Here is a 72,089-nt window from a genome sequence, read left to right as displayed (position 1 = left end):
TACTCCATGGAAATATCAAAAAAATGGTATTTCATATTTTATTATGAAGATTTTCTATTATGTAAAGATTTACAGACTTGGAATAATACAGATTTCCAGGTGTGTGAACATTTAGCAATCTGGAATAACATATATTCTAATAATTCAGATATATTGATGAAGATGGCTGCACTTATATTCAGATAGTAATTTCATGCACTGAAAATACAAATTCTAATAAATATTAGTTCTTAATAAATGACAGCTACTGCAAGTACATCTAATGAGGCTGCGCTACTTCAGAAATAAATATGATAAAATTTTAAAATATATTCGAAAGCAGAAAAATAGTTAAGATTTGGAACATGGTTCAAAGATATTTGAGTTCCTTTTTAATGAGAAAAAGGTTTAAATTTCTATTGATATTTTATTCCTTATTTATGAAGATTTTCAGGGGATAAAACGTTTGGCCACCTGTAAAAACAGATTCTCAGAGCATTTAAAATTTGCACCTTATAAAAATGTAGATTTTCATTATCATATAAGAAATTGTAAAAATTTTTTGACAGAAAAATGGAATTCAGTTTGAAATAGTAGATTATTACACTAATGTATTGAGTAACTCTTCTTTTCTTCAAGTGGATTTTCTTTCTATAGGATAGATAATTTAATTCAGATTACAAAGTAAAAATTATGAGTTGAAAATTTTAAATTATCGTACATGTTTATGAACCACCAGAAAAGTATATGTTTTAAGAAATATTATATTACTCCTAAAATATTTTATGATTATTTAAAATATACAAAAGAATATAAAACTATTTAGGATAAACAATGAAAATCAAAATTTCAATAACAAAATAATGTCAAAGATTAAATAGTTAGATAATTACAACCTGCATGTAGTTACACCAACTGAAGATATTAATTCCTGACATGTGTTTATTCGATGACGAGAGTGAAAATGGTTCTTATTTCGTTAGAATAGAAAGAAGAAACTTACAAAGTTCATTTATAAATTTAGAATGCCTATCGAGTAGATTACCTTTTAATACACGACTAAATACAAAATTGTCAACGATCCATTTAGCAAAATTTTCAGCCAGGAGCATGTTTCATATAAATGTCAAGTTTTAGTCCATATTCATTATAAATATTGTTTTTTATCAGTCACATTTTGCTACTATTGAAAACTTTTTATATTGTAATTTATCTTCAAACAGCCGAACATGGATGTATTAATAAAACGACAATATTTATCTTCATCAAACGAAATTAACATAGATTTCATCCTTATAATTTACTGGGGTTAATTTAAAAAATAACATTAATTTTATTTACCCAGCTATACTTAACCTACTTTCTTTCTCAAAACCTTTTCAACAATTTATACTTGAGGATGTTTGTTTTCAGTAATCTATACTCATAAAAATTTCCATTTAGTTCTTCACCATCTCTTTATTTGTTTGTTATTGGATTTGAATGTATAACAGACGCAGTTTCAAAAATTTCTGTTGACCAGTTAGCAGTATATGTTTTCTCGAGTAATTCTTTTAATTTACTTATTCTAACTTAACTACCTTTTTTGAATTTCGTTTTGTCATCAGGTGTTCAACCCCTCTGGGAGATGGGCGTTAATTTTTTTTATTAAGTAGTGTTAGTTAATCTTATTGTTGGATTGTTTTCTATTACTGTATTCATCAACTAGATTTTCAGGTAAGTCAACCCATTTATAATTTCCATTTTTTCCACATCTTGTGTTAAAGAGTTCTGTTAAATCTTTCAGCAACAGATGCTTTCAATACAGTAACCATTGAATAATGGTTAATTTTATGTATTTTCATGAATTCTTGAAAATCTTTATTATAATATTCTTTACCATTATGTTTGTAAGTTGTTTGTATTTCTATTTCTAAATTTTTTTCAAAAGCATCAAATACCATTGTATGTATTTATCTTTAACAGGAATAGCCCAAGCATATTTTGAAGAAAAATCTATAACAGTTAATAAATATTTACATCTTTAACTAATTTTTGAAATTTCTTTCAAACTACTTGAATTAATTTTAACCAAATCAGCTGGTCATAAATCGTGAATAACAAGAAAAATTACATGTGTTCTTTCGAAATATTTTCTCATTGGTTTAATAATCCATTAATTTCTTCACGAATATTAGGAGTCATAGATTTGCTCACCGTTTCACCTACAATTCTTTTAACAAACTTGCTCGTTTTAGGTTTACATATAGTACAAAGATTATTTGTCTTCCATTTTTAGTGGTCACTCTGTGAGGATGATCTGTTTCAGTACATTTTTTTAGATTTCAAACAGTATATGTGATTCTCCATCCATATAGGTGAAAAATTTTGTATGATTTACATTATTATTCTATTCTATCATCGTTATTTGGTGCTAAAATAAGTTCACTGAACATGATCAATTCATATGAAACAAGTACAGAACTAATTGATAGATTTAGAGTTATAAATATTTTATCCCTCATTTTCATTTCAAGTAATAGATTATTGAACTGAGTTGGATATAATATTTGTAATTCATCATTATTATGTTTTTTATCTCTATTTTAAAAGCAGTAGCTGACATCTATATTCGCCCCAAATAAAATAATTCCCTTTACTAGTACATCAAATTAAAACGTATGTTTCATACCCACATTCCTTTCTGAAGATTAAGTGTTAAATTTGCCTTTAAGTAATAATCTGCAAAAGCTTCTTCTATTTCACTTTTTGTGAGGTAATTAGTTAGATCATTTTTAGTTGATTTTTAGTTTACTTTAAAGTGATTAATGCTCTCCAGTATGCTGCTTAGTACTGACATAATTACAATGTTGCGTTACTATAATTTTTCAGGTTTGGTAACAAGATTTGTTCAGGATCATAACCATTTACTTGATCTCCTGTATCTACTATTCTTCTGCCTTTAAAATCAATATATAATTTACTTCCTTTAAGAATGTTACGTAATTCATTATGAAATTATTTTATTAAATTTACTATTTTTGGATCAATTTTGACATATAGTTCATTTTTTATGTTTTCTAAATTTACCATACCACTAATCATGTTACGTTTAGACTGCCACTTATTTCCAATAATGTCCATTTAGTAGATTCAAAATATGATTAAATTTATAATTATCTAGTAACCAATTTGAAACAAATAGACACAAATTGCGACAAATTGCTTCATTGAACTTTTGTATTCTCTTGATACTGCAGAATAGATTACTTTGTCCCAAGTAGTTAAATAGCTGTTTAGGTATATTTCTTCAAATGACTAAATCCAAATTTCAATTTTTTTGGTTTTATAATAAATCAAATGAGTAGTGCTCAGTACCTGCTCAGATTTAAATTTACTATTTCACAAGCTACATTTTTTGGTTCATTGTGTAAGTCATCAATCATAGAAATGTCTCTAAAATATTTAAATTTTCATTCCTTTGTAAGATGTTCCACATCAAAATTAGATAAGGTATTTTTATGACTTTTGACCATTTTTTCCGAATTTGTTTTCTACATCCACTTCCTTCCTTTGCCATTGATAAATTATCTGAACCTTTGTATTTCTAATTCTTTCCCAACATTTGTCATGTTAATTAATGCATTTGTGACTGCTGCATAACCACTTGCAAGGGAGCCAATAGTTACTACATATGTAATGCAGCTGATAATATTGATAAAAATCCACATTCATGTTTTGTTACTCTCTAAGGTTTTTTGTTTTTTGGTTAGATAATCCATAAATACCTAATGTAATTTTCCAGTTGTTTTTGCCCTCTCTTTATTTGTTGTGCACCTTTTAAGGACTGATCAATACCATGTAATTGTTCATTATTTTGTTCAACATCAATTGATTTCGGTTTAGTTTTGCTACTTGATACCCTTTCACAATCAGTACTTAAGTTGCACAAAAATGTTGCTGTTGTTGTTGTAGTGGTCTCCAGTCCTGAGACTGGTTTGATGCAGCTCTCTGTGCTACTATATTCTGTGCAAGCTTCTTCATCTCCCTGTACCTCCGGCAACCTAAATCCCTCTGAATCTGTTTAGTGTATTCATCTCTTGGTCTCCCTCTACGATTTTTACCCTCCAAGCTGCCCTCCAATAGTAAATTGTAATCCCTCGATTCCTCAGAATATGTCCTACCAACCGATCCCTTCTTCTAGTCAAGTTGTACCACAAATTTCTCTTCTCCCCATTTATTTTCAATACCTCCTCATTAGTTATGTGATCTATCCATCTAATCTTCAGCATTCTTCTGTAGCACCACATTTCGAAAGCTTCTATTCTCTTCTTGTCTAAACTATTTATCGTCCACGTTTCACTGCCATACATGGCTACACTCCATACAAATACTTTCACAAACGACTTCCTCACACTTAAATCTATACTCTTGCCATTGCCCGTCTACATTTTATATCCTCTCTACTTCGACCATCATCAGTTATTTAGGTCCTCAAATAGCAAAATTCATTTACTACTTAAAGCGTCTCATTTCCTAATCTAATACTCTCAGTGTCACCTGATTTAATTCGACTATATTCCATCATCCTCGTTTTGCTTTTGTTGACGTTCGTCTTTATCCTACTTTCAAGACACAGTCCATTCCTTTCAGCTGCTCTTCCAGGTCCTTTGCTGTCTCTGACAGAATTACAATGTCATCGGAGGACCTCAAAGTTTTTATTTCTTCTCCATGGATTTTAATTACTACTCCGAATTTTTCTTTTGTTTCCTTTACTTCTTGCTCAATATACAGATTGAATAACAGTGGGGATAGGCTACAGCCATGCTTCACTCCCTTTCCAACCACTGCATCCCTTTCATGCCCCTCGACTCTTGTAACAGCCATCTGGTTTCTGTACAAATTGTAAATAGCCTTTCGCCCCCTGTGTTTTACCCCTGCCACCTTCTGAATTTGAAAGAGCGTATCCCAGTCAACATTGTCAAAACCTTTCTCAAAGTCTGCAAATGCTAGAAACGTAGATTTGCCTTTCGATAATCTATTTTCTATGATAAGTCATAGGGTCAGTATTGCCTAATGTGTTCCAACATTTCTATGGAATCCGAACTGATCTTCCCCAAGGTCAGCTTTACAAGTTTTTCCATTCGTCTGAAAGGAATTCGAATTAATATTTTGCAGCTGTGGCTTATTAAACTGATAGTTCGGTAATTTTCACATCTGTCAACACCTGCTTTCTTTAGGATTGGAATTATTATTTTCTTCTTGAAGTCTGAGGGTACTTCGCCTGGCTCATACACCTTGCTCACCAGATGGTAGAGTTTTGTCAGGGCTGGTTCTCCCAAGGCTATCAGTAGTTCTAATGAAATGTTGTCTACTCGTGGGGCCTTGTTTCGACTTATGTCTTTCGGTGCTCTGTCAAACTCTTCACGCAGTACCATATTTCCCATTTCATCTTCATCTACATCCTCTTCCATTTCCATAATATCGTCCTCCAAAACATCGCTCTTGTATAGACCCTCCATATACTCCTTCCTCCTTTCTGCTTCGCCTTCTTTGCTTAGAACTGGGTCTCCTTTTGAGCTGTTGATATTCATACAACTGTCCCCTTTTCTCCAAAGGTCTCTTTAATTTTGCAGTAGGCAGTATATATCTTATCCCTAGTGGTATACGCCTCTCCATCCTTACATTTGTGCTCTAGCCATCCCTTCCTAGCCATTTTGCACTTCCTGTCGATATCATTTTTGAGACGTTTGTTTTCCTTTTTGCCTGCTTTATATACTGCATAATTGTATTTTCTCCTTTCATCAATTAAATTGGCTATCTCTTCTGTTACCCAAGGATTTCTATTAGCCGTCGTCTTTGTACCTACTTCATCTTCTGCTGCCTTCACTACCTCATTCCTCAAAGCTACCCATTCTGCTGCCTTCACTATTTCATCTCTCAAAGCTACCTATTCTTCTTCTACTGTATTTCTTTCCCCCATTCTTGTCAATCGTTCCCTAATGCTATCCCTGAAACTCTCTACAACCTCTGGTTTAGACAGTTTATCCAGGTCCCATATTCTTAAATTCCCACCTTTTTGCAATTTCTTCAGTTTTACTATACAGTTCATAACCAATAGATTGTGGTCAGAGTCCACATCTGCCCCTGGAAATGTCTTACAATTTAAAACCTGGTTTCTAAATCTCTGTCTTACCATTATATAATGTGTCTGAAACCTTTCGGTATCTCCAGGCTCCTTCCATGTATGCAACCTTATTTTATGAATCTTGAACCAAGTGTTAGCTATGATTAAGTTATGCTCTGTGCAAAATTCTACCAGGCAGCTTCCTCTTTCATTCCTTACCCCCATTCCATATTCACCTACTACGTTTCCTTCTCTTCCTTTTCCTGCTATCAAATTCCAGTTACCCTTGACTATTAAATTTTCGTTTCCCTTAACTACCTGAATAATTTCTTTTCTCTCATCATACATTTCATCAATCTCTTCGTCATCTGCCGAGCTACTGGTCATATAAAGTTGTACTACTGTGGTAGGCAGAGGCTTCGTGTCTATCTTGGACACAATAATACATTCACTGTGCTTTTTGTAGTAGCTTACCCGCATTCCTATACTTTTATTTATTATTAAACCTACTTCTGCATTACCCCTATTTGATTTTGTATTTATAACCCTGTATTCACTTGACCAGGAGTCTTGTTTCTCCTGCCACCGAACTTCACTAATTCCCACTATATCTAACTTTAACCTATCCATTTCCCCTTGTAAATCTTCTAACCTACCTGCCCGAATAAGGGATCTGACATTTCACACTGCGACCCGTAGAACGCCAGTTTTCTTTCTCCTGATAACAACGTCCTCCACAGTAGTTCCCGCCCACGGATCCGAAAGGGGGACTATTTCATCTCCGGAATATTTTACCCGAGAGGACGATATCATCATTTAACCATACAGTAAAGCTGCATGCCCTCGGGAAAAATTATGGCTGTAGTTTCCCGTTGCTTTCAGCCGTTCGCAATGCCAGCACAGCACGACCGTTTTGGTTAGTGTTACAAGGCCAGATCAGTCAATCATCCAGACTGTTGCCCCTGCACCTACTGAAAAGACTGCTGCCCATCTTGAGGAACCATACGTTTGTCAGGACTCTCAACAGATACCCCTCCATTGTGGTTGCACCTATTGTACGGCTATCTGTATCACTCAAGCACGCAAGCCTCCCCACCAACTGCAGGGTCCATGGTTCATGGTGGGGAGGTACACATAAATATAGAATAAAAGTTAAAGTATTAACCCTTTGAGTGCTGCACTGGCGCGTGTGGCTGGCTGTGTCAAGCCCCCTAATCCGTGTACCTGCTGTGGCAGCCAGTTCTGCGGACTACTGTGTGTGCCTGAGCTCTCCACTTGGCCGTCCTTGCCCTGGCGTGGCCTGAGTATTGTTGGAACCATGGCGGTCGTGACAGTCTTGCAGGTAGTGTGATCGACAACATTACAATTAAACGCAGGAAATCTGGATATTTATTCCATAGCTTTGAATCTATAGATGAATTGCTCTACAGACCTAATTTGCACTGAAACTGCTTATGCTGCTAACATGTAACTCCTCGTCAAAGGCTTTCTTTCATTTGCAATTACTTCTTGAGAATCATCATAAGGTCTCACTATACATCTGTATTTTATTTGGCATACTGATACTTAATTATCAGATTTTTGTACGCAAAAAACCTTCGAGGGAAGTGTCTGGATGCCGAGACACACTTTTGAAGCCAATAAGTATATTTTGAGAGAATTAACGAAATAAATTATTCCCAAGGAAACTTCAAAATCAAAAATTCAATTCTGAATTCTTTTTATATGGGACGCAATTGTTATTGTACAGTAGAAATAAACAACGATTTATAACTTTTGCTTAAGAATTAGATAAGGAAATACAAGGAATTAGATAAGGAAATTCTAAGGTACCTAAGTAAATGTCATCTTAAATTCCTAATGACCTTGCTCGCTTTAGAAAGATACAAGTGTCTACAAATGACCAAAGTGTGCCGAGACACCTTTTCCAAGTGTAGGTCTAGAATTTTTTAACAAATCGAGTGTCCTGGAAAAATAGAACAGCAATCCGTTACTGAATACTACTAGAAAATTATAGCCTGGGTTGCGATAAAAGATATTTATTTAAGCAGTGACTTGTTTCAGGCGAAGCCCATTTTTAAACAAGCATATCAAAAAGAAATGTGACAAACACATTACAGCTGTTAATAAAACCATAGAATATCGATAGCTATCTATCTTCTATAGTTTTATTAACAGCTATAATGTGGTTGTCACAGTCTTTGTTTTACATGGTGGTTTGAAAATGGGATTCGATCGAAACTAGTCGCTGCTTAAATAAATATCTTTTACCACAACTCAGGCTATAATTTTGTAGTAATAATAATGCTAGAATTTTTGTTTAATTAATGATATTTGCAGTAAGTTTAAGGTTTAAATTCTGCCAAGAAGTTATGGAAGAATCAATAAATTTGTAGTAAGTAAATATTTTTGCACCTTCTGTATGAACATTTGAAGCATCCAGTCTGTGTTTGTTAGCACAGAATGGATGTTTCACATGTTCGTTCATAAGGTGTTTGTCAGCAAAGTATTTCATCTGGAGAGGCTCTTGAAGCTCAGATAATTAGCAGATTTTTTTTCACAGTTATATTTCCCATCCTCCTTTCTCATCCAGAATTTGGACCAGCAATGGCGAAGTTAGAAATATTTTAAAAATTTTTGTAATTACTTTTATTTTTTCAGTTTTTAAGTAATATTTTTCAGACGTATGCGCTTCATTTCATCTTCCAGCTATAGCAACTTGGCTAAAAGTTCTCGTTTGTGTGGTATGTTTCAAAACAGGGGTCAATGCACAAAGGTACATTGCATATTTTGCATTCATATTTCGTTTCTCGACGCACATTCTGTTTCCAGCATACTGCACATCTACGCCTCCCAATAAAGCGAAGAGGATTTTCGTCGTCAGAGCGTCTTCCTTTCCTATCTCTTCTCCATTCTGTAGCAAATTTTTGCACAAGTTCTCGTACCAGACATAAATGAAAATCTGCTAATGATATTTTGCTCCCTGTCACCGATCTGTGAAGAGTGTGAACGTTGAAAACACAAAGGTCCAAAACATAATAAATAAACACTTTTTGTACCATTTAACAGATTTACGCACAGATGCAACAGAGCTTAATAGTATATCGAATTGGTCTACTGCTCCCATATTTGCACTGTAATCAACAACACATTGCGTCTTCATTACTTTTTCACCAGTCGTCCTGTTGGTCTTTCCTGTGTCACACATTTATGTAGTGTTGCAGGTAGTCAGCATGAACACATCTCTCTTGTCGCACCACTTGATGGCAAGCATTGTGTCAGTTGACACAAACGCAACTTCTCCTCGTTACAGTTTCTTTTGTAGCTTCGAAAAGTTGCGCCTGTTCCTACATACAGTACCGCAAGCTGCTGTTCTCTGGTTGTGAAGCCAGAGGAACACGGCTGGACTTGTATACCAATTGTCGACATACAGAGTGTGTCCACATTCAAGGTATGGCTTCATTAGTGTTGCCACAATATCACCAGATTTCTCCAAATTATGAGCATCAATTTCTGTTGTTGTGCCTGTGTGTACAATGGAATCCAAGACGTATCCAGTCGCACAACACGAATGTTTTGATTCCAAATCTACTTTTTTTCGCAGGATTGTATTGTTTAAAAGATAAGCGAGCTTTGAACAATAATAGGCTTTAATCGACACAGAGTTTTCTGTATGGATTAAATGCACTGCGGAACGCCCCACGAACTGTATCAATTATTTTCCTAATTTTAAACAAACTGGCATCTCCACGATTGGCCGAGTTGTCACTAAAATGCAACATCCTCAAAAGTAGCATAACACAGTCATGGGACATAACTTCGCCAAAAATTGGGGTACTCAGAAGTACATCTCTGGACCAATATTCCTTTCTTCTCAACTTTTTAACACAAGCCATAAGAAGCCAAATACCAATGAAGCTATACATTTCCTCAAAACCTGTATCTTTCCAGGTGGATAGTCGAGAACGGTATGATTCCGACGTATTTGCCATGGTGAAAATGAAAATTCGGTTCGTTTCAAGTGCTATAAATTTCAACACATCTTCTGATAGAGATAGCATGAAAAAGGACAGAACGCTTGAATCAGGCGCTATTTGGCAATTGTGTCCTGAAGATAAGTCATCAAATGCATGAAGTGCTGGACTGAAATCACCTTTTCGTCAATCAAATTTCTCATTCTCACCATGGTGTGGCCATTTACGGATCGATTCGTCTTCACTTTCAGAACGTGAAGACGAACTCTCCTTGTGGGCTTTACTAGGTGAAGTACGTGGAGGTGTATTACTATGAGATTTTTCTGATGGAATTTTCGTCGTCATTACATTCACTGAAGATGCCACACTCACCGTCACTATCACTCCTTGTCAGTATCTTATTCATGCAAACATATTCAAATGATTTTCTCTATGTTTCATTATTAAACCTTCACCTGTTTTTGCACCTGAATATCTTGAATTATCTGAAGAATCCGAATCAACTACATTTTCTTAAGTTTGAGAAATAGTCAACAATCTTTGTCAAACCTTTTGTATCTTTTACCTCTACTAGATTTTATTTTATTTGCATTAATATCAGAATGTAATGTTCCTGAATGGTATAGCACATCTGCATAATTAGATAAATCTACATCAAATCTCTTACCCCATCATCCATTGTAATATGTTTTAGTTAAAAGATTCATTAATCGATCTGTACCATTATATTGTTTATGAGCAAAATTCATTTTATTGTAACTGAAAGTTATTGTTAAGGTAACAACATTATTATCTTTACTCTCAGGGTTTAAACCAAACACTGCATCTTCACAATTGTTGATATACTTTAACACTCTTTCACATCTATTTATTTTTTAACTTCAGTATCTTTTATTTGTTTATGGACATCTTTAGGCTACCTTCTCCATAATTTTTAATAAAATATTTTTTCTTTTCCTCTTCTTCATATTTATTTAATATGACTTGTAGTTCTGATTCACTTAATGCACAGTCATTTTTGCCAATATCATATTCAGACCAACCATGTGGTGGTCAACTGGTGATACATCTCCAAAATCTCCTGTGTGATGATGATATGAAATCATTTGTTTTCCAGATTCTCTGTTTTCTTCAATAGCGTTCAGAATATTATCATGTAAACCTGCGATTCTTTGTACAAATTGTTCAGTAGTATCGACAACAGATTGATCTCTTTATATAGTTTTCATATTCTGTTCTTGGTTGTTTATTCAAAATCTTGAATTATTTTCTATATTCTGTTCTCAGTTGTTTTTCCCAAGGCATGAGTTATTCTTTCAATTCTTCACTTTTCCTTTTATTTCGTTGAGCTTTTTTTTAATAATGTTTGGGTTGTATTTTGGAAACATTTATTGAAACATATTAGTTAAACATTGCTAATGTCTAACATTTATGTTTAACATTCCCATTTAACATTTATGTTGTTATGAAATGTTGCATTTTATTTCTGAACTTCACTTCATTTGGTTTTATAGTCATGTCTATTGTAAAAAAATCCGAACTGAACATTCAAACATTTACTACACATTTCTTTAAAAGAATAAAATTTTGAATCACCTCCAACAAACTCATGTTAGATATGATTTAAGTTTGTATCATCTTGTCTGAAAATATTTTAAAAAATAAAATTGTCTGACTGTTTTGGTAATTTGTATTATGTTTGAGCTAAATTAAAACAATCTATTTCTTTGTATCTATCTCCAGTAAAATATTCTCTAACTAGAAACTGATTTTCAAAAATTAAGTCATCAAATGCTACTACTGAATTATCTAGATATTGATCTAATGCAATAATTTCTTCATTATTTTCAATAAAAGTAGCAATTTTATTGCTATGTTCATCATCAATTTTTTTACACTTGTTTATAAATTCTTCATATTTTGGTTGATCTAAACTTTTTGAATAAATGTACAAATGCTTAATTTTATTCCTGTTTAGTCTTCCTGAAGTTGGAATATAACTGTTGATCGGTAATGTAGTTTTTCCACAGCCATGTGTTCCTATAATTTGACATTGAATAGACTTTGGCAAAAATTGTTATTTTTTATTTCTTTTCTGAAATTCTTATTTTTGGTTATCAATGTGTTATTTGTTTAAATAAGTTTTTATTAGAACAAATTGGTAAATTATTTCAGTTACATGGTAAGTCTTTTGTAAAAAAAGGTTAACAGTACTAATAAGAGAAACCTATAAAAAATTTACAGTAGATGGTTTCCATACAATGTTTTCAACTGCAAATATTACATCGAAAAATAATAAACTATATTGTCATGGAGACACAATAGAAATTCCAACTGGTCAATATACTTTAAAAACTTAAGAAAAATTTCTTCATTCGAAAAATCCACATATTCGCATTAAAGCTAACAAAAATTTAAACAGGGTTATTATTGGGAGTGATGTTAAGTTGTATATGGATATAAAAGAATCGATATTGCAAGTGTGCTTGGATTCAATAATCAGATTATTGAAGCTAATAAAAAGACTGTTGCTAACAATGTTCCTTAAATTATTACATTTGAATTAATAAATATAAATGTTATCTTACTGTTGGATTGTTTGTCAAACATACTGATCATTTTCATAGAGAAACTAATATTTTTGCTTCATTTAAACCAAATGCTGAATTTGGAAGACTAAAAATTCAAGAACTACATTATTCTGTAGATATTCCTAGTTTTGATCGTATTCAAGATTGTGAAATTACTATAACTGGTGAAAATGATAGTTTGATTGACTTTAATGGTGCTTGTGTAACAATTGTTTTAAAAAGTCTTAATAAATTTTATCCTTAATAAATCGTGAATAAAATCGGGAGTTATCAGTTTTACTCATTCCCTGTGAATGAGAAAACAACAAATAATTTAATGCACCCAGTAAGGATACAGAGATTTAAATAAATATTGGTGATGGATGGTTCATCCAAATCATTCTCAATTATAAATGAACCTAAGAATGGTTACAGCTTATCCTGATGGATCTGGATCAGAGGATCCTACATATGATGGAAAAATTTAAAAAAATGAATCGATAATTATGTGGCAAAACTGTTTGGTCTTGTGACCGTAAAAATGAGAAATAATATTTTATCTAGAATCGATCAACCTTTTATTTCATCAACAGCTATTTAATATTTGACATCATCTCATGCTGATAATATGAAGTTAGAAGGATATATTCTTAACAATGGAAAAATAAACAGTAAGAAAGATGAAGTACTTTATCCATTATAAATACTAGGTGAATTTTTTAAGGATTATAAAGAGATTATGTGAGAAGGAGATCTAACAATTATTTTTACACATACTTGAAGTTCTGGAGATGCGACTCATAGATAGCCTGACTATAATATTGGTAGAGTTGAAATTAAAGATACACACCCAAAAGAAAGTAAAATTGTCATAGAAGCGATGGAAATTTGTGTTCCAGTTGTTAAATATGAACGAGATTATGAGTTAGAACCTATACAAAATATTCTGAAAAGTCCAAAGGTTCTAATATCTTTATGTGACACAAAAATGTAAATGTTGCCTGACTAAGTGGTAAGAAAAATTTTGAACTACATTTAATTAATTGCTATAAGTTAGTGGAATTTGACATGCAATATTTTGTATTTGTTACATTTCAGACAAATCGTACAAATAAATATTATTCAATCACTTTAAGCTTCAGAATATGTAACAATAGAAGAAACGAAATTTTCCTACAGGAGATGTGGAATATTAATCCGCCAAATAATGTTCTCAAGACCTATAATGCATTTCTCGATTTTAACAGTTACACCACTAAAAGGAGATTTAGATATTAGTCCATATAATTTCATAATGAATTAACCGATTAATAGGAGTCATAGAAAGAACATCAACATTCACATAAAAGATTATGAAACTTTGTGCAACTTTCAGTAATCAACTTCCGAATGACAAACTTTGCTTATATACTTACGAATGGTAAGAAAAATGTAGCTGATCATGCACGGCACAGAATACTTAGTGAAAATATTTAATTATATGAATTTTTTGTTATTTAAATGAATAAAAATTAGAAGAGGTTATAGAAGTGTTAACTTCATGTTTATAGTTCATTTTGAAGTATTTTAGAAAGATAGAAAAAATAAAAATTGAAAAATTATGTCAGTTAGAAGATTATATCCAATATTATTTATTATATTTTTTCTGAATAGTTCTTTATCTAGATCATGTTAGCAATTTGTGTTTTTAAAACCAGTTAATATTTGGCTGAGAAAATTGTAAGCCCAAAAGTGCTGAGTAACGATAATCGACTTTTTTGTTTATTAACATATTTCAATGAAATTCGGTATGTAGCCTACTATGGTGACAATTCAGATGTACTTGATGAATAACTTGGGTTCTCGATGACTGTACGCTAGACACGTTTTGCATGTATCAAACTGTTTACTAGATGCATTTTAAATGTATGAGACTGTACATACTGTAGAGTGGGACAGAAGAGAGACAGCTTGAAGGTGATTCATTGAATCCTCTACTAGGCACTTTATTGTAAATAGCAGAGGAATCACATAAATGTAGCTGTATGTGTAGTAGAGACATCTGCTAGACTAGACTAGGTTAGATTCGAACTTCCGTCAACAGATGACACTGATGTTTGTTTCATCTAAATTAATAGAAGTAATTCTTGATTTTAAATTTTTAATTACGTTTTGTAATGTTAATTTGAATATTGTAATTATCGTTACATACTGCTTTCATATCATAACTTCAAACAAAATAAGAAAATATTAAAAATGTAATTTGTGTACAACCAAAATAAATATGAGAAAATAACAAAATTTGTCTGTCAAAATATCAACTACATATACAAAGATGCAAACAGCTGCCTATGGTCCCAGTTGCCCTAGGTCAGGAGTGGGCTGGCCACCTAAGCAATGGGGAGCATCAAACACAAAGATGCCGTTGAGGGATCTCTGTCCCCCAATTAATGAAAACCGTGACAGATGCAAAAGAAGAGCAACTTTCAGGAAGTTACTGAAAAGTATTGGGAAAAAAACCTGGACGATGTGAAAATGAGAAAACAGAAAAGTTGAAAATTTCCCTCTCGTGATTTCCTTCAGATGGCGCGAAAGGTTTTGTACTTTGTGATGATGAATTTATTTATTTATCTATTTACTTTCTCCGGTTCACCAAAATTCGTTTTATTTATTTTCTTACATTAACCTTTCATGAAAAAATTGTTTTCTTATGTTCAACCTTTGTTTGAAAAAATAATTATTTTGTAATAGGTGAAAGTGATAAGAGAAAAATATTAATGATTATTAATTTTTCTAAGTAATTTAAGCTAATATAGGCTTTTTTAAATGAAAATATCTAAAAATACATAGCAAAAACATTTAACTAGTCCTGGTTACCTTGCGTCAGTCCTCGGGTGAGCCAGTACCAAGCCAAGTGTGTTAGGAGCGGTTAAATACTTCTACTTTGATGTGATGTGGCCTAATTGATAAATGCTCATAGGATTTCTGTCGTCTGCACATAGATCACAAAACAGTATAAAATCCCTAGTGAGTCGAGTAATTATGTTTCTGCATTTTCCTAACCCTCCCGTTCTTCTTCCCTAAAACAAGGGCAAGGAAGTTAAGTTGAACCTATAATGGAATCCTTTCAACTGGAAATTTGTTGGTTTAAAGTTAGCAAATTTCCACATGTTGCGCCGCCAGTTCACTGGTTCACAATCCGGTGGTAGCCGTATTTTTAGAGAAAGGATCATCTCTCATAAACACATACTTTCATCGACAAACAGCAAGGCAGACAGCAGTCCTGAACATATAGTTTCGCCACTTACGAATTAAAACTGAGTGATGTACAGTTGACTTACAGTACAGTGTGCTCTGTTGTGCAGAACAGCGCCGAGTGGTGCCTGCGTCACACACAGGGTGGAGCACTACTTCGTGAAGCACGCGTTGCAGCCACTGGCCAGGGGGAACCCGGCGTGCGAGAGATGGTGGCCATCGCACGGCGCCAGGGCGCGCGTGGCGAGGCCGCACTGCGTGACTCCCTGGACTACGTGCGCCGCCTGACGGTGTTGCGCCGCCTCTGTGCGGGCACCGCCATTGACATCGATGGGGAGCGCGGCCGAGCACTCGTCTACCACCAGCTGCGTGCTGCCCTCGCTCAGGCCTCTCCGCCCGTGCCGCCTCGTGCATCTGCCAAACGCGCCGTCGGGCAGGTCCACGCCCACTTCCCAGCAGATCTGCCACGACTGGAGGTCCCAGTCTCACCACCACACACTACTCGTGCACCAGCCCGAGATCACACGACGTCTACTGTTCCCTCAGCTGCCAGTGTTCGCTCGAGGCTCGTGGCTGCCACGCCCGTTGCAGAAGAGGACGTGGATGAAGATGTCAGGGAGGACACTCTGCATGCTTCCCTGCTGCTGCAGTAACCTGTTCGCTGTGGCATTGAAGAGCAGCATGTGAACCAGCTCAGTCCTTCTGTTTGCATTTACCAACGCCAAATTTGTCTTTTGTTGCCACTTTACAGTCTTGAACAGTATTGAAATGCTTATAAAAATTGTTTCGAGTTTAAACCGAATTATTAAACCCTTCTTATTTTTTCCTAGCAAGCCTCAACACTTTACTTCAGGTGTTGACATGGGAAAAAGCATACAACTAAAAACAGATAGTTGTTAAAGGATGAGGAAAACCATTGTGACAATTTGAAAAATGAGTTTTGCTTTTATTAACTGATAGTAAAATGAGCAAAAACTTTTGTGGAAGTAGGAAATCTAGTGATATGAGTTAGACAAGCGTACTCTGAAATCAGTACACCACTAAGTTTGAGATGTACTCCAGTAGATGGTTTGAGTGTGTGACACTAGTTAACACTGTCATGGCAAAAGTGCAGTCTCAGTTGGTGGTGACAAATTTAAAAATCCAAAACGGCACTCACAAGAAATTTAAAACTCATGCTACCATAAAATAAGATCCAAAGTACATTGTTGATGTTTTCATTCTTAGGCCTACCTTCGTGTAAGGCGCAACAGTCCTTGAAATTAAATATTTCCACATCTAAATTCTCCCATGGTACTTCTCAACCGTTACAATGTTCTAATTCAACATCTAAAATGTGTGCGAAAATGTATCAGCAACACTAAAATGCAATTTTACAATGTTCCCCCCCCCCCCCCATACACACACACACACACACACACACACACACGTTCGATAGTGAGTGAGGTGGGGCAGTGATTAGCACACTGAACTTGCATTCAGAAGGACGACTCTCCAAACCCACGTCTGGCCATCCTGATTTAGGTTTTCTGTGATTTCCCGAAATCGCTTCAGGCAAAAGCTGGGATGGTTCCTTTGAAAGGGCATAGCCGAATTCCTTCCGTAATCCAATGGGACCGATGACATCGCTGTTTGGTCCGTCCCCCAAATCAACCAACCAACCAACACATTCGTTAAACTGATGTCTGAAACATCACTGTGGACTATCAAAGTATGTGCCCTTCTGCTACTTCCATGTCTCAATTGTTATAGAACAAACGTGGCTAAAAACTAACATCCTAAACAGCTAAATTACGCTACTAAATAAGGCAATGTACTAACACAAACTGGACCAAGCCCCAAACAGCACAGAACACTCCTTGAATAAAATAGTATGCTAAGCAGGGAAGCACGTAAACAAATAGGCAGTCTGAATTACTGACAGCTGCTATAAGAATTAAATTACTTTCATTTTACGCCTACTCCTAGTGTGATGCGCAATGGACACTCAATGGAATATTTCCACATCTAAAATATTTTACCGAATAGGAAATCTGCCAAGTATCACAGGGTTAGTTCAGCATCTAAAGTACTTGCAAAAATAAGTCAGCAACACGGTGATTGTGCCAATATTATTTCCACATCGTGTCAAAAAACACTTCAGCAACACGCTGCTTATGTCAAATGTTACGATGGTATCTCCACGTTAAAATATGTAAAGGGTGTTGAAAGTACGATCTGAGGCTTTTTTATTGGTGGTTCATACAACGAATTGTCATCACCTGATCTTTTTACAACTTTTTCAATATGTGAAGCACCAGCGCAGGGGGGAAGATGACGAAGCATTATGTTGTACACCGTAAAAATATCATCGACAACATTCATTACTAATTACTGGTTTCAATACAAATTAATTGGAACACACACACACACACACACACACACGTTTCACATCGTACTAAGGAAGTAAAATTACAGATTTCTAAAAGTTCGAACAGTGCACCAATATGGAACTGTTTCAGTTCTCAAAATATTGAAGATCACGAGCACAAAACACATATGGCACTACTGTCATAGCTTAATTGTTCTATAAGATTAAAAGAATACATGGCTTGCATATTGAGACTACCAATAAAATTTACAGTTTAAGCAGCACTTATAAACAACCAAAGATCGATATGCATAACACTCTTTGCACACTCAATGGATCCAGGAATTAAATATTTCGAAATACAAGTTGTTTGTATGACGTACCAAAGTACACATGGCTTGCTTATTAACTCTAACGAAATAAAATATGGGTTAGTTGGTGAGCATAACTCGATCATTATACCACACATTAAAAAAACCAAAATACTCAATAATTTGTTCTATAACAACTTCAGTTATGCATGGACACTATGGATGATATAATTACAGCTTAAAGTGCATTTAACGATGATAATAATTTGATCTTTGCACCAGAATAAACAATCTTACTCCCTCATATAAGTAGTAAAAAAATAGTCTTTAAAGCTTCCTTCTAACCAGCACAAGGTCATCACTGGCACCAAAGCAGAACCAGCTTTCATCAGAAAACAAAAGAGACCGCCACCGTGCCTCCAATGAGCTCACGCTTGACGCTATTGCAGTGGTGGTTTGGGGTCAGTGGAATGCACGCTACAGGGCGTCTGGCTGGGGGCTGGCCTTGAAATAAATGATTTGTAACAGTTCGTTGTGTCTCTGTGCTGCCCCCTGCTCTTCAAATTGCTGCTACAAATGCAGATCGATGGACCAGAGCCGTACACCGAGCAGGGTGGTCTTCCCTTTCAGTAACGCCATGTCCTATCCAGAACCGGATCTTCTTGCGACCGTACGCTCTCGCGACCACTGCTGCCAGCAGTCCTGTACAGTGGCCACATTCCTGCTACGTCTTTCTGCAATATTACAGAAGGAACATCCATTGTCTCGTAGCCCTATTACACGACCCCAATCAAAGTCAGTAAGCTACTGATAATGGCGCCTTTGTCGCCTTAAAGGCATTTTCGACTACCATCAACCCACCACGTCCAACATCAAAGGTAACTAAATGCAGACTTGGGATATATCTGTGGAGTGCGGCCAGACTAGAGGATACACACCAGACGCTCCATGTTTAGTGGAGATGAGGTAGAGGGATAGAGTGCTGTAAGCTACATTAGCCCTTAACCATTAGAGATAGTTCAGTGAGACAGGTCACACTGCACGTATCTACCCCACTGATCTCTCTGTTTACCTGTTGCTCTACAACATACAGTAGTGTTTAATCCGCCGAGTCGATCACAGAAGCGTTAATCAGTCTTGTTTCTATAAGGAGACATTTATGAGATCCTTAGGACACTGTTGTACAAGAATAATATCATTAACAGGAAAATCCAAAAAGAAGAGTATTGGACATAATGTAATGGTGTACAACTATTACTTATAATTTTAAATTATAAATGAAGTTCTAGGTTCACTTCGCAACTTTATATTTCAGAACTTATTAAGTAAAACACATAAAATAACACAACGTGACATTTAACACCAACTTTTAATATTATTGGCATAGTTCATTAAGAATTATATTGCATCTGGTTTCTCGTTAATGACCTAACAACATATTTAAACAGCATACTTCTCCTGACAGTTGAAGCCATGTCGTCGCAAAGTGGGGTGCCCTTATACCTTGTGGTTACAAACTGTAATAATACAAAATTTGTCATCTTGTTAGAACAGAACAAACAAAACAAAAAAAAAAATGCTAAGAAGACAGAGCAAAGTCATGTTTTTCATTTCATCTGTGGTTATTTAATCATCTACCATTAAAAAAATATACTGCTTGCTGAGGAGCTTATTGACATCTAAGTTTAATATTGAGTAATCTCGGTGGAATATCTTACTTTCTCAACCAGGGAGGCAATGCATCAAGGGTTTGAGAGCAACTCGTGATTTAACAAACAGGGCTGGTGAAAAAATCAGTCTGAATTTGATTTGTAAGTGGTTTCCTATATCAAAATAGGTAAACATTGCGCTGACCCCGCAGTTCCACCCCAGTTACGTGAGGCACAGAAATCAAAACGTTATCACACCCTAAAAAGAAATTACATTGATCACAGACAGATGAGATACATGATTTTCTTCCCTGGCAAGAGGAGAGGGGACGATAGTAGCGTCAGAAAATGTAACTGGCCAACAAGTGTACCAACAGAGCCCGAGCTCTATAAAGAATAATGGGATTTGCCTCTAAAGCAAACGGAAAAATGCGAGAAAATGAAAGATGGTGTTAAATAGTTTCACCAGTCATTATCTGACAGTGTGCATTAAAGTTTGTATAACTGTTCATAATCTCGCTACCTTCCATGATTCAGTACTCGTAGGTATGGCCCAGTTATTCTATCAATCAATTAGATAGATTAATCGTAAATTAAACAACGTACCACAATGGATAATGCATTGGGAGGAAACTATCAATTGAGGAGATAACTGAATGGAAGTGACTGCACCACAGTCTGACATAATCAGTAACCAGAAGGATTTCCCACTTAATTAATAACTGAATCAACGTTCTTTCGTGGATTAATCTTTTCAGGATTGCACTATTAGCTCAGACAGATAACTGACATTAGTAGCTTCGCCATAGCATTTGCGTAGGCATTCTGGAAACGCCTCACCGCGACACTCCTGCCGACACTCGGTAAACACTTCTCCATGATATGGCTGGTAGCCTACTGAAAATGTCTCTGCATCACACTGCTGGAGTCATTCTGCAAGTGTCTCAGCATGAGACAGCCCCTGGAACTCAGATAGGATCTCAACATGAAACCTATTCTGTGTGCTCAGTAGTCTGGCAGCGAGGCACAGCTGCTGGATTACTCGCTCATGATGACATTGCTTCTGGGACACAGAAATTAAATCGCCTTTGAACGATTATACGGGTTAATGGCACCTCTCCATGACACTCCTGCTGCCGCTCTAGAAATGCCTCTCCATGAAACGGCTACTGGCCTACAGCAAATGTCAGTCCATCACTCCACTGGAGTCGTTTTGAAGTGTCACCAGCGAGATTTCGCCTGGCATTCCGCAACGATCTCACCATGAAACCACATCTTGGTGTCTATTCGTCTCTCTGGGGCACAGCAGCCGGCTTACTATAACTCTCCATCACATGACTGCTAGGACATAGAAATAGCTTCGTCATTGAACTACTATAGGCATTACGGAGACGCCTCACTGTGACACTCCTGTTGATGTCCAGTAAATGTCTGTCCATGACTGGGCTGCCAGCCTTCTGCAAGTGCCTCTGCATCTCACTGCTGGAGTAATTCGGCAAACGTCTCCCCATTAGACTGTTCCTGGCATTCTGCAATCGTCTAACGAAGTAACTTCGTCTGGCTGTTAATTAGTCTGTTTCCGAGGCAGTTCTGATGGCTTTCTGTAACTGTCCCCCCCCCCCCCCCCCCCCCCATCACATTGCGGCTGAGACACAGAAATTGCTTCACCATTGTGCTACTATACGGACTAAGCACACACCTCTCCATGACACTCACGCTGGCGTTCAGGAAATGCCTCTCTATGACATGGCTCCTGGTCAACTGCAAGTGTCTCTGCATACACTGGTGGAGTTATCTTGCAAGAGTCTTTCCACAAGACTGCTCCTGGCATTTTGCATGTGTCTGAACATGGAACATCTTATGAGTGTCCACTAGTCTGTCTGCGGGGAAGAACTGGCTTTTTGTAACTCACTCATCATTACATTGCTGCTGGGACACAGATATCACCTCGCTGTGGTACTATAGGCAGTCTGAAGACGCCTAACCGTGACACTCCTGCTGTCGCTCCAGAAATGCCGCCCCATCACATTGCTGCTGGGCCAGCGCAAATGCCTCTCTCTCACATTGGTGGAGTCAATCCGCAAACGAGAGACTATGTCTGGGTGTCCAGCAGTCTTGTCTTGAACGCATAACAGCTGGCTTACTGTAACACCCTCTTAACCACATTGCTGCTGGGACACATAAATTCTTCGCCGTTGCACTATTATACGATTTTGCAGACGCTCCTCCATAACACTTCCGCTATCGATCTAGAATTGGCTCTTCCTGTTACGGCTGCTGACCCAAGGCAAATGTCTCTCCATCTCACAATGGAACAACATCTGGCTGTCTAGTAGTATGTCTCCGAGGCACAGCTGCAGACTTACTATAAATAACTCTCCATCACATTGCTTCTGGGGCACGGATATTGCTTCAGCATTGCACTATTATAAGCATTCTGAAGACTTCTCACCATCACTCTCTTGCTGCCATCCACGAAATGTCTTTCCATCACACGGCAGCTGGCCTAATCCAACTTCTGCATTTCAAACGTCTTCTGGGTGTCCAGCAATCTTTCTGCGACGCACAGCTGCTGGCTTTCTGTAACTACACTATGAGATCAAAAGTATCCGGACACGCCGAAAAACATAAGTTTTTCGTATTAGTTGCATTGTGCTACCACCTAATGCTAGGTACTCCTTATCAGCGACCTCAGTAGTCATTAGGTATCGTGAGAGACCAGAATGCGGCTCTCCGCGGAACTCGCGGACTTTGAATGTGGTCAGATGATTGGGTGCAACTAGTTCCATACGTCTGTACGCGATATTTCCACACTTCTAAACATCCCTAAGTCCACTGTTTCAGATGTGATAGTGAAGCGGAAAAGTGAAGGGACACGTACAGCACAAAGGCGTACAGGCCGACCTCGTCTCCGACTGACAGAGACCGCCGACAGTTGAAGACGATCGCAGTGTGTAATAGGCAGACATATATCCAGACTATCACACAGGAATTCCAAACTGCAAGTATTATGACAGTTAGGCAGGATGTGAGAGAACTTGGATTTCATGGACGAGCGGCTGCTCATAAGCCACATATCACACCGGTAAATGCCACACGACGCCTCGCTTGGTGTCAGGAGCGCAATCACTGGACGTTTGAACAGTGTAAATACGTTGTGTAGAGCAACGGATCATGGTACACAATGTGGCGATCCGATGGCAGGATGTGGGTATGGTGAATGCCCGGTGGACGTTATCTGCCAGCGTGTGTTGTGCCAACAGTAAAATTCGCAGGCGGTGGTGTTATGGTGTGGTCGTGTTTTCCATGGAGGGGGCTTGCACCCTTTGTTGTTTTGCGTGGCACTATCACAGCACACGCCTACATTGATGTTTTAAGCGCCTTTTTGCTTTCCACTGTTGAAGGGCAATTCGTGGATGACAACTGCATCTTTCAACACGATCGAGCACCTGTTCATAATACACGCCCTGTGGCGGACTGGTTACACGACAATAACATCCCTGTAATGGACTGGCCTGACCTGACCTGAATCCTACTGAATACCTCTGGTATGTTTTGGAACGCCGACTTCGTGCAAGGCCTCACCGACCGACATCGATACTTCTTCTTAGTACAGCACTCCGTGAAGAATGGGCTGCCATTCCCCAAGAAATCTTCCAGCACCTGATTGTCTGTTAGTGTAAGCCAGAGCTCTCTAAGAACCCATGCGCCCGTCGAGCAAGTCACATTTGAACATTCGTAGATAATCGCGTAACTACCTTGGGCGAGCCGGGTAGCCGAGAATAACTCTCTTTTATCATATTTCCAATACTTCCTCATGTATAGTTCATCAGGAGAAAGAAATTGGCGTTCTACGGATCGGAGCGTGGAATGTCAGATCCCTTAATCGGGCAGGTAGGTTAGAAAATTTAAAAAAGGAAATGGGTAGGTTAAAGTTAGATATAGAGGGAATTAGCGAAGTTCGGTGGCAAGAGGAACAAGACTTTTCGTCAGGTGAATACAGGGTTATAAATACAAATAGGGGTACTGCAGGAGTATGTTTAATAATGAATAAAAAAATTGGAGTGCAGGTAAGCTACTACAAACAGGATATTGAACATTAATGTGGCCAAGATAGACACGAAGCCAACGCCTACTACAGTAGTACAAGTTTATATGCCAGCCGGCCGGAGTGACCGAGCGACTCTAGGCGATACAGTCTGGAAGCGCGCGATCGCTGCAGTCGCAGGTTAGAATCCTACCTCGGGCATGGATGTGTGTGATGTCCTTAGGTTAGTTAGGTTTAAGTAGTTCTAAGTTCTAGGGGACTGATGACCTCAGACGTAACATCCCATAGTGCTCAGAGCCATATGAACCATTTTATATGCCAACTAGCTCCGCAGATGACGAAGAAATTGGCGAAATGTATGATGAGATAAATGAAATTATTCAGATAGTGAACGGAGACGAAAATTTAATAGTCATGGGTGACTGGAACTCGATAGTAGGAAAAGGAAGAGAAGGAAACGTTGTAGGTGAATATCGATTGGGGAGAAGAAATGAAAGAGGAAGCCGCCTGGTAGAATTTTGCACAGAGCACAACTTCATCATAGCTAACACTTGGTTCAAGCATCATAAAAGAAGGCTGTATACATGGAAGAAGCCTGGAGATACTGATAGGCTTAAGATAGATTATATAACGGTAAGACTGAGATATAGGAACCAGGTTTTAAATTGTAAGACATTTCCAGGGGCAGATGTGGACTCTGACAACAATCTATTGGTTATGAACTGTAGATTGAAACTGAACAAACTGCAAAGAGGTAGGTATTTGAGGAGATGGGACCTGGATAAACTGACTAAACCCGAGTTGTACAGAGTTTCAGACAGAGCATAAGGGAATAAGAATGGGGGAAAGAAATGTAGCAGAATGAGTAGCTTTGAGGAATGAAGTAGTGAAGGCAGCAGAAGATGAAGTAGGTAAAACCACGAGGGCTAGTAGAAATCCTTGGGTGACAGAAGGAATATTGAATTTAATTGATGACAGAAGAACATATATAAATGCAGTAAATGAAGCAGGCAAAAAGGAATACAAACGTCTCAAAAATGAGATCGACAGTAAGAGCAAAATGGCTAAGCAGGAACGGCTAAAGGACAAATGTAAGGATGTAGAGGCTTATCTCAGTAGGGGTAAGATAGATACTGCCTTCAGGAAAATTAAAGAGACCTTTGGAGAAAAGAGAACCACTTGCATGAATATCAAGAGCTCAGATGGAAACCCAGTTCTAAGCAAAGAAGGGAAAGCAGAAAGGTGGAAGGAGTATATAGAGTGTCTATACAAGGACGTTGTACTTCGGGGCAATATTATGGAAACGCAAAAGGATGTAGATGAAGATGAAATGGGAGATATGATAATGCGTGAAGAGTTTGACAGAACACTGAAAGACCTGAGTCGAAACGAGGTCCCGGGAGTAGACAACATTCTATTAGAACTACTGACAGCCTTGGGAGAGCCAGTGCTTACAGAACTCTACCATCTGGTGAGCAAAATGTATGAGACAGGCGAAATACCCTCAGACTTCAAGAAGAATATAATAATTCCATTCCCAAAGAAAGCAGGTATTGACAGATGTGAAAATTACCGAACTATCAGTTTAATAAGTCTCGGCTGCAAAATACTAACACGAATTCTTTACAAACGAATCGAAAAACTGGGAGAAGCCCATCTCGGAGAAGATCAGTTTGGATTCCGTAGAAATATTGGAAGACGTGAGGCAATACTGACGTTACGACTTATCTTAGAAGCTAGATTAAGAAAAAGGAAACCTACGTTTCTGGCATTTGTAGACTTAGAGAAAGCTTTTGACAATGTCGACTAGATGACTGGAATACTCTCTTTCAAATTCTGAAGGTGGCAGGGGTAAAATACAGGGAGCGAAAGGCTATTTACAATTTGTACAGAAACCAGGTGGCAGTTATAAGAGTCGAGGGGCATGAAAGGGAAGCAGTGGTTGGGAAGGGAGTGAGACAGGGTTGTAGCCTCTCCCCACTGTTATTCAATCTCTATATTGAGCAAGCAGTAAAGGAAACAAAAGAAAAATTCGGAGTAGGTATTAAAATCCATGGAGAAGAAATAAAAACTTTGAGGTTCGCCGATGTCAGAGACAGCAAATTACTTGGAAGAGCAGTTGAACAGAATGGACAGTGTCTTGAAAGGAGGGTATAAGATAATCATCAACTAAAGCAACACGAGGATAATGGAATATAGTCGAGTTAACTCGGGTGATGCTGAGGGAATTAGATTATGAAATAATACACTTAAAGTAATAAAGGAGTTCATCTATTTGGGGACCCAAATAACTGATGATTGTCGAAGTAGAGAGAATATAAAATGTAGCCTGCCAATGGCAAGGAAAGAGTTTCAGAAGAAGAGAAATTTGTTAACATCGAGTATTGATTTAAGTGCCAGGAAGTCGTTTCTGAAAGTATTTGTATGGAGTGTAGCCATGTATGGAAGTGAAACATAGACAATAAATAGTTTGGACAAGAAGAGAATAGAAGCTTTCGAAATGTGGTGCTACAGAAGAATGCTGGGGATTAGATGGGTAGATCACATAACTCATGAGTAGGTATTGAACAGAATTGGAGAGAGGAGGAGTTTGTGGCACAACTTGACTAGAAGAAGGGATCGTTTGGTATGACATATTCTGAGGCATCAAGGGATCACCATTTTAGTATTGGAGGTCAGTGTGGAGGGCAGAAATCGTAGAGGGCGACCAAGAGAAGAATACACTAAGCAGATTCAGAAGGATGTAGGTTGCAGTAGGTACTGGGAGATGAAGAAGCTTACACAGGATAGAGTAGCATGGAGAGCTGCATCAAACCGGTCTCAGGACTGAAGACCACAACAGCAACAGTTCATCGGAAGAAGCTCTGTAGACCAGCGGAAACCAGAGCTGCTCAAACCATATTCTTCTCGAACAATACGCCTTTGAAGGTAACTATTTTTTTCGACCCGCATAGATGCGATGTACTCCCTTTGCTCGTAATTCCATTGTTATATCAAGTGTAGTACATCAGGAGAAACAGAATTTAGAGTTCTGCCAATTAGTGCCTACCAGATCTCTCTAACCCCATATACTTCTCCAGCAATGCACGTTTGATAATTCTTCTACTCTCGCGTAATTATTTTGCGTGAGTCACGCAGGCGCGAGGTACTCCTGTTAATGCTATTTCTATTATTGCACCGTGCTTGCTATATCGAAAGAAGAAGAATTTCAAACTTTGTCGATCAGTGCAAACCCCAGCTCTCTAACCCATAACTTTCACGAGCAGTGCTCCTTTGACAGTTCTTCGACAGCCGCATTATTATTATAGGGAACTGCACAGACACAAAGTACCCTCATTGCTCGTATTTGCATCGTTTCATCGAAAGTAGCAAACTTTCAAGCCCTGTCAATTAGTCTAAATCATACGTCTGTAACTCATATGCTTATGGAGCAAAGGACGTTTGAATGTTCTTCGACACTGGCGCTATTATTTTAGGCGAGACATGTAGCCCCAAAGCACTTCACGTATATCCTTTATTTCATCTTGTGTCGTACATCTCCAGAATCAATTTTTGAGGCTCTGTACAGTGGTGCTGTATAATCCATATACGTCTCGATCAATGCACGTTTGAACACACATCAAAAAAAGTTTTGCATTACCACAGTTCCAAGAACTCTTGAAGATAGACGTTGACTGTGGCTATTGTATCACAGACACAGTCCCTTTGACTGTCACTAACCCGCCCGAAGATGCATGCAACCATGCATGAGCAGCGCCTATTAGACGGAGGGGGTCCGACAGCCGATCAGTTCCAGTCGTTTCATCAGGAAGGAGGTACACGGCTGGTGTTGTCTGTAGTTCAACCATGCCAGGACGATCAAGTCAATACCGCAGTTCGATCGCGTCTGCATTGTTACTTTGTGCCAGGAAGGTCTCTCAACAAGGGAAGAGTCCCGGCGTCTCGGAGTGAATCAAAGCGATGTTGTTCGGACATGGAGGAGATATAGAGAGACAGGAACTGTCGATAACATGCTTCGCTCAAACCTCCGAAAGGCTAAAACTGCAGTGGGTGACCGTTACCTATGGATTATGGCTCAGAGGTACCCTGACAGCAACGCCATCATGTTGAATAATGCTTTTCGTGCAGCGAAGCACTCCTATCGCTCGTATTTTCTTTTACGCATCAAGTGTGGGTACATCGCAAGAATCACAATTTCAGGCTTTGTCGATTAGTGCATAACAGATCTCTCTAATCCATTTGCTTCTCAAACAATGCATCTTTGAAGATTCTTCGATACTCGCGTAACTATTTTATTCGATCTGCGTAGATGCGACGTAGTCTCATTACTCTTATTTCTATTGTTGTGTCCTGTGTGGTATATCGCAAGGAGCACAATTTAGAGCTTTGTCGATCAGTGGTTACCAGAGATCTCTAACCCAGATACACGTCGAACAATACACGTATGAAGATTTTTCGACACTGGTGAAATTTTTTTGGCAAGACTCGTAGCTGCGAAGTACCCACAATGCTCGTACTTCCAGCATATCATCTTGTGTCGTACATGGAAATAAGCACAAATTAAACTGTGTCGATTAGTGGAAAGTAGAACTCCCTAGCCCATATGCTTCTCTAGCTATGTACGTTTGAAGGTTCTTCAACAATCCGTTAATTATTTTAGCCTAGCCACATAGACGCGAAATACTCCCATTGATCGTATTGACATCATCTCACCTTGTGTCGTACACCTGAAGAAGCAGAATTCCATTCTCTGTCGCCTAATCCAAGCCAGATTCTGTAACCCAAATATCTCTCGAGCAATGCACATTTGAAAGTTCTTCGACAATCGAGCAATTGTTGTAGACGAGCGGCGTAGTCGCGAAGTATTCCCATTGCTATATTTCCAATAATTCGTCATATGCAGTAGATGGAAGGAATCAGAACTTAAGGTCTTCACCCTTAACTGGGTACAATCCTCACTGAAACGCACTGGCCCACCGCGAATTATCAAAAGCGGTGGGTGAGACATGGCCAGCCATGATCCCCCAGTACATGTTGAGGCGCTCCGGGAAACGTAACTCGGGTTTGCCTGCCACACTGTCTCGATGATGTCAAACTCCACAACATAAGACCCGGGCCATACCATCATTATCAACACATTATCATTTCATAACATCTCCGAGCTGTGGAACGGTGAGTGTTGTCGTGTGTCAAGGAAGGACGTTAAACTCCCGTCAAGGTAGGACGTTAACGCCCCCAACCCAAGGCGAAAGCGAAGGGTGCGTGGCGCAGGGGGAGCTGTGTCTGAGGGACCGAACATCTGTCACTCTCTCTCTTTTTCCGCAGGGTACAGACCAGCAGGTGCTCTGCATGCCGGCGACCTCGTCTGTCGGCGTGGGACCTCGGCGTGAGTCGGCAAGGGTGCTTAGCCACGCCAGTGGGTAACCGGGACGTGTTGTGCCAAACCTAGGAGGTGGTGACATCACCTGGACCAGTTTAGCAGGGTCCAGACCGTCGAACGACTGAGTGACCGGCCTACCACTTGAGTAGGAGTGGGTCCTAGGCCTTTAGGCGGGAGCTCGGGCAAGTAGGTGGCGAAGGGCGAGGAGTGCATCCGCTTCTCCAGAGTGTGGGGTACACTTGCCGGTGAGCGCTGGGGGAAATCGCCGATGACGAGGCCACTGAAGGGGACCAGTACACTGTCAACGGTGTGCTGAACCCCGCAGCTAAGGAGTGCCCTTGACCTAGGGGCGAGGTTGGTGGGCGAGCTGCATCTAGTCTCCCCCCCCCCCGCGCCACCCCCCCACCCCACCACCCATGCCAGAGTAGCCGGTCCGGGGTCACAGACGGGCTCCCAACAACCTGTTTTCGCTTGTTTAACTAATGATGGCTACCGAAGAGACAAGCGATCTGAGTGCGCCCATAAGGGCTTCCTTGCTAGCTGATCCCTAGGCACAGGATGGCCTGGGTCAGACGACGGAGGAGAGTAACTTGGAAAGGCATATGAGAATTACCCAGTTCTTAGATCAAAATGTTAAGAACGACCAAATCAGTCAGGCCACAGTGCAGGCTATTAAAATGAGCTGGCGGCATGGGCAATCGCCAATGCCAAGCTAGAAGGGAGGATCGAAGAACTGGAGAAAGAAAACGAGAGACTGAGAAAACAACCAGTAAAGACATGGGCTGGCGTTACGACACAGGCTGCACCAAAGGCACAAACCACGAAAGAAACCATAGCTAAGGTGTCTAAACGGGCGGACACAGCAGTCTTCCTAAGACCAATGCCTGGCTAAGATATCAAAAAGGTCCAGGAAATGTTTGCCACTACCCTAAACCCAGTAAGAGAGAAAAATCAAGATCAATAAGGTAAAAGTAACCAAGAAAATTGTTATTGTAGATGTCGTCTCGGAAGATGACAAAAAGAAGCTTCTAGGGAACCAAAAACTATGCAAGTCAATAAAGTGTGACCCCCCCCCCCCCTCCGCAAGTGAAATCCTCTTGTCATCTTATATGACGTTCCTAAATCAATGACAGATCTATGTGAAATCCTATACCAGCAGAACCTTGAAGACTGGGACATGAATATGGAAACATTCCTAATAGATTTCAAGCTCAGATTCAAAACGGAACCTAGACAGGTATGTAGTCCAGTATGTTGCCGTGGTAACGGGGTCATTATGGAGGAAATTAACAGCTATGGGCAGGGTGTACACAGGATTTCAGGCTATAAACGTCTAAGACTACCTGATCGTACCCCGATGCCATAACTGTGGGGACATAGACCACATTCATAAATACTGTAGTAGGAAGCCGGCCTGCTCCAAATGCGAAGAGGAAGACCACTTGAGAAAGACTGTAGGAAATCCGGTATATGCATACCATGTACACGCAGGGGAAAAAGGACCTGTGGCACAACCGGGAGGAATTGCCCAACCTACAAATTACTGGAACAGCTCCTGATCTCCAGAACAGATTATGGCTGAAGCTGACAACGAAGCCACATCAACCAAGAAAAGAAAGTCTCATAGCAAGAAGAGAAAGGATGCTGACAGAGCAGATAATTTCAAAGAGTTCTTTAACGCTCTTCAAGAAACAAAGAAAGAGTAAAAGACAATCATGTTTGATTCATGAATCCAGACTGAAGCAGAAGTAGAAATACAGGAAATAGGAGAAAACATGGCTGATATAGGCAATCTGACTGAGCCCATGACTCCGGTTCTCCCGAGTGTCAGCTCGACACTCAACCCGGAGGCTGAAAGCATTGTCACAAAACAAGAAAAAATAAGCCCACAACAGACAATCATGGTTGATCTATGCATACAGACAGAGCCAGTTGAGAAAACAAAAGACAGCCTGCAACTGACAGAAAGCAATAGCATCATCCCTGCTCAAAAAGGACTTCTTAAACCTATCTTACAAGACAATACGATTACGAGTACAAGAACAATCACGAGCACAATGCAGTTTCAAATAATGCCAAGAGATCCGGACCCGGAGCCAAGATGGATACACCCGAACTTGGAGCTTGCAATGCAACTATCGAGTTTGGAGGAGCCAGCTGTCCTCACTACGGCGCTCAGGCACGTCGTACGCATAGGGCATAAATATGGCAGGGAGGTCACCTTCTCAACAATGGGGGCTGTGGATAGGATACAGCTAAAGTCAATGAATCTTCCCACTGTGTTCGGAGCCCTGTGTGACCTGGTTAGGAAGGTTTTTGAGAGAAGAGGAGAGGAATTCAATATGCAGGAAATTTACGTACAGTCTGTCCTTGCAAACGGCCGAATTGCGTCAGATTACAACAAACCATGGCCTGACTGCAATTTCCACACCTACTTTCCATAACACCTGAAATCGCAGTAGGACAAACAAACACCCATAACAGTCGGCTAGTCATGCAGGAACTTCAAACGGTAGTGGAGGAGAGGAGACTGGATGTAGTCTGTCTGCAAGAGCTATACTCCCGAGCTGGGCAAATCTCATTCATGTCTACCACCTGGCAAACAATTTCCACCGGAGAAGAGCCTAAGGCAGTTCTAGTAGTCGCAAATAAGGCCCTACGGGCCACCACAATAATGCAGCTATCAAACAGTCACTGTAATGTTGTAGAGTTGCAAACACCAGTAGGAATAATATATCTTGTAAACATGTATTTTCAATATGGAGGAAATTTTGAAGACTTCTCGGATCACCTTGCGAGAGTCATCACGGCACTGCATGGGCGTAAGGTCATTATCACGGCAGACATAAATGCCAAGTCCCCCATGTGGTACAGCGGCACAAGGGATGCAAACGGTGAGAAGGCCGAGGAACTGATCATGGCTTCCCAACTTGTAGTGGCAAATAAACCTGGAAATCCCCCCACCTACACAGGAGGAGGTGGACAAGGGACAAACATAGACGTCACCTTGGCAACCGCTAATGCCATCAGCATCATTAAAGGTTGGAGGGTTATGGATCACGCCACTACAAGTGATCGCAATTTAATTTCATTTTGTCTCAGTGAAGAAGAGTGCCGCTGGGACCTGGGATGGGAAAATCAACTCAGCTATAATAAAACAGATTGAGACTGTCTGGATCGGGAGTGTGACCTTCCACCATTGCCTGAGGGTGACCTAGACACAGATAGGTACGCCGAAGAGTTGGTAGGGTCAGTAGTTAGAGCGCTTAAAGCCGCTGTGCCAACCACGAGGAGGGCCGTGGCGACTTCCTCATCGCCATGGACTGCCGACCTTGGACGTATGCGTCAGTGTGTGAGACGAACGAGGAGGTACTACTAGCGAAGTGCCGTCTGGCAAGAAAAGCAGTACTGGTTGCAGCAGCATACAGAAGAAAAAGAAATATTTCAAAAGGAATTAAAGGAAATAAGAGTGAAATGTTGGGAAAGATATGTGTTGAGCCAACTAAACACTGATTCATGGGGAGTACCGTATAAATTGGTTAGAAAAAAAAATCAGGTCTCCTGTGGTCGTCTCCACAATCAGAGACGGAGACAGGAAACTGCCGAAGTTCTTCTGTGCACTCTGCTGCCGGATGACGAGGAAAATGAGGAGAATGAACTCCAAAACAAATCCGCAGGGAGGATCAGAATGAATACACCAACAACACCATGGTGTACCCCTTTTCAGAAGAAAAAGTCGCTGCACAAACCAGATCATTAAAAAAGGGCAAGGCGCCTGGGCCAGACGGTACAGCAGCGGCGGTTGTGCAGTTCCTCGCCCCTCAGCTAATAGCGTCTCACATGGGACTATTCAATGAATGTCTTACGACCGGAAAATTCCTCAAAATCTGGAAAAGGGCTAATGTGGTGATTATTCAGAAGGGAAAAGACAAGGACCCCACAGGCCCATATGCCTCCTAGGCATGCTAGGGAAGTTGCTGGAGAAGCTATTGGCTGACAGACTGACAGCACACAGGATACTGCGCAGGATGAGTGACAGGCAGTTCGGCTTCAGGAAGGGGTGGTCGGTGTCTGACGCAATTGCCCTGGGAGCTGAGGTCTGCAGCTCAGCCCCACAGAAGTATGTGGTAGGCATCATGGTAGACATCAGCGGTGCCTTCGACAACCTGTGGGGGCCCTCGCTCTTCTCCCGCTTGCATGAGAAGGAGTGCTCAGTGCCCCTCTATGGCCATCTGAGGAACTATTGTATGAACATGGAGGTCTGGTTATGTTCGCCCAGCGGAAGAATAAGTAAAACCATTACGAAGGGGTGTCCCCAGGGATCTGTTCTGGGGCCACTCTTTTGGGATGTCAACATAGAACCCGTCCTAGAGAAACTATAACTTATTGAGGACGTGCTAGAAGTGATAGCCTACGCCGACGACCTCCTCCTGCCGGTAGGTGGCCGCAGCCGAGAGGAACTTCAGCCCAAAGTAGAACAAGGAATGACAGTGCTTCATGAATGGTGCCAAGAGTCAAATTTGAAAACTGAACCACATAAATCTACATATCTTTTAACGAAAGGCAGTCTAGTTAGAAATCCGACCGTCAGAATTGAAGGAACTCCAGTTTTTTGGCGTCGGGAGGCTAGATACCTAGGAGTTACAATAGATGGAAAATAGAACTACAATTCACATATAGACAACATAATGCAGTGAGCATTAGAAGTCCTGAACAATCTTATAAACATAGGCCATAGAAGATTCCACCTACCTCCCAAATTGATAAAACTCTACCATAATAGCATGCTGATATCCTTAGTAGGACATGCGAGCGGGGTCTGGGCACACCGTCCCACGAGGGTGGTGCCCACTATGACTGTGAGAAGGGTGCAGCGGAACATGTTATTGCGTTCTGTTGGAGCATACCGAACAATTCCTGGGGGGGCCTTACTGATAATAATTTGGTTACGTCCGTTGGACATAAAAATCCGAGAGCAGGGCGTGTGGTATTAGGTCTCCAAGGGGAAAAGACTAGGGAAATCATGGGGATACAAGTAGGGGATAAATATGTAATTAGTAGAGGGGGCGAGGAGTTATGTCAACAGCAATGGGAAAATGAGAAACGGGAAGAAGGGTATACCAACTACTGCCCAAAATCAGGGAAAGGCTACAGATGAGCTACTTTGAGCCGAGCAGGGGTCTGCTGCACTTTCTTACAGGACATGGCCCACATCCAACATATCTATGTCGATTTGGAAAACGGCCAACACCGGCGTGTGACTGTGGTGCTCCGGAAGCAACACCCGAACATGTCGTCTGTGACTGTACGTTATACGACGATGTGGCGCTTGAACTCAGGAACCAATTACCGAACAGAGATACACATGCACTAATACGTCGTGCCGAGACCTTTAATGTCCTAAACAGTTTGGCAAATGAAATATCCCAAAGATCACGAGGGATTTTATTAGGAACCAAAATGGTTAGAGACCAAAGATAAACCGATCATGGCACAGGTACACCTGCAAATGCCGCTGAGAGCGGAACTGGCCGGCCGCTTCACGACCGGAATCCGCCGCGCTGCAGGACCACGAAGGCAGGTGTATCATTGCCGAACTTGACATTTCGCACTAGATTTTTTAGAAAGTAGTTACACTAGAATAATGTAAGATTATAACACTAACACTACTAACATAGGTAGGGACTGCAGCGATTTTCAAGTAGATGGCCAGCCCAGTGCCAGGGGCACGCTCACTGGGATCAGCTCAGTGAGCAGGCCTTAATAGTAGGTTTGTATATCATCTGGCACACCTGTAACGCTGCAGGGTGGATTAGTCTCAGAGTAGTCGAGTGTAGTTAACAAGTTAGATTAACCCTGTCCATAATCAGTGTCGTTAACCAATTACGTATAAGCTGCTTTTGATTTGTTTCGTATGATAAAAGGGCCCACTAATTAAATAAGGTGGTGGTGGGTTATTGTGTATAACATAATGTTGTTGTTTTATGAATCATTTGTATCATAATCTTTGTTTTCAGTTGTATTAATATCTTGTGTTGTATCAATAAAGTACTTAAAAAAAAAGAATAAAGACCAGAGCTGGCTTACGACGAGACAAGCGACTAGAGTGCACCTGCTAAGGCTTCGATGCTTGCTGTCCCCTCCCCACAAGGGGGCTTGGGGCAGAATGTGGAGAGCGTAATTGACAGACACGCCAGGATTACGCAACTCCTGGAGTCCATTGAGAAGAATGGAACAATAAGCCATTCTGCGATCCTGGCTATAAAGAATGAACTCGCTTCTTGGGCTGGGCAAATGCAAAGCTCGAAGAGTGAGTGGATCAACTGGAAAAAGGGAATGAAAGACTGGGCAAACAGCCAGTGAGATCTAAGGCGGGTGTCGTCCCTCAAGCGGTACCCAAAGTGCAAACTACGAGAGAAACCATAACCAAGGTGTCACAGAGACCGGACATGGCTGTCGTCTTAAGACCCTTGCTCTACCAGGACACCAAAAAGGAGCAGGAAATACACTCCTGGAAATGGAAAAAAGAACACATTGACACCGGTGTGTCAGACCCACCATACTTGCTCCGGACACTGCGAGAGGGCTGTACAAGCAATGATCACACGCACGGCACAGCGGACACACCAGGAACCGCGGTGTTGGCCGTCGAATGGCGCTAGCTGCGCAGCATTTGTGCACCGCCGCCGTCAGTGTCAGACAGTTTGCCGTGGTATACGGAGCTCCATCGCAGTCTTTAACACTGGTAGCATGCCACAATAGTAACCTCACAGTCCTTCTCAGACACACAGCCGTAGGCCATCCTAGAAAATGGCCTCACGGGCAGTGAGATGGCGTCGGATCCGTCGGACAATGAGGCCCAGGAGGAGGTTATCGAATTATCGTCGGATGAGGACCCGGATGTGGAATCGTCGTGCGCGTCCTCGGCGATGGATACGCCGACGGAGATTGCTGACTAGACCATATTTCGGTAGAATGTGTAGATGGAGGACGGAATACACACAGGCTGATTCAGTGCGGTTTGAATATGGGAAGATGGGAGCATTGGAGAAGTTCGATGAGAACGCACAGAATTTTACTAAGCTTAATGAATACAATATTACTGACGAATTTAAATTTTTCGCTAACAAATATGCTGGAGTTATAATTAATAAAGTTGTTACGTATGTGTATATGTGTATAGGATTAACGATAGGATTGAGCGAGGGCGTATAGTGGGCATGCGGGAGGCCGGGTGGACGTACCGCCGAATTGCTCAACACGTGGGGCGTGAGGTCTCCACAGTACATCGATGTTGTCGCCAGTGGTCGGCGGAAGGTGCACGTGCCCGTCGACCTGGAACCGGACCGCAGCGACGCACGGATGCACGCCAAGACCGTAGGATCCTACGCAGTGCCGTAGGGGACCGCACCGCCACTTCCCAGCAAATTAGGGACACTGTTGCTCCTGGGGTATCGGCGAGGACCATTCGCAACCGTCTCCATGAAGCTGGGCTACGGTCCCGCACACCGTTAGGCCGTCTTCCGCTCACGCCCCAACATCGTGCAGCCCGCCTCCAGTGGTGTCGCGACAGGCGTGAATGGAGGGACGAATGGAGACGTGTCGTCTTCAGCGATGAGAGTCGCTTCTGCCTTGGTGCCAATGATGGTCGTATGCGTGTTTGGCGCCGTGCAGGTGAGCGCCACAATCAGGACTGCATACGAACGAGGCACTCAGGGCCAACACCCGGCATCATGGTGTGGTGAGCGATCTCCTGCACTGGCCGTACACCACTGGTGATCGTCGAGGGGACACTGAATAGTGCACGGTACATCCAAACCGTCATCGAACCCATCGTTCTACCATTCCTAGACCGGCAAGGGAACTTGCTGTTCCAACAGGACAATGCACGTCCGCATGTATCCCGTGCCACCCAACGTGCTCTATAAGGTGTAAGTCAACTACCCTGGCCAGCAAGATCTCCGGATCTGTCCCCCATTGAGCATGTTTGGGACTGGATGAAGCGTCGTCTCACGCGGTCTGCACGTCCAGCACGAACGCTGGTCCAACTGAGGCGCCAGGTGGAAATGGCATGGCAAGCCGTTCCACAGGACTACATCCAGCATCTCTACGATCGTCTCCATGGGAGAATAGCAGCCTGCATTGCTGCGAAAGGTGGATATACACTGTACTAGTGCCGACATTGTGCATGCTCTGTTGCCTGTGTCTATGTGCCTGTGGTTCTGTCAGTGTGATCATGTGATGTATCTGACCCCAGGAATGTGTCAATAAAGTTTCCCCTTCCTGGGACAATGAATTCACGGTGTTCTTATTTCAATTTCCAGGAGTGTATTTACAACTATGGTAAACCCTTCAAAATAAAAGATTAGGGCCAATAAAGTTAAAGCAACTAAGAATGTAGCAATATAAGAGGACAGGAACCAGATACTAAGCAACCAGATACTTTGTAATGCGGAGAAGTTGCAGCTGCCGAAAAACAAAAATCCTCTTGTGATACTGCATGATGTGCCGGTCACTCTTGACCAAAATGAAATTTGTGAAACAATTAGGCAGTAAAAATTTGAAGACATGAGCACTGAGGATTTCAAAACTGAATTCAAATTACAAATTACGATTCAGAACTGGGCCTCGGAAGCGCGACGTGGTACCCTACGTTGCCGAGGTTTCTGGGATCATGTGGAGGAAGCTAACATCTATGGGGAAACTTTACATTGGATTCCATCCATTAAAGTACCTCGATGTCATAACCGCAGAGATTTAGATCAGGTGGGTAAGTATTGTGCTCAGAGGCTGGTTTGCCCCAGGTGCGGAGCAGAAAATGATATAAAGAAAAACTGCACTAAGAGGGTAGAAGTCCTGTAACACCATTGATAGGAACTGCCCCACGTACAGGATGCCAGAGCAACGATTAATATCTAGGATCGATTATGACTGAGGCCATAACACGGCACAGGATGCATGAGAGATAGTACCCATGCAAAAGGAGTAGGGATGCGGAGAGGGCTGAAAGGTTCAAGCGATTTCTGAGTATGGTCGCTGAAGGTCATAACACGAAGGATAGAAATGGTGGACGCATGTGTTCAGACTGAACCTATTCCCTCTACCTATTGCAGGGGTTGCATCCTGCCAGAAGATCGGGCATGGTAAGAAATGCGTCCCGTGGTGGTTAACCGACCAGTGGTTATGCAGAGGAATGTGGTACCAGGACAACAGGTACAGGTCAACGCCATGAGTAGCACGAGCAGTGACATGACAACACCAGGTCGATCAACCATCGGAAGAATAGGAATCGATTCTGTTGGAATATAGTATAATTTTCAATACACCTTGCAGCTATCCGACCTCGAAGAGCCAGCTCTCTTGACCATAGCTCCGAGGCATGTGGTGTGTGCCAGTCACAAGCACGGGCATAAAGTCAGCATCTCGCCCATGGAGGATGTAGATAGAATACAGCTGAAGACAATGAATCTTCCCACTGACTCCGCTGCCTTGCGTGACTTGGTGTGGAGATCTTTGAAAGACGGAATGAACCATTTGGTCTCAAATATATAATCAGTCTGTTCTGTCCCTTGGAAGAATTGCTTTCGATTGGAGGAAAAACTTCCCAGAGACACACGTTCACATGTACTTCCCATGACAACAGAAATACAGCTGGGAAAACCAAATGCACATAACAACAGGTTGGTCATGCAGGAGCTTTGGGGGGTGGTAGACGAGATGACCCTGCATGTGCCCTGTCTACAGGAGCCATACACTCCAGCTGGGAAGTAGCATTTGCCACCATCAACTGGCTGATAATAAGCTTCAGTGATGAACCGAAAGCTGCCATTTTAGCACTGAACAAGGTTCTGAGAGTCACAGATTTGTCATACCTATCAGATGACCACCGTAACGTCGTGGAGCTCCAGTCGCCCATAGGGGTAACATACCTCATGAAAACCTACTTCCAGTATGGAAGGGAGATAGATGTGTACTTTGACCAACTCGTACAGGTCACTATGACGTTAAGGGGACGCAAAATTGTGATTATGGTGCACATAAATGCCAAATCCCCCCTTTGGAACAGCAGCAATCGTGATGAAAGAGGTGGAAAGATGGAAGAGACCATTATGACCTTGCAGTTCCTATTTGCCAATAGGCCAAGAACCCCCACCCCACTCTCCCCCCCCCCCCCCCCCCCACACACACACAAACACACTTACAGAGGCGGAGGGGGTGAGGTTACCAATATTGACATCAGGCTGATTGATCTGGGCGTGGCTCATGTTCATACCATATCTCATTTGACATTCTGTTTTTACTGTACTACCACTTCGTTATGTTAATTTCAATTACTGGTATCACTGAGTTGCCGCCTTGCCTGCCCGTGAGCGGCAGCAGCGGCGCTTATCGATATAAGCCCTGGCATATTATCTTTGCTGACTACTATTTCTGCCAGTGAGTTGGGAGGCGCTAGCAGTACAGTTCTGACCTGGCACTGTTTGAGTTGGCACGCGGCACAAGTTCAATCGGGGTGTGGCAGCAGTGAGGTCCGGTCCACCATGACTTGCCACACATGATTGTAGTGGGGACGACTTTGGTTTGTCGTCGGTCGGGCGTCTTGCAGGACGAAGTGTATTTGGCCGGCGAAGGAATGTGAAAGAGTCAATCATGGCTTTACAACTTGTGGTGGCTAACAAACCTGGCAACCTTCCTACCTATACAGTGGGAGGGGGACAAGGCACAAATACAGACGTGACCTTAGTCACACCAAATGCCGTCAACATCATACAAAATTAGAAGGTTGAATATAATGCCACCATAAGTGATCATAATCTCATAACTTTCACCTTAGGTGATAGAGTGTGCCACGTGGCCATAGAGTGTTAGCTACAGATGAATTATAAAAGAGCAGATTGGGAGCGCCTCGCGAGGGAGTGCGACATTCCTGCATTGCCAGAGGTGACACACACCAGGACATAGATGTGGAGGAAAGAGCCGAGGAGATGGTGAGCGCGATAACCAGAGTGGTGAAGGCAGATGTACGAAGTAGGAGGAAGGACATGGCAGCCTCTCCATCACCATGGTCAGCTGAACTGGAGGATATGCGTCAGTCTGGTAAAAGGCTAAGGAGGCACTACCAGCGCAGTATCGTCTGGTGGGAATGACAAAGATGGCTGCTGCAATATTGGGAAGCAAAGCAGAGGTTCCAAAAGGAACTATGGGCGGTAAGGGTAAAGAGCTAGGAAAGCTAAGTTTTGAATCAACTAGCAATAGACCTTATATGTTAGTTAAGGAAAAATCCGCTCTTCTATGGAGCTGTCAACAGTCAGGTATAGGGATAGGATGACGGAATCTTGCCAGGAGACTGCTGAGCTCCTCCTCCGGTCCCTGTTGCCTGACGGCAGTGCAGAGGGAGAAGGTTGAAGATAATGTCACCACAAGTGACCATAATCTCGTAACTTTCTCCTTAAGTGAGAGAGAGTACCACTTGGCCATAGAGTGGGAGGTACAGATGAATAACAGCGCCAATTAAGAAATAAAGACCTTGGTGGAGATATCAATGATGCGGCAGTCTACCCCTTTTCTGAAGAGGAAGTGATTGCCCACATGAAATCGTTGAGGAGAGGGAGAGCTCCTGGGCCAGACGGCATTGTGGCAGAGGTCGTGCAATTCTTGCCCCCCCCCCCCCAGCTAGTACCACCACTCACTCATCTATTCAGTGAGTGCCTCAGGCAGAAAAAATTGCCCAAGATCTGGAAAATTGCAAATGTCGTGATCATTAAGAAAGGACCCAACAAAGACCTATCTGAAACAAAATCTTACAGACCCATCTGCTCATTGAACTTGTTGGGGAAGATACTAGAGAAATTGCTGATGAGTAGCAGGCAGTTTGGCTTCAGGCCTGGGCAGTCAGCATCTGATGCAACAGTCCAGGTGGCTGAGGTCTGTGGCTCAACCACGTACAAGTACGTAGTTGGCGTCATGGTGGACATCAACTTTGTTGGCCTTCGCTCTTCTCCTGTTTGCGAGAGAAAGTGTGTCCAGGGCCGCTATACGGTTGTCTGAGGAGCTATTTCGAGGATCGGGAGATCTGGCTATCCCCTAGCGAAAGAGTGGGAAAAACAATAACAAAAGGGATGCCCCAAGGGTTCTGTATTAGGTCCCCTATTCTGGGACATCCACATGGAGCCACTGTTGGACGACCTACAACAAAGCGAAGAAGTGCTGGAGGTGATAGCGTACGTGGATGATCTTCTCCTGTTGGTTGGTGGCCGAAGCCGAGAAGACGTAGTGCCATAGGAAAATTACAACTGTGGTGCCAAAATACAAGGATGACAACTTCACCGAGCAAGTCTACATATCTTTTGCTGAATGGACAGCTGATAAGGAATCCCACTGTGAGATTTGAGGGCTCACTAGCTATTTGACGACGCGAGATGCGCTACCTGGGAACCATCATTGACGAAAGGTGGAACTTTGGAGAACACATTGAAACCATAACCCAGAGAGCCCTTGAAAGTGCTTAACAATCTTATCTCCATAGGTCACAAAAGATTTCATCTTCCCCCTCATCTCATAAAGCTATATCATAACAGCATCTTAACGTCAATGGTGGGTTACGGCTCGGGAGTCTGGGCGCACAGACTCACGAGGGTAGTGCCTGCCATGACAGTGAGAAGAGTGCAGAGGGACATTATATTGAAGTCTATGGGCCCTATTAGTTACAATGGGGCTCTGTTCTCTGGTTATAAAATTAGGGAACAAGCAGCGCGGTACTGGGAAAAATCATGCAAACAGGGGACATATTGGGCGTTAGGGTTGAGGATAAGGAGAAGAGGTGAAGAGTTGTGGCAGGAATCATGGAAAGCGGAAGAAACTGGCCGAAAACATTTGAATTTTTACCACATGTGAAGGAACGACTAGGTATGAAGTACTTCGAGTCAACCCGAGCATTGTACCATTTTCTCGCTGGTCATGGGCCCTACCCGAAATACCTATGTCGCATTGGGAAGAGCGCTACGCCCGCGTGTGACTGTCTCGCATTTGAGGGTACTTCTGACCATGTGGTTTACAAGTGCCCACTTTCCAATGATGTAGCAACCACACTACGAGACCAATTACCTAACAATGACACTTACCACTTACTGAGACGTGGAGACACATTTTAAACGCTGAACAGTTTCGCATACGTGGTATCACGGAAAGTGTTGAGAGAATTTCTGAGGGACATAAATTAATCATTCATCCGGGATTAACAACAAACACCAAATGTGTCAAATACCCTAATCCTATACCGCCTGTGCGTGGACAGGCCGACTTACGTTATAGTTGGAATCCGCCACGTGCAGGTCTAGGGGGGCTGGTTTTCAATAACACCAAATCAGGACATGCACTGAACATGACACAGAAAGGAATTTTAGTTGGTAGGACTTGCAATTAGAAAATTAAAATAAGAACCTACAGCGATAGACATCCATGGCATGCCTAGTGCAGGGGCACGCTCATAGGGGTTACCTTGGTGGGTAACGCTGAATAGTAAGTTTATATGTTTGCTGACACACCTGTGACGCTGCGGGCAGTAGAGATTAGACATAAGTAGCAATTACAAAGTATAGTATCAATAGTAGTAAATTTGTCCATTACAATTCTGTTCTGGCTGTAGTTCACTGGAAAAAACTGTCAATTAGCTGCAATTACAATGATATATAACATATATATATATATATATATATATATATATATATATATATATATATATATAATATTTTTAATGATATATACCCCACTAATCACGTAAGGTGGTAGGTTGCACATGTGTAATTATAAAAATTTGTGAATAAGGAAATTAAAAAAAAAGAGAAAACCAGACCTCCGGCATTGTGCCTTTCGTATCCAATCCCGATACTATATTTTGTGACGGGCTTCGTAGCGACAACACTTCGCTGTAGAAACGGCCTACGAAGTCACCGCCACACTTTTAATAGCGGGCCGACCGGTCCGCTGGAACAGGGAACAGAAAGATGAAAACCCAAACACTCGGATTAAATGAAAGTCGGTACTTATCTTTATTAACGACGATACAGAACACAGTGGTGAACATGGTCTACAGAAATCTGTCTAGTTCGAGTTGGAGCGGCTTGGTCAGCGTCGGCTGACGACAAACAACCACTCTGCTGCGATGAACACACAACTGACTAGCAGGTACACAATTCGGTGGCGAGTCTACAACTGAGCGGCGAATCCAGAACTGTCCTAGCGCTCGCGACTCCAGCGCTTAAGAAGCCAGAAGCCAGCGGTGGCGCGCGCAGACTTGCGGCGATTTCCTGTATCGCTGGCGCTGCTTGTGCGGACGGCGTCCGGACTTTGATGCTGCCAACCTTTTTTGGCAGCGGGCTCGGTTGGCATTACTGGCTAGGATATAACACTCCTCCCCCCCCCAAATCGCCGCACCGTCGTTGAATAATGACGTGGCGAGCGTCGACGGCGGGGGAGGGGTCTGGCCGCAGACGTATCAGAAGAGACCGGGGCGGAGACTGTTGTCGGTGGCAGTTCCCGGTCCGCACCCCAGCATTGGCTGCGCGGGGCCTCGGGAAACACCGACTGAAAACCGAGGTCAGGGTGCACGCCTGTGAGCACGGGCGCAGCTTCTGGTACTGGACGCGACGGGGCGTCGGGAGCCACGAAGAGAGGCAGCGTCTCCTGACGCTGCGTCGACGGCTGCTGAGTGGGCGCCGGACAAGGCGCTGCGGTGTCAGACTCCTTGGGGGTGCCCAAGGAAAGCGGCTGCAGGACAGGCTGCACAGCCACCGCTTGGGAAGGCGGCCCGGCTGAGGGATCGACGTCCATCAGCTCCGAAGGCGGTGGCGACTGAAGAGGGACCGCAGGCGCCGGAGCGACCACCTGGGGCGCTCCCGGATGAAGCTGCGCGGGAGGCATCAACGGGACGGGCTGTCGGCGTGGTAGCGGCGACGGCTGCTGCTGCTGCTGCCCTGGGGGCGGCAGCGAAGTCGGAAGGCGCGGCTGGAACCCGCCGCGGACCAAATCTGTGGACAAAGAACGAGCGGCAGAATCCGGGCGGCCAGCGCGGCGCAACTGGTTCTGATGCCTCCTGTGCACCCCAGTAGCACCTTGAACAGTATAAAAACCGCGACCCTGGACACTTATCACGGTACCACGTTCCCAACGACGGCGACCGTGATAAACTCTGAAAAAAAAAACGGCGTCGTTGCGCTGAAAACGCGTGCGATGCTCAGAAGCGGCGGGTCGATCCGGGGGGTGCAACAACCGTAGTAGGGTGCGATGACGACGGCCGTGGAGAAGCTCCGCAGGCGAAGGGCCGTCGCGTGGCGTGGTCCGGTACGACGACAGGAACGTGATGAAGGCCTGCTGACGAGAGTGCGTAGCACGAAGGCGGTCCATATGATCCTTGAATGTGCGTACAAAACGTTCCGCTGCACCATTCGATTGAGGGTGGAACGGCGGAGTAAGAACATGGCGAATGCCATTGGCAGAACAAAAACTTTCAAATTCAGCAGAGGTAAATTGTGGACCATTGTCAGACACTAAAACTTCTGGAAGACCCTCAATACAAAAAATTGAAGTCAACGCCTGTATAGTTCGTGCAGACGTTGTAGACTGCATGGGCACAACAAACGGAAAATTACTAAATGCATCTATCACGATGAGCCAACGAGAATTCCAATATGGACCAGCGAAATCAATATGTACTCGCTGCCAGGGCGTGCCCACTCAAAATAGCGTTGAGGCGGAGCAGCTTGGTGTTCGGCACACGTCGAACAATCTGTAGACATCTGCGTAATCTGCTTATCAATGCCGATCCATGTACAATGACGGCGGGCAAGCTGCTTGGTGCGGACCACTCCCCAATGACCTTGATGCAACAAGTCGAGGACCTTGGATTGGAGCACTTGGGGAACCACTACACGAAGCTGGTCATTCTCGGTGCGTAACAGCAAAACTCCGTGCGAAACAGACAACAGATGACGTTGCGGATAATAGCGACGAACCACAGGATCCGATATGTCCTTTGCCTTGGACGGCCAACCACGTTGAACAAAACGTAATAGTAAACTCAGATGAGGATCCGTAGCTGTCTCACGTGCCACCTGACGATAATCAATCGGAAAATCCCGGAGGGATTGATGCTCATCGGCGTCAATCTGATGGCAAGAGTCGTCAGAGGAATCGAAGACATCATCCGCAGCAATCGGCAATCTAGAAAGCGCATCAGCGTTTGCATGCTGAGCTGTAGGGCGATACAGTATCTCATACTGGTATTGTGATAACAAAAGAGCCCAACGTTGTAGTCTCTGAGCTGTCCGCTGAGGAACTGGTTTAGACGGATGAAACAGTGACGTCAGGGGCTTGTGATCTGTTACTAAATAGAATGGTCTACCATAGAGGTAGTGATGGAATTTTGTGACACCGAACACAATAGCCAACGCTTCCTTGTCCAATTGGCTATAATTACACTGAGCTTTGTTTAACAATTTAGATGCGAACGCAATAGGACGTTCGGTGTTACCGACTCGGTGAGACAACACAGCACCGAGGCCGAAAGAAGAGGCATCACAAGCTAACACCAGAGGCTTGTTAGGGTCGTAATGGACCAGACAACGATCATTCAATAAAGCCTCTTTAAGCTGCTGAAAGGCTGATTGGCAATCAGCTGACCACACAAACGGAACATTCTTACGGCGGAAACGATGCAACGGTGCAGCAATCTGTGATGCATTAGGTATAAACCTAATATAATATGTCAATTTGCCAAGAACTGCTTGCAATTCATGCAGATTGCGAGGGGCGGGCAAATCACGAATAGCTGCTAAATGTGACTGGGAGGGATGAATGCCTTGAGCATTAATAACATGTCCCAGATACTCCAACTCCGTAAGGAAAAATGAACATTTATTGATGTTGCAACGTAGGCCTGCCTGAGACAACACTGTAAACAAACACTCCAAATTACGGAAATGTTCAGCAGGCGTCCGACCGGACACAACAATATCGTCTAAATAATTGCAACACGATGGCACATTAGCCAAAAGTTGGGACAAAAAACGCTGAAAAACAGCCGGAGCTGACGCACAACCAAAAGGCAAACGCAGAAAACGGAACAATCCCAACGACGTGTTTATGACAAAATACTGTTGTGATTGCTCGTCGAGGGGCAATTGCAAATATGCTTCACGGAGATAAATTTTGGAAAAGAAACGAGCTTCCCCTAACTTATCCATCAGCTCGTCCGGTCTAGGTAAAGGAAAAGAATCAATGACAGTCTGAGGATTAACTGTCGACTTAAAATCAGCACACAAACGTAACTTGCCAGACGGTTTCTTTATAATAACTAAGGGAGAAGCCCACTGGCTCGCTGAAACGGGTTGAATAACACCGTTGTTTTGCCAACGACGAAGTTCATCTTCTACAGGTGCCCGGAGGGCGTGAGGCACTGGACGAGCACGAAAAAATCGAGGCTGCGCATTATCTTTTAACGTAATATGAGCGGCAAAGTTCGCAGCACAACCGAGTTCGTCTTTAAATATGTCACTGTATCGTTTACACAAATCGGTTATGCTGTCTTGAGGGACAACAACAGAATTAAGTTGCAACACATTGTCTTGGATAGACAGGCCAAACAAGTCAAAACAGTCTAATCCGAATATGTTTACACTGTCTGTAGCGCGGAGCACTGTGAATGAAACCGTTTTTGTGTTGCCCCGGAATGTGGCTGGCACGCTACATACACCTAACACAGGAATGTGTTCGCCACTATAAGTAGCCAAAGAATGTTTTGCCGCTGAAAGTTTAGGGCGGCCGATAGCCGCATACGTAGCACTATTTATGAGAGTCACAGACGCACCAGTGTCTAATTGAAAATTGAAGGTCTTATCCTGGATGCGTAGCTTCACAAATAGTTTATTACACTGTCTCTGGATCGGTGCAGTGGAGGCGGAAGACACAAAATCAGCGCGTTTAGCGCGTGTTCGCTGCTTACGACAACTCGTGGGTTGGGCGGGTGGAACAACAACTCCCGCTTCACTTGCAGTCTGTACATTACTTTTTACAGCGTTTGAATTACGCTTGGGTCGCATAGCAGAGGGCTGGGTGGGTGGCTTATTGCGAACAAGTTTATTACCCACACGAACAGTGGAAGAGTCTTTAAACCCGACCTCCTGGGCGGGCTGGCTTTGAAGAACATGAATATCCATGGGCTGGGCAGCACTAGAATTGTTCTTGCGTTTACGCAAACAAACAGTCTGGATGTGTCCTTTCCTTTGACAAAAGTGACAAACCGCGTTTCGTAACGGGCAACGTTCACGATGATGAGCAAGAACACACTTAGGGCAAGACTTAAGTCTATCATTTTGCACACGCGGCTGACGAATGTGTTTAACATGACGCGGCCGGCTAGTGTTTACAGTCTGACTCTGCCGGTGGGGCCGCAGGCGTGACATAACTTGCTTAGCACAGGCAATTTGAGAAATACATGGCTGGTCTAACTCACACTCAGCATAGTCAAAAGTATCTTGGGCTTCAATAATGTTCATCACAGTCTCTAACGACGGGTCAGGCAACTTTAAGATAGCAGCACGAATACGAGAATCTGCAATGTTTTGAGTAATAGCGTCTCGCAACATGACGGGTGAGGCCCCGTAAATCTGTTAACCACTGTTTATTAGAGTGATGTGGCAGTTTCTTTAATCTGAAGAAGCCGGCCGAAGTGGCCGTGCGGTTAAAGGCGCTGCAGTCTGGAACCGCAAGACCGCTACGGTCGCAGGTTAGAATCCTGCCTCGGGCATGGATGTTTGTGATGTCCTTAGGTTAGTTAGGTTTAACTAGTTCTAAGTTCTAGGGGACTAATGACCACAGCAGTTGAGTCCCATAGTGCTCAGAGCCATTTGAACCATTTTTTTTTTAATCTGAAGAACTTGAATCTGGCCGCTGCCACATGAACTCGCGACTCGAAATACTCAGCAAGCTTGGTAACAACAATGTCATAGTCTAAAGCTTCTGGCTTGGATTCCGGGAACAACTTACAAAGTAGTCTATAGACTTCCACGCCTGCAGTGGAAATTAAATAAAGCTGCCGCTCATTACCTGTGATTTTGTAGACTGACATGTGCGCCTGCAACTGCGCGAAATATTCTTGCCATTCTTCCCGTGATGCCTCAAAAGCACGAAAAGGCGGTGCTGCCTGTGCTTGTTCCTTGTGTGGTGGTGGATTAGCCGCTTGTTTGGCGATTGCTTCCACCAGACTTTGTATTTGCTGACTCTGTAACAAGATCAACTGTTGTAATTCGGCAGACATAGTGAACACAAATTAAACCAGCCCCCAAAATTCTATCTCAAGAAACAAGTTGAACCAGCCCTGCACACGAGTTCGGAAGTCCTCGTCGCCAGTTTTGTGACGGGCTTCATAGCGACAACACTTCGCTGTAGAAACGGCCTACGAAGTCACCGCCACACTTTTAATAGCGGGCCGACCGGTCCGCTGGAACAGTGAACAGAAAGATGAAAACCCAAACACTCGGATTAAATGAAAGTCGGTACTTATCTTTATTAACGACGATACAGAACACAGTGGTGAACATGGTCTACAGAAATCTGTCTAGTTCGGGTCGGAGCGGCTTGGTCAGCGTCGGCTGACGACAAACAACAACTCTGCTGCGATGAACACACAACTGACTAGCAGGTACACAATTCGGTGGCGAGTCTACAACTGAGCGGCGAATCCAGAAATGTCCTAGCGCTCGCGACTCCAGCGCTTAAGAAGCCAGAAGCCAGCGGTGGCGCGCGCAGACTTGCGGCGATTTCCTGTATCGCTGGCGCTGCTTATGCGGACGGCGTCCAGACTTTGATGCTGCCAACCTTTTTGGCAGCGGGCTCGGTTGGCATTACTGGCTAGGATATAACACTATATCTGTCTTTCATGGTCTATGTGAAGGTCCAAGGGATACAGGAAACCTGCAGTAGTGCATCGGAATCTAATACTGGTCTCCCAGGAGAAGCTCAAAGCACAGACTACAGGAAGAGTCACTCGTCTTGAACTTAAGTGGGCATTGTGCCCCTCGGATTCAATCCCGATGCAATATCTGTGTTTCATGGTCAATGTGAAGGTCCAAGGGATACAGAAAACCTGCTGTGGTGCAACGAAATCTAATACTGGTCTCCCAGGAGAAGCTCAAAGCACAGACTATTAGAAGAGTCACTCCTGTTGTACTTAAGTGGGCATTGTGCCATTCGTATTCAACCCCGATGCAATATCTGTGCTTCATGGTTCATGTGAAGATCCAAGGGAAACAGAAAACTTGCAGTGGAGCATCGGAATCTAATACTGGTCTCCCAGGAGAAGCTGAAAGCATAGACTCTTAGAAGAGTCACTCCTCTTGTACTTAAGTAGGCATTGTACCTTTCGTATTCAATCCCGATGCAATATCTGTGTTTCATGGTCAATGTGAAGGTCCAAGGGATACAGAAAACCTGCTGTGGTGCAACGAAATCTAATACTGGTCTCCCAGGAGAAGCTCAAAGTACAGACTATTAGAAGAGTCACTCCTGTTGTACTTAAGTGGGCATTGTGCCATTCGTATTCAACCCCGATGCAATATCTGTGTTTCATGGTTCATGTGAAGATCCAAGGGAAACAGAAAACTTGCAGTGGAGCATCGGAATCTAATACTGGTCTCCCAGGAGAAGCTGAAAGCATAGACTCTTAGAAGAGTCACTCCTCTTGTACTTAAGTAGGCATTGTACCTTTCGTATTCAATCCCGATGCAATATCTGTGTTTCATGGTCAATGTGAAGGTCCAAGGGACACAGAAAACCTGCAGTGGTGCAACGAAATCCAATACTGGTCTCCCAGGAGAAGCTCAAAGCACAGACTATTAAAAGAGTCACACATCATGTACTTATGTCGGCATTGTGCCATTTGTATTCAATCCCGATCCAATTTCTGTGTTTCATCGTCAATGTGAAGGTCCAAGGGATACAGAAAACCTGCAGTGGTGTATCGGAATCTAATACTGGTCTCCCAGGAGAAGCTCAAAGCACAGAGTATTAGCAGAGTCACTCCTCTTATACTTAAGCGTGCATTGTCCTTTCGTATCCAATCCCAATGCAACATCTGTGTTTCATGGTCAACGTGAAGGTCCATGAAATACAGAAAACCTGCTGTGATGCATCAGAATCTAATACTGTTCCCCCAGGAGACACTCAAGGCACAGACTATTAGAAGAGTCACTCCTGTTGTACTTAAGTGGGCATTGTTCCTTTCGTATTCAATTCCGATGCAATATCTGTGTTGAACGTGAAGGTCCAAAGGAATACAGAAAACTTGCAGTATTGCATCGGAATCTAGTACTGGTCTCCCGGGGGAGCTCACGGCACAGGTTATTAGAAGTGTCACTATTCTGGCACTTATGTCGGCATTGTGCCTATCGTATTCAATTCCGATGCAATTTGTGTGTTTCATCATCAATGTGAAGGTCCAAGGGATACAGAAAACCTGCTGTGGTGCATCTGAATCTAATACTGGTCTCCCAGGAGAAGCTCAAAGCACAGACTGTTAGAAGAGTCACTCCTCTTGTACTTAAGTGGGCATTGTGCCTTTCGCATTCAATCCCGATGCAATACCTGTATTTCATCGTCAATGTGAAGGTCCAAGGAATACAGAATACCTGCACAGGTGTATCGGATTCTAATACTGGCCTCCCAGGAGAAGCTCAAAGCACAGACTATTAGAAGAGTCACTCCACTTGTACTTAATTGGGAATTGGGCCTTTCGTATTATATTCCGATGCTATATCTGTGTTTCAACATCAATGTGAATGTCCAATGGATACAGAAAACCTGCAAGGTGCATCGGAATCTAATACGGGTCTCCCAGGAGAAGCTCAAATCGCAGACTATTTGAAGAGTCACACCGTTAGTACTTATGTGGGCATTGTGCCGTTCGTATTAAATCCCGATGCTATATCTGTGTTTCATGGACAATGTTAAATTCCAAGGGATACAGATAACCTGCAGTGGTGCATCGGAATCTAATACTGGTCCCCCAGGAGACGCTAAAAGCACAGACTATTAGCAGAGTCACTCCTGTTGTACTTAAGTGGGCATTGTGCAATTCGTATTCAACCCCGATGCAATTACTGTGTTTCATGGTTCATGTGAAGATCCAAGTGATACAGTAAAGCAGCAGTGGTGCATCGGAATGTAATACTGGTCTCCCAGGAAACGCTCAAAGCAAACCACAAACATTGAGAAGACTCACTCTTCTTGTACTTAAGACGGCATTGTGCCTTTGGTATTAAATCCCGACGCAATTTCTGTGTTTCATCGTCAATGTGAAGGTCCAAAGGATACAATAAAGCAGCAGTGGTGCATCGGAATCTAATACTGGTCTCCCATGAGAAGCTCAAAGCACAGAGTATTAAAAGAGTCACTCCTCTCGTACTTATGTCGGCATTGTGCCTCTTGTATTCAATCCCGATTCAATTTCTGTGTTACATCGTCAATGTGATGGTCCAAGGGATACAGTTAAATTGCAGTGGTGCATCGGAATCTAAAACTGGTCTCCCAGGAGAAGCTCAAAACACAGAGCAATAAAAGAGTTACTCCTCTTGTACTTATGTTGGCATTGTGCTTTTTGTATTCAATCCCGATGCAATTTCTGTGTTTCATCGTTAATGTGAAGGTCCAAGGGATACGCAAAACCTGCAGTGGTGTATCGGTATCTAATACTGGTCTCCCAGGAAAAGCTCAAAGCACAGACTATTAGCAGAGTCACTCTTCTTGTACTTAAGTGGGCATTGTCCATTTCGTATTCAATCCCGTTGCAATATCTGTGTTTCATGGGCCAAATGAAAGACCAAGAGACACGGAAAACTAGCAGTATTGCATCGGAATCGAATACTGGTCTCCCAGGAGAAGCTCAAAGCACAGACTATTAGAAGAGTCACTCCTCCGGTGCCTTTCGTATTCAATTCCGATGCAATATGAGTGTTTCATCGTCAATGTGAAGGTCCAAGGGATACAGAATACCTGCTGTGGTGCATCGGAATCAAATAGTGGTCTCCCAGGATAAGCTCGAACCACAGACTATTAGAAGAGTCACTCCTCTGTTACATCGTCAATGTGAAGGTCCAAGGGGTACAGCAAAGCTGCAGTGGTGCATCGGGGTCTAATACTGGTCTCCCAGGAAACGCTCAAAGCAAACCGCAAACAATGAGAAGAGACACTCTTCTTGTACGTAAGTTAGCATTGTGCCTTTGGTAAGAAATCCCGACACAATTTCTGTTTTTCATCATCAAATTGCAGGTCCAGGGGATACAGTAAAACTGCAGTAGTGCATCGGAATCTAATACTGGTCTCCCAGCAAAGGCTCAAAGAAACCCCAAACAATGAGAAGACACATTCTTCTTGTACGTAAGTCGGCATTGTGCCTTAGGGATTAAACCCCGACGCAATTTCTGAGTTTCATCGTCAATGTGAAGGTCCAAGGGATACAGAAAGCAGCAGTGGTGCATCGGAATTTAATACTGGTGTCCCAGGAAACCCTCAATGCAAACCACAAACAATGAGAAGAGTCACTCTTCTTGTACTTAAGTCGGCATTGCGCCTTTGGTATTAAATCCCGATTCAATTTCTGTTTCATCGTCAATGTGAACGTCCAAGGGATAGAGTAAAGCTGCAGTGGTGCTTCAGATTCTAATACTGTTGTCCCAGGAAATGCTCAAAGGAAACCAAAACAATGGGATGACTCACTCTTCTGGTACTTAAGTCGGCATTGTGGCTTAAGTATTAAATCCCGACGCAATTTCTGTGTTTCATCGTCAATGCGAAGGTCCAAGGGATACAGTAAAGCTGCAGTGGTGCATCGGAATCTAATACTGGCCTCCCAGAAAACGTTCAAATCAAACTACAGACAATGAGAAGACTCACTCATCTTGCACTTAACTCGGCATTGTGTTTAAGTATTAAATCCCAACGCAATTTCTGTGTTTCATCGTCATTGCGAAGGTCCAAGGGATACAGTAAAGCTGTAGTGGTGCATCGGAATCTAATGCTGGTCTCCCAGTAACCGATCAAAGCAAACCAGAAACAATGAGATGAGTCACTCTTCGTGTACGTAAGTCGGCATTGTGCCTCTTGTATTAAATCCCGACGCAATTTCTGGGTTTCATCGTCAATGTGAAGGTCCAAGGGATACAGTAAAGCAGCAGTGATGCATCGGAATCTAATACTGGTCTCCCAGGAAACGTTAAAAACAAACCACAAACAATGACAAGACTCACTCATCTTGCACTTAAGTCGGCATTGTGTTTAAGCATAAAATCCCGACGCAATTTCTGTGTTTCATCGTCATTGCGAAGGTCCAAGGGATACAGTAAAGCTGTAGTGGTGCGACGGAATCTAATGCTGGTCTCCCAGTAACCGATCAAAGCAAACCAGAAACAATGAGATGAGTCACTCTTCGTGTACGTAAGTCGGCATTGTGCCTCTTGTATTAAATCCCGACGCAATTTCTGGGTTTCATCGTCAATGTGAAGGTCCAAGGGATACAGTAAAGCAGCAGTGATGCATCGGAATCTAATACTGGTCTCCCAGGAAACGCTAAAAACAAACCACAAACAATGAGAAGAGTCACTCTTCTTGTACGTAAGTCGGCATTGTGCCTGTGGTAATAAATTCGAAGCAATTTCTGTGTTTCATCGTCAATGTGAAGGTCCATGGGATACAGTACATCGGAATCTAATACTGGTCTCCCAGGAAAAGCTCAAAGCAAACCACAAACAATGAGAAGAGTCACTCATCTTGTACATAAGTCGGCATTGTGCCTTTGGTATTAAATCGCGATGCACTTTTTGTGTTTCATCGTCAATGTCAAGGTCCTAGGGATACAGTAAAGCTACTGTATAGCATCGGAATCTATTACTGGTCTCCCAGGAAACGCTCAGAACAAACCACAAACAATGAGAAGAGCTACTCTTCTTGTTCGTAAGTAGGCATTGTGCCTTTGGTATTAAATCCCGAATAAATTTCTGTGTTTGATCGTCAATGTGAAGTTCCAAGGGATCCAGTATAGCAGCAGTGGTGCATCGGAATCTAATACTGGTGTCCCAGGAAACGCTCAAAACAAACCACAAACAATGAGAAGAGTCACTCTTCTTTTACGTAAGTCGGCATTGTGCCTTTGGTAATAAATTCGAAGCAATTTCTGTGTTTCATCGTCAATTTGAAGGTCCAAGGGATACAGTAAGGCAACAGTGGTACATCGGAATCTAATACTGGTCTCGCAGGAAACGCTCAAACCGAACCGCAAACAATGAGAAGAGTCACTCTTCTTGTACACAAGTCGGCATTGTGCCATTGGTATTTAATCCCGATGCACTTTCTGTGTATCATCGTCAATATGAAGGTCCAAGGGATACAGTAAAGCAGTAGTGGAGCATCTGAATCTAATACTAGTTTCCCAGGAAACGCTCTAAGCCAACAATAAAGAATGAGAAGGGTCACTCTTCTTGTACGGAAGTCGGCACTGTGCATTTGGTATTAAATCCCGATTGAATTTCTGTGTTTCATCGTCAATGTCAACGTCCAAGTGATACAGTAAAGCAGCAGTAGTGCATCGGAATCTAATACAGGTCTCCCAGGAAACGCTCAAACAAACCACAAACAATGAGAAGAGTCACTCTTCTTGGACGTAAGTCGGCATTGTGCCTTTGGTATTAAATTCGAAGCAATTTCTGTATTTCATCGTCAATGTGAAGATCCATGGGATACAAAAAAATGGTTCAAATGGCTCTGAGCACTGTGGGACTCAACTGCTGAGGTCATTAGCCCCCTAGAACTTAAAACTAGTTAAACCTAACTAACGTAAGGACATCACAAACATCCATGCCCGAGGCAGGATTCGAACCTGCGACCGTAGCGGTCTTGCGTTTCCAGACTGCTGCACCTTCAACCGCACGGCCACTTCGGCCGGCCAAGGGATACAGTAAAGCAGCGTTGGTACATCGGAATCTAATACTGGTCTCCCTCGAAACGCTCAAAGCAAACCACAAACAAAGAGAAGAGTCACTCTTCTTGTAAATAAGTCGCCATGGTGCCTTTCGTACGAAATCCGGATGCACTTTCTGTGTTTTTTGGTCGATGTGAAGGTCCAAGGGATACAGTAAAGCTACTGTGGAGCATCGGAATCTAATACGGGTCACCCAGGAAACGCTCAAAGCTAACAACAAACAATGAGATGAGTCACTCTTCTGCTACGTAAGTCGGCATTGTCCCTTTGGTATTAAATCACGACGCAATTTCTGTGTCTCACTGTCAATGTGAAGGTCCAAGGGATACAGTAAAGCAGCAGTGGTGCATCGGAATCTAATACTGGTCTCCCAGGAAACGCTCAGAACAAACCACAAACAATGAGAAGAGCTACTCTTCTTGTACGTAAGTCGGCATTGTGCCTTTGGTAATAAATTCGAAGCAATTTCTGTGTTTCGTCGTCAATGTGAAGGTCCAAGGGATACAGTAAAGCAGCAGTGGAATATCGCAATCTAATACTGGTCTCCCAGGAAACGCTCAAAGCAAACCACAAACAATGAGAAAACTCAGTCTTCTGGTACTTAAGTCGGCATACTGCCTTAAGTATTAAATCCCGACGCAATTTCTGTGTTTCATAGTTAATGCGAAGGTCCAAGTGATACAGTAAAGCTGCAGCGGTACATCGGAATGTAATACTGGTCTCCCAGGACACGCTCAAAACAAACCACAAACAATGAGAAGAGTCACTCTTGTTGTACTTAAGTCGGCATTGTGCCTTTTGCATTAAATCCCGACGCAATTTCTGTGTTTCATCTTCAATGTGAAGGTCCAAGGGATACAGTAAAGCAGCAGTGGTGCATCGGAATCTAATACAGGTCTCCCAGGAAACGCTCAATACAAACCACAAGCAATGAGAAGAGTCACTCTTCTTGTACATAAGTCGGCGTTGTGCCTTTGGTAATAAATTCGATGCATCTTCTGCGTTTCATCGTGAATGTGAAGGTCCAAGGGATACAGTAAAGCAGCAGTGGTGCATCTGAATCTAATACTGGTCTCGCAGGAAACGCTCAAAGCAAACCACAAACAATGAGTAGAGTAACTCTTGTTGTACGTAAGTCGGCATTGTGCGTTTGGTAATAAATTCGATGTAATTTCTGTGTTTCATCGTGAATGTGAAGGTCCAAGGGATACAGTAAAGCAGCAGTGGTACGTCGGAATCTAATACTGGTCACCCAGGAAACGCTCAAAGCAAACCACAAAAAAGGAGAAGACACACTCTTCTTGTACTTAAGTCGGCATTGTGCCTTTTGCATTAAATCCCGACGCAATATCTGTGTTTCATAGTTAATGCGAAGGTCCAAGTGGTACAGTAAAGCTGCAGTGGTAGATCGGAATGTAATACTGGTCTCCCAGGAAACGCTCAAAGGAAACCACAAACAATGAGAAGAGTATCTCTTGTTGTACGTAAGTCGGCATTGTGCGTTTGGTAATAAATTCGATGCAATTTCTGTGTTTCTTCATCAATGTGAAGGTCCAAGGGATACAGTAAAGCTGCAGTGGTATATCGGAATCCAATACTGGACTCCCTGGAAACACTCAAAGCAAACCACAAACAATGAGTAGAGTAACTCTTGTTGTACGTAAGTCGGCATTGTGCGTTTGGTAATAAATTCGATGCAATTTCTGTGTTTCATCGTGAATGTGAAGGTCCAAGGGATACAGTAAAGCAGCAGTGGTGCATCTGAATCTAATACTGGTCTCCCAGGAAACGCTGAAATCTAACAACAAAAATGAGATGAGTCACTCTTCTGCTACGTAAGTCGACATTGTCCCTTTGGTATTAAATCCCGACGCAATTTCTGTGTTTCATTGTCAATGTGAAGGTCCAAGGGATACAGTAAAGCAGCAGTGGTGCATCGGAATCTAATACTGGTCTCCCAGGAAACGCTCAGAACAAACCACAAACAATGAGAAGAGTCACTCTTCTTGTACGTGAGTCGGCATTGTGCCTTTGGTAATAAATTCGAATCAATTTCTGTGTTTCGTTGTCAATGTGAAGGTCCAAGGGATACAGTAAAGCTGCAGTGGTATATCGGATTCTAATACTGGTCTCGCAGGAAACGCTCAAAGCAAACCTTAAAAAATGAGAAGACTCACACTTCTTGTACTTAAGTCGGCATTGTGCGTTTTGCAGTTAATCCCGACGCAATTTCTGTGTTTCATGGTCAATGTGAAGGTCCAAGGGATACAGTAAAGCAGCAGTGGTGCATCGGAATCAATACTGGTCTCCCAGGAAACGCTCAGAACAAACCACAAACAATGAGAAGAGTCACTCTTCTTGTACGTAAGTAGGCATTGTGCCTTTGGTAATAAATTCGAAGCAATTTCTGTGTTTCTTCGTCAATGTGAAGGTCCAAGTGATACAGTAAAGCAGCAGTAGTGCATCGGAATCTAATACAGGTCTCCCAGGAAACGCTCAAACAAACCACAAACAATGAGAAGAGTCACTCTTCTTGGACGTAAGTCGGCATTGTGCCTTTGGTATTAAATTCGAAGCAATTTCTGTATTTCATCGTCAATGTGAAGATCCATGGGATACAAAAAAATGGTTCAAATGGCTCTGAGCACTGTGGGACTCAACTGCTGAGGTCATTAGCCCCCTAGAACTTAAAACTAGTTAAACCTAACTAACGTAAGGACATCACAAACATCCATGCCCGAGGCAGGATTCGAACCTGCGACCGTAGCGGTCTTGCGTTTCCAGACTGCTGCACCTTCAACCGCACGGCCACTTCGGCCGGCCAAGGGATACAGTAAAGCAGCGTTGGTACATCGGAATCTAATACTGGTCTCCCTCGAAACGCTCAAAGCAAACCACAAACAAAGAGAAGAGTCACTCTTCTTGTAAATAAGTCGCCATGGTGCCTTTCGTACGAAATCCGGATGCACTTTCTGTGTTTTTTGGTCGATGTGAAGGTCCAAGGGATACAGTAAAGCTACTGTGGAGCATCGGAATCTAATACGGGTCACCCAGGAAACGCTCAAAGCTAACAACAAACAATGAGATGAGTCACTCTTCTGCTACGTAAGTCGGCATTGTCCCTTTGGTATTAAATCACGACGCAATTTCTGTGTCTCACTGTCAATGTGAAGGTCCAAGGGATACAGTAAAGCAGCAGTGGTGCATCGGAATCTAATACTGGTCTCCCAGGAAACGCTCAGAACAAACCACAAACAATGAGAAGAGCTACTCTTCTTGTACGTAAGTCGGCATTGTGCCTTTGGTAATAAATTCGAAGCAATTTCTGTGTTTCGTCGTCAATGTGAAGGTCCAAGGGATACAGTAAAGCAGCAGTGGAATATCGCAATCTAATACTGGTCTCCCAGGAAACGCTCAAAGCAAACCACAAACAATGAGAAAACTCAGTCTTCTGGTACTTAAGTCGGCATACTGCCTTAAGTATTAAATCCCGACGCAATTTCTGTGTTTCATAGTTAATGCGAAGGTCCAAGTGATACAGTAAAGCTGCAGCGGTACATCGGAATGTAATACTGGTCTCCCAGGACACGCTCAAAACAAACCACAAACAATGAGAAGAGTCACTCTTGTTGTACTTAAGTCGGCATTGTGCCTTTTGCATTAAATCCCGACGCAATTTCTGTGTTTCATCTTCAATGTGAAGGTCCAAGGGATACAGTAAAGCAGCAGTGGTGCATCGGAATCTAATACAGGTCTCCCAGGAAACGCTCAATACAAACCACAAGCAATGAGAAGAGTCACTCTTCTTGTACATAAGTCGGCGTTGTGCCTTTGGTAATAAATTCGATGCATCTTCTGCGTTTCATCGTGAATGTGAAGGTCCAAGGGATACAGTAAAGCAGCAGTGGTGCATCTGAATCTAATACTGGTCTCGCAGGAAACGCTCAAAGCAAACCACAAACAATGAGTAGAGTAACTCTTGTTGTACGTAAGTCGGCATTGTGCGTTTGGTAATAAATTCGATGCAATTTCTGTGTTTCATCGTGAATGTGAAGGTCCAAGGGATACAGTAAAGCAGCAGTGGTACGTCGGAATCTAATACTGGTCACCCAGGAAACGCTCAAAGCAAACCACAAAAAAGGAGAAGACACACTCTTCTTGTACTTAAGTCGGCATTGTGCCTTTTGCATTAAATCCCGACGCAATATCTGTGTTTCATAGTTAATGCGAAGGTCCAAGTGGTACAGTAAAGCTGCAGTGGTAGATCGGAATGTAATACTGGTCTCCCAGGAAACGCTCAAAGGAAACCACAAACAATGAGAAGAGTATCTCTTGTTGTACGTAAGTCGGCATTGTGCGTTTGGTAATAAATTCGATGCAATTTCTGTGTTTCTTCATCAATGTGAAGGTCCAAGGGATACAGTAAAGCTGCAGTGGTATATCGGAATCCAATACTGGACTCCCTGGAAACACTCAAAGCAAACCACAAACAATGAGTAGAGTAACTCTTGTTGTACGTAAGTCGGCATTGTGCGTTTGGTAATAAATTCGATGCAATTTCTGTGTTTCATCGTGAATGTGAAGGTCCAAGGGATACAGTAAAGCAGCAGTGGTGCATCTGAATCTAATACTGGTCTCCCAGGAAACGCTGAAATCTAACAACAAAAATGAGATGAGTCACTCTTCTGCTACGTAAGTCGACATTGTCCCTTTGGTATTAAATCCCGACGCAATTTCTGTGTTTCATTGTCAATGTGAAGGTCCAAGGGATACAGTAAAGCAGCAGTGGTGCATCGGAATCTAATACTGGTCTCCCAGGAAACGCTCAGAACAAACCACAAACAATGAGAAGAGTAACTCTTGTTGTACGTAAGTCGGCATTGTGCGTTTGGTAATAAATTCGATGCAATTTCTGTGTTTCATCGTGAATGTGAAAGTCCAAGTGATACAGTAAAGCTCAAAGCCAACCACAAACAATGAGAAGAGTAACTCTTGTTGTACGTAAGTCGGCATTGTGCGTTTGGTAATAAATTCGATGCAATTTCTGTGTTTCATCGTGAATGTGAAAGTCCAAGTGATACAGTAAAGCTCAAAGCCAACCACAAACAATGAGAAGAGTAACTCTTGTTGGACGTAAGTCGGCATTGTGCGTTTGGTAATAAATTCGATGCAATTTCTGTGTTTCATCGTGAATGTGAAGGTCAAAGGATAAAGTAAAGCTGCAGTGGTGCATCTGAATCTAATACTGGTCTCCCAGGAAACGCTCAGAACAAACCACAAACAATATGAAGAGTCACTCTTCTTGTACGTAAGTTGGCATTGTGCCTTTGGTAATAAATTCGAAGTAATTTCTGTGTTTCGTCGTCAATGTGAAGGTCCAAGGGATACAGTAAAGCAGCAGTGGTATATCGGAATCTAATACTGGTCTCCCAGGAAACGCTCAAAGCAAACCACAAACAATGAGAAGACTCAGTCTTCTGGTACTTAAGTCGGCATTCTGACTTAAGTATTAAATCCCGACGCAATTTCTGTGTTTCATCGTGAATGTGAAGGTCGAAGTGATACAGAAAAGCTGCAGTGGTATATCTGAATCTAATACTGGTCTCGCAGGAAACGCTCAAAGCAAACCACATAATATGAGAAGAGTAACTCTTGTTGTACGTAAGTCGGCATTGTGCGTTTGGTAACAAATTCGATGCAATTTCTGTGTTTCATCGTGAATGTGAAGGTCCAAGGGATAAAGTAAAGCTGCAGCGGTACATCTGAATCTAATACTGATCTCCCAGGAAAGGCTCAAAGCAAACCACAAACAATGAGAAGAGTCACTCTTTTTGTACGTAAGTCGGCATTGTGCGTTTGGTAATAAATTCGATGCAATTTCTGTGTTTCATCGTGAATGTAAAAATCCAAGTGATACAGTAAAGCTGCAGTGGTACATCTGAATCTAATACTGGTCTCCCACGAAATGCTCAAAGCTAACAACAAAAATGAGATGAGACACTCTTCTGCTACGTAAGTCGGCATTGTCCTTTTGGTATTAAATCCCGCCGCAATTTCTGTGTTTCATTGTCAATGTGAAGGTCCAAGGGATACAGTAAAGCAGCAGTGATGCATCGGAATCTAATACTGGTCTCCCAGGAAACGCTCAGAACAAACCACAAACAATGAGAAGAGTCACTCTTCTTGAACGTAAGTCGGCTTTGTGCCTTTGGTAATAAATTCGAAGCAATTTCTGTGTTTCGTCGTAAATGTGAAGGTCCAAGGGATACAGTAAAGCAGCAGTGGTATATCGGAATCTAATACTGGTCTCCCAGGAAACGCTCAAAGCAAACCACAAACAATGAGAAGACTCAGTCTTCTGGTACTTAAGTCGGCATTCTGACTTAAGTATTAAATCCCGACGCAATTTCTGTGTTTCATCGTTAATGCGAAGGTCCAAGTGATACAGTAAAGATGCAGTGCTACATCGGAATGTAATGCTGGTCTCCCAGGAAACGCTCAAAGCAAACCACAAACAATGAGAAGAGTAACTCTTGTTGTACGTAAGTCGGCATTGTGCGTTTGGTAATAAATTCAATGTAATTTCTGTGTTTCATCGTGAATGTGAAGGTCCAAGGGATAAAGTAAAGCTGCAGTGGTACATCTGAATCTAATACTGGTCTCCCAGGAAACGCTCAAAGCAAACCACAAACAATGAGAAGAGTAACTCTTGTTGTACGTAAGACGGCATTGTGCGTTTGGTAATAAATTCGATGCAATTTCTGTGTTTCATCGTGAATGTGAAGGTCCAAGTGATACAGTAAGCTCTCGTGGTACATCTGAATCTAATACTGGTCTCCCAGGAAACGCTCAAAGCAAACCACAAACAATGAGAAGAGTAACTCTTGTTGTACCTAAGACGGCAATGTGCGTTTGGTAATAAATTCGATGCAATTTCTGTGTTTCATCGTGAATGTGAAGGTCCAAGTGATACAGTAAAGCTGCAGTGGTATATCTGAATCTAATACTGGTCTCGCAGGAAACGCTCAAAGCAAACCACAAACAATGAGTAGAGTAACTCTTGTTGTACGTAAGTCGGCATTGTGCGTTTGGTAATAAATTCGATGCAATTTCTGTGTTTCATCGTGAATGTGAAGGTCCAAGGGATACAGTAAAGCAGCAGTGGTACGTCGGAATCTAATACTGGTCACCCAGGAAACGTTCAAAGCAAACCACAAAAAATGAGAAGTCACACTCTTCTTGTACTTAAGTCGGCATTGTACCTTTTGCATTAAATCCCGACGCAATTTCTGTGTTTCATAGTTAATGCGAAAGTCCAAGTGGTACAGTAAAGCTGCAGTGGTAGATCGGAATGTAATACTGGTCTCCCAGGAAACGCTCAAAGCAAACCACAAACAATGAGAAGAGTAACTCTTGTTGTACGTAAGTCGGCATTGTGCGTTGGGTAATAAATTCGATGCAATTTCTGTGTTTCTTCATCAATGTCAAGGTCCAAGGGATACAGTAAAGCTGCAGTGGTATATCGGAATCTAATACTGGACTCCCTGGAAACACTCAAAGCAAACCACAAACAATGAGTAGAGTAACTCTTGTTGTACGTAAGTCGGCATTGTGCGTTTGGTAATAAATTCGATGAAATTTCTGTGTTTCATCGTGAATGTGAAAGTCCAAGTGATACAGTAAAGCTCAAAGCCAACCACAAACAATGAGAAGAGTAACTCTTGTTGGACGTAAGTCGGCATTGTGCGGTTGGTAATAAATTCGATGCAATTTCTGTGTTTCATCGTGAATGTGAAGGTCCAAGGGATAAAGTAAAGCTGCAGTGGTACATCTGAATCTAATACTGGTCTCCCAGGAAACGCCTAAAGCAAACCACAAACAATGAGAAGACTCAGTCTTCTGGTACTTAAGTCGGTATTCTGCCTTAAATAATAAATTCCGACGCAATTTCTGAGTTTCATCGTTATTGCGGAGGTCCAAGTGATACAGTAAAGATGTAGTGGTACATCGGAATGTAATACTGGTCTCCCAGGAAACGCTCAAAGCTAACCACAAACAATGAGAAGAGTAACTCTTTTTGGACGTAAGTCGGCATTGTGCGTTTGGTAATAAATTCGATGCAATTTCTGTGTTTCATCGTGAATGTGAAGGTCAAAGGATAAAGTAAAGCTGCAGTGGTACATCTGAATCTAATACTGGTCTCCCAGGAAACGCTCAAAGCAAACCACAAACAGTGAGAAGAGTAACTCTTGTTGTACGTAAGACGGCATTGTGCGTTTGGTATTAAATTCGATGCAATTTCTGTGTTTCATCGTGAATGTGAAGGTCCAAGTGATACAGTAAAGCTGCAGTGGTACATCTGAATCTAATACTGGTCTCCCAGGAAACGCTCAAAGCAAACCACAAACAATGAGAAGAGTAACTCTTGTTGTACGCAAGTCGGCATTGTGCGTTTGGTAATAAATTCGATGCAATTTCTGTGTTTCATCGTGAATGTGAAGGTCCAAGTGATACAGTACAGCTGCAGTGGTATATCTGAATCTAATACTGGTCTCGCAGGAAACGCTCAAAGCAAACCTTAAAAAATGAGAAGACTCACACTTCTTGTACTTAAATCGGCATTGTGCGTTTTGCAATTAATCCCGACGCTCTTTCTGTGTTTCATGGTCAATGTGAAGGTCCAAGGGATACAGTAAAGCAGCAGTGGTGCATCGGAATCAATACTGGTCTTCCAGGAAACGCTCAGAACAAACCACAAACAATGAGAAGAGTCACTCTTCTTGTACGTAAGTTGGCATTGTGCCTTTGGTAATAAATTCGAAGCAATTTCTGTGTTTCGTCGTCAATGTGAAGGTCCAAGGGATACAGTAAAGCAGCAGTGGTATATCGGAATCTAATACTGGTCTCCCAGGAAACGCCCAAAGCAAACCACAAACAATGAGAAGAGTAACTCATGTTGTACGTAAGTTGGCATTGTGCGTTTGGTAATAAATTCGATGCAATTTCTGTGTTTCAACGTGAATGTGAAGGTCGAAGTGATACAGTAAAGCTGCAGTGGTACATCTGAATCTAATACTGGTCTCGCAGGAAACGCTCAAAGCAAACCACAAACAATGAGAAGAGAAACTCTTGTTGTACCTAAGACGGCATTGGGCGTTTGGTAATAAATCCGATGCAATTTCTGTGTTTCATCGTGAATGTGAATGTCGGAGTGATACAGTAAAGCTGCAGTGGTATATCTGAATCTAATACTGGTCCCGCAGGAAACGCTCAAAGCAAACCACATACAATGAGAAGAGTAACTCTTGTTGTACGTAAGTCGGCATTGTGCGTTTGGTAACAAATTCGATGCAATCTCTGTGTTTCATCGTGAATGTGAAGGTCCAAGGGATAAAGTAAAGCTGCAGTGGTACATCTGAATCTAATACTGATCTCCCAGGAAAGGCTCAAAGCAAACCACAAAGAATGAGAAGAGTCACTCTTTTTGTACGTAAGTCGGCATTGTGCGTTTGGTAATAAATTCGATGCAATTTCTGTGTTTCATCGTGAATGTAAAAATCCAAGTGATACAGTAAAGCTGCAGTGGTACATCTGAATCTAATACTGGTCTCCCAGGAAACGCTCAAAGCTAACAACAAAAATGAGATGAGTCACTCTTCTGCTACGTAAGTCGGCATTGTCCCTTTGGTATTAAATCCCGCCGCAATTTCTGTGTTTCATTGTCAATGTGAAGGTCCAAGTGATACAGTAAAGCAGCAGTGGTGCATCGGAATCTAATACTGGTCTCCCAGGAAACGCTCAGAACAAACCACAAACAATGAGAAGAGTCACTCTTCTTGAACGTAAGTCGGCTTTGTGCCTTTGGTAATAAATTCGAAGCAATTTCTGTGTTTCGTCGTCAATGTGAAGGTCCAAGGAATACAGTAAAGCAGCAGTGGTATATCGGAATCTAATACTGGTCTCCCAGGAAACGCTCAAAGCAAGCCACATACAATGAGAAGACTCAGTCTTCTGGTACTTAAGTCGGCATTCTGACTTAAGTATTAAATCCCGACGCAATTTCTGTGTTTCATCGTTAATGCGAAGGTCCAAGTGATACAGTAAAGATGCAGTGCTACATCGGAAAGTAATACTGGTCTCCCAGGAAACGCTCAAAGCAAACCACAAACAATGAGAAGAGTAACTCTTGTACGTAAGTCGGCATTGTGCGTTTGGTAATAAATTCGACGCAATTTCTGTGTTTAATCGTGAATGTGAAGGTCGAAGTGATACAGTAAAGCTGCAGTGGTATATCTGAATCTAATACTGGTCTCGCAGGAAACGCTGAAAGCAAACCACATACAATGAGAAGAGTAACTCTTGTTGTACGTAAGTCGGCGTTGGGCGTTTGGTAACAAATTCGATGCAAATTCTGTGTTTCATCGTGAATGTGAAGGTCCAAGGGATAAAGTAAAGCTACAGTGGTACATCTGAATCTAATACTGATCTCCCAGGAAAGGCACAAAGCAAACCACAAAGAATGAGAAGAGTCACTCTTTTTGTACGTAAGTCGGCATTGTGCGTTTGGTAATAAATTCGACGCAATTTCTGTGTTTAATCGTGAATGTGAAGGTCGAAGTGATACAGTAAAGCTGCAGTGGTATATCTGAATCTAATACTGGTCTCGCAGGAAACGCTCAAAGGAAACCACATACAATGAGAAGAGTAACTCTTGTTGTACGTAAGTCGGCGTTGGGCGTTTGGTAACAAATTCGATGCAATTTCTGTGTTTCATCGTGAATGTGAATGTCGAAGTGATACAGTAAAGCTGCAGTGGTATATCTGAATCTAATACTGGTCTCGCAGGAAACGCTCAAAGCAAACAACAAAAATGAGATGAGTCACTCTTCTGCTACGTAAGTCGGCATTGTCCCTTTGGTATTAAATCCCGCCGCAATTTCTGTGTTTCATTGTCAATGTGAAGGTCCAAGGGATACAGTAAAGCAGCAGTGGTGCATCGGAATCTAATACTGGTCTCCCAGGAAACGCTCAGAACAAACCACAAACAATGAGAAGAGCTACTCTTCTTGTTCGTAAGTAGGCATTGTGCCTTTGGTATTAAATCCCGAATAAATTTCTGTGTTTGATCGTCAATGTGAAGTTCCAAGGGATCCAGTATAGCAGCAGTGGTGCATCGGAATCTAATACTGGTGTCCCAGGAAACGCTCAAAACAAACCACAAACAATGAGAAGAGTCACTCTTCTTTTACGTAAGTCGGCATTGTGCCTTTGGTAATAAATTCGAAGCAATTTCTGTGTTTCATCGTCAATTTGAAGGTCCAAGGGATACAGTAAGGCAACAGTGGTACATCGGAATCTAATACTGGTCTCGCAGGAAACGCTCAAACCGAACCGCAAACAATGAGAAGAGTAACTCTTGTTGTACATAAGTCGGCATTGTGCCATTGGTATTTAATCCCGATGCACTTTCTGTGTATCATCGTCAATATGAAGGTCCAAGGGATACAGTAAAGCAGTAGTGGAGCATCTGAATCTAATACTAGTTTCCCAGGAAACGCTCTAAGCCAACAATAAAGAATGAGAAGGGTCACTCTTCTTGTACGGAAGTCGGCACTGTGCATTTGGTATTAAATCCCGATTGAATTTCTGTGTTTCATCGTCAATGTCAACGTCCAAGTGATACAGTAAAGCAGCAGTAGTGCATCGGAATCTAATACAGGTCTCCCAGGAAACGCTCAAACAAACCACAAACAATGAGAAGAGTCACTCTTCTTGGACGTAAGTCGGCATTGTGCCTTTGGTATTAAATTCGAAGCAATTTCTGTATTTCATCGTCAATGTGAAGATCCATGGGATACAAAAAAATGGTTCAAATGGCTCTGAGCACTGTGGGACTCAACTGCTGAGGTCATTAGCCCCCTAGAACTTAAAACTAGTTAAACCTAACTAACGTAAGGACATCACAAACATCCATGCCCGAGGCAGGATTCGAACCTGCGACCGTAGCGGTCTTGCGTTTCCAGACTGCTGCACCTTCAACCGCACGGCCACTTCGGCCGGCCAAGGGATACAGTAAAGCAGCGTTGGTACATCGGAATCTAATACTGGTCTCCCTCGAAACGCTCAAAGCAAACCACAAACAAAGAGAAGAGTCACTCTTCTTGTAAATAAGTCGCCATGGTGCCTTTCGTACGAAATCCGGATGCACTTTCTGTGTTTTTTGGTCGATGTGAAGGTCCAAGGGATACAGTAAAGCTACTGTGGAGCATCGGAATCTAATACGGGTCACCCAGGAAACGCTCAAAGCTAACAACAAACAATGAGATGAGTCACTCTTCTGCTACGTAAGTCGGCATTGTCCCTTTGGTATTAAATCACGACGCAATTTCTGTGTCTCACTGTCAATGTGAAGGTCCAAGGGATACAGTAAAGCAGCAGTGGTGCATCGGAATCTAATACTGGTCTCCCAGGAAACGCTCAGAACAAACAACAAACAATGAGAAGAGCTACTCTTCTTGTACGTAAGTCGGCATTGTGCCTTTGGTAATAAATTCGAAGCAATTTCTGTGTTTCGTCGTCAATGTGAAGGTCCAAGGGATACAGTAAAGCAGCAGTGGAATATCGCAATCTAATACTGGTCTCCCAGGAAACGCTCAAAGCAAACCACAAACAATGAGAAAACTCAGTCTTCTGGTACTTAAGTCGGCATACTGCCTTAAGTATTAAATCCCGACGCAATTTCTGTGTTTCATAGTTAATGCGAAGGTCCAAGTGATACAGTAAAGCTGCAGCGGTACATCGGAATGTAATACTGGTCTCCCAGGACACGCTCAAAACAAACCACAAACAATGAGAAGAGTCACTCTTGTTGTACTTAAGTCGGCATTGTGCCTTTTGCATTAAATCCCGACGCAATTTCTGTGTTTCATCTTCAATGTGAAGGTCCAAGGGATACAGTAAAGCAGCAGTGGTGCATCGGAATCTAATACAGGTCTCCCAGGAAACGCTCAATACAAACCACAAGCAATGAGAAGAGTCACTCTTCTTGTACATAAGTCGGCGTTGTGCCTTTGGTAATAAATTCGATGCATCTTCTGCGTTTCATCGTGAATGTGAAGGTCCAAGGGATACAGTAAAGCAGCAGTGGTGCATCTGAATCTAATACTGGTCTCGCAGGAAACGCTCAAAGCAAACCACAAACAATGAGTAGAGTAACTCTTGTTGTACGTAAGTCGGCATTGTGCGTTTGGTAATAAATTCGATGTAATTTCTGTGTTTCATCGTGAATGTGAAGGTCCAAGGGATACAGTAAAGCAGCAGTGGTACGTCGGAATCTAATACTGGTCACCCAGGAAACGCTCAAAGCAAACCACAAAAAAGGAGAAGACACACTCTTCTTGTACTTAAGTCGGCATTGTGCCTTTTGCATTAAATCCCGACGCAATATCTGTGTTTCATAGTTAATGCGAAGGTCCAAGTGGTACAGTAAAGCTGCAGTGGTAGATCGGAATGTAATACTGGTCTCCCAGGAAACGCTCAAAGGAAACCACAAACAATGAGAAGAGTATCTCTTGTTGTACGTAAGTCGGCATTGTGCGTTTGGTAATAAATTCGATGCAATTTCTGTGTTTCTTCATCAATGTGAAGGTCCAAGGGATACAGTAAAGCTGCAGTGGTATATCGGAATCCAATACTGGACTCCCTGGAAACACTCAAAGCAAACCACAAACAATGAGTAGAGTAACTCTTGTTGTACGTAAGTCGGCATTGTGCGTTTGGTAATAAATTCGATGCAATTTCTGTGTTTCATCGTGAATGTGAAGGTCCAAGGGATACAGTAAAGCAGCAGTGGTGCATCTGAATCTAATACTGGTCTCCCAGGAAACGCTGAAATCTAACAACAAAAATGAGATGAGTCACTCTTCTGCTACGTAAGTCGACATTGTCCCTTTGGTATTAAATCCCGACGCAATTTCTGTGTTTCATTGTCAATGTGAAGGTCCAAGGGATACAGTAAAGCAGCAGTGGTGCATCGGAATCTAATACTGGTCTCCCAGGAAACGCTCAGAACAAACCACAAACAATGAGAAGAGTCACTCTTCTTGTACGTGAGTCGGCATTGTGCCTTTGGTAATAAATTCGAATCAATTTCTGTGTTTCGTTGTCAATGTGAAGGTCCAAGGGATACAGTAAAGCTGCAGTGGTATATCGGATTCTAATACTGGTCTCGCAGGAAACGCTCAAAGCAAACCTTAAAAAATGAGAAGACTCACACTTCTTGTACTTAAGTCGGCATTGTGCGTTTTGCAGTTAATCCCGACGCAATTTCTGTGTTTCATGGTCAATGTGAAGGTCCAAGGGATACAGTAAAGCAGCAGTGGTGCATCGGAATCAATACTGGTCTCCCAGGAAACGCTCAGAACAAACCACAAACAATGAGAAGAGTCACTCTTCTTGTACGTAAGTAGGCATTGTGCCTTTGGTAATAAATTCGAAGCAATTTCTGTGTTTCTTCGTCAATGTGAAGGTCCAAGTGATACAGTAAAGCAGCAGTAGTGCATCGGAATCTAATACAGGTCTCCCAGGAAACGCTCAAACAAACCACAAACAATGAGAAGAGTCACTCTTCTTGGACGTAAGTCGGCATTGTGCCTTTGGTATTAAATTCGAAGCAATTTCTGTATTTCATCGTCAATGTGAAGATCCATGGGATACAAAAAAATGGTTCAAATGGCTCTGAGCACTGTGGGACTCAACTGCTGAGGTCATTAGCCCCCTAGAACTTAAAACTAGTTAAACCTAACTAACGTAAGGACATCACAAACATCCATGCCCGAGGCAGGATTCGAACCTGCGACCGTAGCGGTCTTGCGTTTCCAGACTGCTGCACCTTCAACCGCACGGCCACTTCGGCCGGCCAAGGGATACAGTAAAGCAGCGTTGGTACATCGGAATCTAATACTGGTCTCCCTCGAAACGCTCAAAGCAAACCACAAACAAAGAGAAGAGTCACTCTTCTTGTAAATAAGTCGCCATGGTGCCTTTCGTACGAAATCCGGATGCACTTTCTGTGTTTTTTGGTCGATGTGAAGGTCCAAGGGATACAGTAAAGCTACTGTGGAGCATCGGAATCTAATACGGGTCACCCAGGAAACGCTCAAAGCTAACAACAAACAATGAGATGAGTCACTCTTCTGCTACGTAAGTCGGCATTGTCCCTTTGGTATTAAATCACGACGCAATTTCTGTGTCTCACTGTCAATGTGAAGGTCCAAGGGATACAGTAAAGCAGCAGTGGTGCATCGGAATCTAATACTGGTCTCCCAGGAAACGCTCAGAACAAACCACAAACAATGAGAAGAGCTACTCTTCTTGTACGTAAGTCGGCATTGTGCCTTTGGTAATAAATTCGAAGCAATTTCTGTGTTTCGTCGTCAATGTGAAGGTCCAAGGGATACAGTAAAGCAGCAGTGGAATATCGCAATCTAATACTGGTCTCCCAGGAAACGCTCAAAGCAAACCACAAACAATGAGAAAACTCAGTCTTCTGGTACTTAAGTCGGCATACTGCCTTAAGTATTAAATCCCGACGCAATTTCTGTGTTTCATAGTTAATGCGAAGGTCCAAGTGATACAGTAAAGCTGCAGCGGTACATCGGAATGTAATACTGGTCTCCCAGGACACGCTCAAAACAAACCACAAACAATGAGAAGAGTCACTCTTGTTGTACTTAAGTCGGCATTGTGCCTTTTGCATTAAATCCCGACGCAATTTCTGTGTTTCATCTTCAATGTGAAGGTCCAAGGGATACAGTAAAGCAGCAGTGGTGCATCGGAATCTAATACAGGTCTCCCAGGAAACGCTCAATACAAACCACAAGCAATGAGAAGAGTCACTCTTCTTGTACATAAGTCGGCGTTGTGCCTTTGGTAATAAATTCGATGCATCTTCTGCGTTTCATCGTGAATGTGAAGGTCCAAGGGATACAGTAAAGCAGCAGTGGTGCATCTGAATCTAATACTGGTCTCGCAGGAAACGCTCAAAGCAAACCACAAACAATGAGTAGAGTAACTCTTGTTGTACGTAAGTCGGCATTGTGCGTTTGGTAATAAATTCGATGCAATTTCTGTGTTTCATCGTGAATGTGAAGGTCCAAGGGATACAGTAAAGCAGCAGTGGTACGTCGGAATCTAATACTGGTCACCCAGGAAACGCTCAAAGCAAACCACAAAAAAGGAGAAGACACACTCTTCTTGTACTTAAGTCGGCATTGTGCCTTTTGCATTAAATCCCGACGCAATATCTGTGTTTCATAGTTAATGCGAAGGTCCAAGTGGTACAGTAAAGCTGCAGTGGTAGATCGGAATGTAATACTGGTCTCCCAGGAAACGCTCAAAGGAAACCACAAACAATGAGAAGAGTATCTCTTGTTGTACGTAAGTCGGCATTGTGCGTTTGGTAATA

The 72,089-nt window shown here is 42.5% G+C and overlaps 1 protein-coding gene across 1 annotated transcript; it reads right to left on the bottom strand.

Moving 5' to 3' along the window:
* Nucleotides 1–22,679: 22,679 nt before the first annotated feature.
* LOC126251363 (uncharacterized) lies at nt 22,680–47,813 on the bottom strand. The gene is made up of 3 exons (XM_049951741.1): nt 47,684–47,813; nt 44,093–44,627; nt 22,680–22,764 (listed from the first exon to the last, which is right to left on the bottom strand). The coding sequence occupies exons 1-3, from the start codon at nt 47,811–47,813 to the stop codon at nt 22,680–22,682; spliced, it is 750 nt and encodes a 249-aa protein (XP_049807698.1).
* Between the last annotated feature and the right edge of the window lie 24,276 nt (nt 47,814–72,089).

Source organism: Schistocerca nitens, chromosome 4, assembly GCF_023898315.1.
Source record: "Schistocerca nitens isolate TAMUIC-IGC-003100 chromosome 4, iqSchNite1.1, whole genome shotgun sequence".
Classification (NCBI taxonomy): Eukaryota; Metazoa; Arthropoda; class Insecta; order Orthoptera; family Acrididae; genus Schistocerca; species Schistocerca nitens.
Note: the sequence above shows the minus strand (reverse complement) of the source record. Positions and strands in the feature narration are given on the sequence as shown.

Bases quoted from the DNA above. Each gene is read 5' to 3' on its own strand.
- LOC126251363 (XM_049951741.1), bottom strand. From the start codon at position 47,813: ATGGATATTCATGTTCTTCAAAGCCAGCCCGCCCAGGAGGTCGGGTTT. The intron at 44,628-47,683 runs GTAATTCAAACG...CTTTGTCCACAG, and splicing joins CTCTGCTATGCGACCCAAGC to ATTTGGTCCGCGGCGGGTTC. The intron at 22,765-44,092 runs GTCTGCGGCCAG...TTGATCTCATAG, and splicing joins GCCCCGGTCTCTTCTGATAC to TGTAGTTACAGAAAGCCAGC.